A 60,948-nucleotide genomic window follows, 5' to 3' on the forward strand; every position below is an offset into this window, starting at 1 on the left:
ACCCTGCAGACTGGCAGCTTCTTGCAGACTGACAGCTCCTTGCAGACTGACAGCTCCCTGCAGACTGGCAGCTCAGGCTGTTCCGAACAGGCAGGAGGCTCCGGCAGCGCTGTAGAGGAGGAAGGCTCTGACTGCGCTAAACAGGCGGGAGACTCCAACAGCGCAGGAGAGGAGACAGGCTCTGGCTGCGCTGAACAGGCGGGAGGCTCCGGCAGCGCTGTAGAGGAGGAAGGCTCTGGCTGCGCTAAACAGGCGGGAGACTCCAACAGCGCAGGAGAGGAGACAGGCTCTGGCTGCGCTGAACAGGCGTGGCGCACTGAAGGCCTGGTGCGTGGTGCTGGAACTGGTGGTACTGGATCGAGGACACGCACAGGAAGCCTGGTGCGGGGAGCTGCCACCGGAGGACTGATGTGTGAAGGTGGCACAGGATGGACTGGACCGTGAAGGTGTACTGGAGAGCCTGAGAGCAGGACTGGCACAGGACATGCAAGGCTAGGTAGGTACACAGGAGGCCTAGTGCGTGAGGCTGGCACAATTCTCACCAGCCGACTAACACGCACCTCAGGACGAGTATGGAGCGCTGCCCCAGGTGCCATCAAATCCCCGCCTCGCTCCGTCGGACGAATTTTGTACCTATAGCACCAAGCTAGCAACTCCCTCATTACTCTCCACTCCACTTTCCCCATTAACTCCTTCACAGTCTCTGCTTCGCTCACCTCTAACACCGGCTCTGGTTCTGGTCTCCTCCTTGGCTCCTCACGATTGACAAGGAGAGTTGGCTCAGGTCTATCTCCTGACTCAGCCACTCTCCCTCTGAGCCACCCCCCAATAAATATTTGGGGGTGACTTTCGGGTTTCGCTCTGCGCCGCCGTGTCTTTCTTTTCGACTCCATTTTCCTCCTCGCACTGCTCCAGCGAATCCCAGGCGGGCTCAGGCACTCTCTCTGGGTCGGCCGCCCACCTGTCTATTTCTTCCCACGTCGTATAGTCCCGATATTCTCCAGGCTGATCCCAGGGTCGTTCTCCGAACAATTCATCCTCCTTTCGCTGCTCCTGCTGTCGCTGCCTGTTACCACGCCACTCGGTCCGTGTGTGGTGGGTGATTCTGTAACGGCGTTCTTCGTTTGTAGAAAGAGAGGACCGAAATGCAGCGTGGTGGTTACTCATGACTTTAATGAAAGATATAGCGATACATGAAATAACTTATGAATACAAAACAACAAACGGAACGTGAAACTTATTACAGCCTATCTGGTGAAGACTACACAGAGACAGGAACAATCACCCACGAAATACACAGTGAAACCCCGGCTACCTAAATACGGTTCCCAATCAGAGACAACGTGAATCACCTGACTCTGATTGAGAACCGCCTCAGGCAGCCAAACCAAAGCCACCCCTACTAGGCCGCAATCCCAAATCCTATAAAACCCCAATACGAAACACAACACATAAACCCATGTCACACCCTGGCCTGACCAAAATTATAACGAAAACACAAAACACTATGACCAAGGTGTGACACAGGGTAGCTAACTCTGTGTTGTTGCTTTTTCTTTATATTCTGGAAAAGGATTACACTTTACTTAAAGCCTACAAATACCTTCTATAGTGTTTTATAAATAAGTGAATCACTTTAGTTAAAGTATACAAAAACACATGAATAGTGAGTTATCAAGCTTTATAATACTGTACATTATGAGATATTGTTAAAGTGTGTTATAGAGCCTAATGTGTGTAGTAACTATCTTGTCTGTGTTTTCAACCCAGTATGGCTATAATACATTATGCACTATAGTCTTATAAGTCATTATAGTTAATGATCTATAAAACATCACACTGAGTTTTATAACCACTTATGAGTTATTATGGACGCTGATAGTTAGAGTTATAACACATTATGAAGGACGTTATGAAGCATTATGTACTTCATAGAAAGTGTTACCGAACACTTCATTCCAGCAGTTGGGTTGAATCTGAAATCAAAACATCTAAATATGAACTCTTCCCTAAAGCTGTTTTGCTGAAAAACAAAAGTTATTATTATGCCACTAGAGGGCGAGAGAGGAAACGGCACATGGAGTACAGAGAGTGCCCGAGCTCCGCAGAACACAGACAGTGAGGGCAGTAAAGGGGAAGGGGGATACCAGTAGGCCAGAGGTCAGGTGAGGCTAAATACAACAGTAAAAGAGGTGGAAACCCACAGAGACAAGACAGATTACACCAGATAATATCCCTAGGTTTACCCAGTAGGGCATTCTGTCTTCTTTTTCTCATCTTCTTCACCTCATCACCACAGATTTGATTGGATTTGGCTGGTGAAAGCAATATGGTTGAGACCTTCAAATCCTTTGACCAATCAGAGGCCATTAAGGAAATGGAACAAGGAACTGAAGTCTGAAGAGTATTGAGGTACTGGATCTGTACTCGAGTTAGCTAACACAATGTTCTCGCTTTCTCTTTCTCTCTCTCTCTCTCTCTCTCTCACTCTCACTCTCACTCTCTCTCACACACACACACATAGACAATCATGCACGCACACGTGCACACACGCACGCACGCACGCACACACACACACACACACACACACACACACACACACACACACACACACAATACACACATACATACATACATACACATACATACATACATACATACATACATACATACATACATACATACATACATACATACATACATACATACATACATACATACATACATACATACATACATACATACATACATACAGAGAGAGAGAGAGACACACTCAAAACAGGAAGAAAATGGTCTCGGGCTCAGGCCTTGCTTGCGAGGAGTCACCATAAGACATTCCAGAGCTGGTTGTGAGCAGATGCCTGTTGATGCTAAACGTCCAATGAGAAGGCAGCAGGGAACGTCCTTAAAGACCACAGCTGCTTTGCCATTTTCGGTCAAAGCACATGCCAGTAGAGCCCTGCAAGAGCCCAACGCCCTGCTGCACACACTGGCCTGCTGCACACACTGGCCTGCTCTGATCGGTTGATGTCTGCCGTGATGTCTGCCGTGATGGGGATTTAATGTGGAGAGGATTGATATCAACGCTGATAGTCGGAACAGTAGCAGCAGTAGCTGTGTTGAGGGAGATGTAACGGTCTACAGCCACGTTCCCCTATAAATGCTGCTAACTCGATTCAATGAAAGAGGCATAGGTGGAAGATACTGAGGGGCAGAGATGTTTGTCCAGTTATGTGACATCAAGGTTATGATGACTATCATGTTCCTTTAGAACCTCTCAAATAGATAACAACATGTCTTACACGATGCTGTATACCCCTGGTCTTCCGAAAGGTGCAGAGTGTTATGCATCGTCTTTCAAAACAAGGCTCACTGAATCAGTTGCTGCGGTTACTATCACGTAGGCGCGCAGATGTGCCTTCAATGAGGCAAAGAACGAGAGGAGGTCTCATAAAGGATAAGAGAAGTCGCTTCAATAGAGGAGAGGAAGTTAAGAGTGCAGCTAAACATGGGAATAAGTGAGCGCACGCTGACTGATGGGGCGCAAAGGATACCTTCAGTTTAAACACGCGGAGCGCCTTTTCACCCACAGTATTACGTAGATGCAGACGCACACACGCACGCGCACCCACACGCACGCACACACACCACACACACACACACAGACGCACACACAGACACACACACACACACACCACACACACACACACACCACACCACACCACACACACAACACAACACACACACACACACACAAAATAGAGTGAGGGTATGTTTTTTCCCAGACCACACCTTCGGTGGGATTGTTTCTTCCCTACATGCCTTGAGGAAGCGCGGTCTGCCAAGTCTCTCCTTATTTACTGAACAGCTCCTTTTTTGGTGCTGCATTCAAATCTGCAGTGCGCTGTTACTGTGGCCGAGTGGGAGGCAGGTCAGTGGCTCTCCTTCCATGTGTAAAGCTGACCTCCAATTTGAGGGATTTCACGCTGACAGAGAGTGATAAACACCAGCCATGCTAGTATTGCAAAGGTCATGTATTGGTAAAGGGGCTCTTTGTAGAGATGTGCAAGTCTGACTAGTTAGACAATATTGGGAGAGCTGTGTACTGTTGAATCATTTTGCCTTTGTGTTACAATGAATGAAAAGTCTTGTAATGTGGTACATTTGGCCATCTTGCTGTACAACGTCTTGTTACTAATTCCAAGTGTTAAAAGTATGAACCGAAGGAATACCAGCATCAGCTATCATCAGTCTAGGATGGAGTGTAGGCTACAACAAACTACATTTATTTTTGACAGCAGATCTAACATTCCAAGCATTTTTTCCATGAAACAGTTTAGCTTCTGTACTACTGAACATGACCAATCCATTAATACAACAGGACTGAGAATTCCCTCGATCACACAACTAAGGAACAAAATCAGTCAAATATCATCCTCATGACTTTGCAGAACATGAGAAGGAATTGAGAATGTTATTTCAAGATTTATGCCAGAGAAAGAAAAATATATACTTTTAAAACTTTGAATTAGAAAAAAAATAGAGAGATTTTGCTGTAGCTTTAAAGCTGCTGATCATTGGGTGACAGCTACATTATTTTGCACAGCCTTTTGAGTCCGGATCATTTGAACTGTTTCAGAGGGATTGCTGTACCATTTGCATCAAATGACAATTCATATTCGCTGACAATAGCCTTTCACAGTACAATTAGTTGAGCTCAACCACAAACCCAATAGTCCTCCAGTCATGCTGATAATATTCTTACTCTCTCACTTCCTTATTCCCTCTCTCTCCCCCTTCTCTCCGCCCCCTTTCACCTCACTCTCTCACCGACTGTCTCTCATCCTGATATGGCTTTGTGCTGGCCATCGTCAGTACGTTGTTGTAGCGTAGCATACCTCATCAGACAAGCAGAGAGCCCAGAGAGCCTGGGACCTGAGACAACACCGGGCCAGTCCGTCTGAAGATGAGCTCATGGGTTTACAGTATGGGATCCCACCAGTGCCAGGGTAGATGATGATGACCGTCCCATCCCCAACTTATGACCAGAGGCACCTCATTTCGTTCCGATAATAACGGCATCTATTTAGCTTCAACTTAAAGGGGCACCTAAGCTTTTGACCATAGAATGAAAACGAGTCATTTTCACATATGTGTAGGCTAGAAACACTGTTATGGTGACGTAGATAATGAATATGAGGTTAAAATGTGGTGAAATGGCCCTTTCATAAAAACGATGCTGGAAGATAAAGTGCTTTTTGACCAGGGGAGAACTGTTGGTCTGACCCCCTGATTGTTAGAGCAGAGTGATGTAGCCTTTGTAATACTAAGAGCCAGCGACTCAACACGCCACTTTCTGTGGGTCTCGGCGCTGTGGCAATGGGCAGTTGGTGACAGGTTCTTTCAGCACCTTAGTAAAGCCTCAACTTCACTTTTCCTCGCTATGGTCTCAAGGTCTACCTACCCAAGCCGCCGCTCACAAGCGGGTTTGGTAACACTCACTTTTGGTAACACTCCCTTTATCTGGATTGCCCCAAGTAGATGTTCTGTAGATGTTCAATAACTGTCAACAACATTTCAACTAACTATCTACTAACCCTAGCCCTAACCCTAACATGAACCCTGATCCTAACCCTAAACAGTAACCGTAGCAACCAGTTGCTTATCAACAGATTGTTTAGTGTTAGTATGACCATCTGAAGATCAACTATATGAGATTATGCAGATAAAGTGGGACCACTCTCCATTCAGTGTGGGTCATCACAGAAGATCATCTGGAAGATCATTCCAGAGAAGCACTGAGAAAAAAATGTGTAGAATAACAATCTGACATTTTGAAAGGTCAGGATATTCCATAGCTACAATACAATTTAACAGACCTCTATCTCAACTGACAAGAAATAATATTTCTTCACACCTATCGAATATTTCCTCATCTAACTGATGCCAATTCAAACAGCACCTATAGGCTGTATTTGTGACCTAACCCGTTTCACTCTTCCATGTCACTCCGTCTGTGCGTGTGTGAGGGCCCGGTGTGTCACAGGGGGCAGTCCTATGAGCTCTGTGCTGTGTGTTTATGTTCCAGGATGGTGAGATCTCCTGCCTTTCACAGAAAAAAAGGCCCCTGGAATGCTCTGAATGATGGGACTGGGGCCCTCCACTAAAGCACTAGGATTGGACTGTTTTTTCCCGGCCATCCCTATAAGGCTCTGGCTGAGTGAGGCAGACAGGGAGAGTGCAGCCCCGGCTCCATGTTTGGGAAGTGGGAGGGGGAAGTGGAGGATAGGGTCTGGGAGCTACATAAACTCTCCCCAGGCCAGTGAGAGGGCACACCATCCTTGAGAGGCATACCCCGGCCAAGCACTGTCAGGGTAAGTAGGCCACCACCTCACCTCTCCTTTCTCCCTCTCTCTTCCCTGCTCTTCTCCTATCATCTTCTTTCCCCCTCTCTCTTCCCTGCTCCTCTCAGCCCCTCTCTGTCCTCTCTCTTCCCTGCTCTTCTCCTATCATCTTCTTTCCTCCTCTCTCTTCCCTGCTCCTCTCAGCCCCTCTCTGTCCTCTCTCCTCCCTGCTCCTCTCCTATCATCTTCTTTCCACTTATTTCTTCTCTGCTCTCCTACCCTCTCCTCCTCTCCCGCCTGCCAGTCTGCCTGACTGCCTCAAGTCGACACCTGCTAAATTGTTAGCTGCTAATCTGCTAGTCTGAGTCAACTGCAGGGGTCAGCACCTTACAGCACAGACGGCTGCTCAATTTAAACCAAGCTCATTAGCCTTGAAGAGCTTTGGCTAATCTCGCAGGTGTATGTTAATGCAAGACAGGGATTTTGAAGTCTCACAACTAAGTCACTGTGGTCTGTTGTGGGTATTAAGTGTCACAGCTCTTGGAAGAGATCTTAAGCATCATGCTGTTGTGGTTCACTTAGGATTTGTGGTTGAAGAAGCAAGTGTTGCTGCTTGAAAGAGTGTGGTAGAATAACACAGTTGTAAATGCTCAATTTGCAATGTCTTGTTGCAACTATGGTATAGGCTCAGAAACCTGTTATCAATTATAAATTGTTTTTTCAGTTAGTTGATCATAGTATTAGACAGCTGGGTCAGTGCCATAACGCAAGAGAAACATTTCTCTCAAAGGTTGTCTCAAAGTCTTGTAACGTCTCTTGGAAACAGTCAGGCTCATAGATTGTCTCATAGAGTGTTAAGTCTCTTGGGAACTCAGTCAGGCTCATAGATTGTCTCATAGAGTGTTAAGTCTCTTAGGAACTCAGTCAGGCTCATAGATTGTCTCATAGAGTGTTAAGTCTCTTGGAAACAGTCAGGCTCATAGATTGTCTCATAGAGTGTTAAGTCTTAGGAACTCAGTCAGTTTGGAAAGTTTGGTCGTTTACTGTCTGCAGCTTTGAAATGTGGAAATGAGGTGATGACTGGTTGCATATAGGGGTCTCTGCTATGTTCTGCAAATGATGGGAGTCTTGAAGAGTTCAACACCAGCCAATTTTCAGCAGTGAACTCCATCATAGTTGCTCATGGTGCCCTCTGCTGGAAAGCGTTGGAAATCCTTTATTCCAAAGGTTTATGACTAAATATGGTCCTCCTTGATTCTGCTGCACTCTCTCTCTCTCTCTCCCTCCCATCCCTGTCATGTTTCTCTCCTTTCTAGTTTTTTTTTACAATTGTAGACAGGCAGGGCCAGAGAGGAAGGGAGTGAAGGAGAAAGGTTTTCAAAGTCCAGTCCAAAGACAGACATGATGTCGCATCATTTCCTAATTAGGAAGTTTTCCCAGGGTGCTGAATCCATTCATTACAGACTGGAGTACAACCCTAACCCTAACTCAGGAGGTTTGTAGGGTAACTCCTATGGGGAGTTTTGGTCTTAATCATGAATGTTCTGCTATTAATGTTACATTTGTACAGTGTTATAACATTGTATAACAATGTGCTCCATAGGCTTTTGGAAAAATGTATTTATATTGTACTCCAAGCACATGCCAACATTCCAAATTGACTTTTTCACTTTTAATAGGAATAGCCTACATCCTTTTTTCACATTTTGGTACAGACTAGTGGATTTACCTGAGCCATGTATTCCTGCATGAATTAATGTCAATAATTGCCACACCAGACTTTTGTTGTGGTTTACGGTTTTCACCTCAGAAGGGTGTGGTCACATTACTTTAGAGGGATAGACTTACTCACACACACACACACACACACACACACACACACACACACACACACACACACACACACACACACACACACACACACACACACACACACACACAACACTAATCTACCATTCTGTAGATGTTAACTTACTCTTCTGTTTGGTGCCCCTGCAGTGATTGTCTCCAGTCGGAGTAAGGAAGGTAAAGCAAAGAATTGAAAATGTGTGACGACGAAGAGAGCACCGCCCTTGTGTGTGACAATGGGTCCGGTCTGTGCAAGGCAGGCTTCGCCGGGGACGACGCCCCCAGAGCTGTATTCCCCTCCATCGTAGGCCGTCCCAGACATCAGGTGAGCCGCCATTTGTCCATCAAAAGAGCGGCTGGATGTAACCGACTTCTGATTGGGCGATGGGAAATCATCCACTTTTTGACCGTAGTCTTTCATGGTCCTCGTTATATTCTTAATTTCAAAGCATTTTTATTTAAATGTTTCACTTTTGTTACCCATCATGGTTTAAGTCTCCACACAGCAAAGTCTATTTGTTGAATTTCAGTGCTAGTAATAGCATCCACTTTACAGTGTGGTGAGTGTGTTTCTGAGCAGCCTGTTCCTCTCCCCAGGGTGTGATGGTCGGCATGGGACAGAAAGACAGTTACGTGGGTGACGAGGCACAGAGCAAAAGAGGTATCCTAACCCTGAAGTACCCCATCGAGCACGGCATCATCACAAATTGGGATGACATGGAAAAAGTAAGCCTACCACACCCTACTACACACAATACAACAATGACACACAGACTCATAAAACACACATGACTTGGACGACCATCAAAAAAAAATCACATTGGAAAACAGGAACACACTCCAACATGGAATTTGATGTACGTTCATTTTCCATCATGTCACCCAAAAATAGCCCCTCAGCCAACACAACTCCCCGGGTGGCACTTTGGGATCCATCCAGTGGCATTTAGATCCAGGATCTATTCTCAGAACTAGGACATGATCATTGGTTAGCTAAAGAGATGTTATGCTAATGGACCCCCCCATCCTCCACCATGGCAGTCTTGTCATGTAATTTAGCTATGACTCATCCCCGGTGACTAGGAGATAACATGTCAACCAATTATCTCAGGGCACATGCTGTCATCCCCTCAACAGATGCATGCAACAGATGGTGTTATTCACTTAGAATCGTAAATTTCTCTCAAGATCGACCTCAATGTTTTGTGTGGGATTTCAACAAGGGCCTCAATCGAACCACTTTTTTTTTTCACCAGGTTGTGGTGAGGCTGTTTGTTTGATTCGTTTGTGTGTTCTGTGTGGGTTGACAGATTTGGCATCACTCTTTCTACAATGAGCTCCGTGTGGCCCCAGAGGAGCACCCCACCCTGCTGACAGAGGCCCCCCTTAACCCCAAAGCCAACAGGGAGAAGATGACCCAGGTGATGACCCTCATACACTACAGCTGGGACTTGGTCCAATGTAAATCTCTAACCTAGCCTTTTAAGACTCTGTAAGGCTCTTGATATATACAGAAGAAATGTGTTACACGATGCTATGACCTTTGATTAGTGCCGTGAGAATGATATGTTAGTGTGAAAAAATAACACTGTAACCTAAACAAATGGTCCTGTTCTAGATTATGTTTGAGACCTTCAACGTTCCAGCCATGTACGTAGCTATCCAGGCTGTTCTGTCCCTTTACGCTTCTGGTCGCACAACAGGTCAGTCTAACACACCAGTCAAAACCAGCCTCATTTTATATTGATCATTCAGTTCCACTGGGTCTTAACCTTGTGTCCTCCCCAAAAAACGGTGTCCTCCTTAACCTCCACAGGTATTGTCCTTGACTCTGGTGATGGTGTCACCCACAACGTCCCCATCTATGAGGGTTATGCCCTGCCCCACGCCATCATGCGTCTGGACCTGGCTGGCCGCGATCTCACTGACTACCTCATGAAGATCCTGACCGAGAGGGGCTACTCATTCGTCACCACCGGTCAGTAGGAACTCTGGGATGGGCAAATCTCTGATGAGACTATATTCTCGCATACTGTACAGTATATGACTTTTAAGCAGAGGCCTACGCGGACACAGAAGTGCTGTTCTGCCAAACTACCAATCAATCCTTGATCTAACCTCCCCCTTATCCTCCTATCTCTAGCCGAGAGAGAAATTGTCCGCGATATCAAGGAGAAGTTGTGCTACGTGGCCCTGGACTTTGAGAATGAGATGGCCACCGCTGCCTCCTCCTCCTCTCTGGAGAAGAGCTATGAGCTGCCCGACGGTCAGGTCATCACCATCGGCAATGAGAGATTCCGCTGCCCCGAGACCCTCTTCCAGCCCTCCTTCATCGGTAATCCTACTCTCTTTTTCTTGTATCCCCTTTTCACTCTCTCCATCTGCCGTTCTCTCAACAGTTTGAAACAAGGATCTATCTCTGTCTCTTGTGACTCTGTGTGATTTCCTCTGGTTTCCTCCCCAGGCATGGAGTCCGCTGGTATCCATGAAACCACTTACAACAGCATCATGAAGTGTGACATTGACATCCGTAAGGACCTGTACGCCAACAACGTCCTGTCAGGAGGTACTACCATGTACCCTGGCATCGCAGACAGAATGCAGAAGGAGATCACTGCCCTGGCCCCCAGCACCATGAAGATCAAGGTGTGTAGGAGATACTAACATCCAGAGTTAACTTACAAGTCACTGTGTGAGATGTTGTATAGGGACTTTACCTTGTTCGGTATAGTATTCATCCTAATTTAAAGGTCTATTTTTTGCCATTCACAGCCAGTAATGATATTGGTCCATTTCAACGCAATTATCCTTTTTACCTCTTTACTTTGAATATAAATCTTTGTCTTGATAAATGTTTCATGATTTCGTGCAAGTTGTTACGACTCAATCTGAAGCGAAATATCACAGATTTTTGTCTCACTAAGCTTTATTGTACTGTACCTTAGTCACTGCAATGTGATTAGCTCATTCTGTGTATTAAATGACATCTTCTGTGTTACCAGATCATCGCCCCACCAGAGAGGAAGTACTCCGTCTGGATCGGTGGCTCCATCCTGGCCTCCCTCTCCACCTTCCAGCAGATGTGGATCAGCAAGCAGGAGTACGACGAGGCCGGCCCTTCCATTGTGCATCGCAAGTGCTTCTAAACAAGGCCCAGACCCACCCACCCACCCCAGCCCACTCCCTCCCTCCAGCCCCAATTTCTGCTCTCGTTCTTTTGCCTGTAAACTGTGAATGTGTCCCCTATTTACCCTCCTGTGTTTCTATCTTTGCACTGCCCACCCCTGAATGAATGTTATGTTATGTTATTGGTTGGTTATGTTTTTTGTTTTTTTGTTGAATGAATAAAGCTTGAATGTGCAGCTGATATAAAACTTTGGGGGCCATTGGGGGCCATTCCCGGGGGAGTGTATATAGATTCCAGCAGTGGCGATAGAATGAAGTAGAAGAGGCTGAATCTGTTCCACAGCGCTATAGCATTCTCCCTCTTTTGTTCACTTTGTTCAGTACTTCATCCCTGGATGTGGTCTCTCGCATGGCTCAGATCACTGCTGAAAGCTTCAACCATCTGACTGTTTGTAAAGATCCATGTGAACATGAACGAACACCCAAGGAAGGAATAAAGCTCTCATACAAGGGCCTCTGGCTCATACATTTGTATTACAAGTGTTTCTAATATAACTGCTGTAACTACTGCTGCATCGAGCCACATTTTCAGTTACTCTTCTTTTTATACAAAAGACACCAGAATCTATGCGCCACTGCTACCCCACATTCTCCGAAAGTGAACTACAACAGAATGCCTGTTCGTAAAAGAAAGAAAAACGATTTCCTGGTTCATCCTTTCAGGAGAATGGTTTTGTTTATTCTCTAACAAAATAAGTACAGCGACATACTTCATGCCCTGGATTGCAGAGGAACTGGATCCCTGGTCCTGTCTCGATAACCTGTTTTCACTCATTCCTTTCCCTTGATGACATGGTTCTGTTCATTTGGGGGGGGGGGGGATGCAGAACAACTACATTTGACAACACATGAAGTGCAGTTAAACAACAACTTGGACAAGGAGATAAAGCAGTATGCATTTTTTATTACCAAAATGGCAGTGGAAAAGTGTGGTAGAGTCACTGCATTGACTGGTTGTCTTTCCCATTGCCAAACATAAAGCCACTACAACACAACATGTTGGTGCAGCACCACTGGGACAGCTGATCACACTGCAGCAATAGTCCAACACCACATTGTACAACTGATAATGCCATTATCAGCACTGCTGTGAGGGCGTGTGCAGAGTAAAAAAATATATGCCCGCTTCTGCCAGAGGTGAAAAAAGGACAGCTCCATTTTCTACAGCGAGGGGTGGTTAAAGGATAGCCTTGTCCCAGATCTGTTTATGCTGTTTCGCTAACTTCCATGGTCATTGTCAAGCAAGACGGCACAAACAGGTCTGAGACCAGGCTAGTTAACTGCTTCATGGGGGTGGAAAGTGAACTTATACCTGAGCTCTGTGTAGTCAAGGCCCTTGGGATGGCAAAAAGATACTCCTCATATAAGGTGTCTAATGCGTCTTTGCTTATACAGTGCCTTCAGACAGTATTCATACCCCTTGACTTATTCCACATTTTGTGTTACAGACAGAATTCAAAATGGATTTAAATATATATTTTTCTCTCACCCATCTACAGACAATACCCCATAATGACAAAGTGAAAACATGTTTTTAGAAATGTAGCAAATGTGTTCAAAAACAAATACAGAAATATCTCATTTACATAATTATTCACACCCCTTTGCTATGACACTCCAAATTGAGCTCAGGTGCATCCAATTTCCTTTGATCATCCATAAGACATCGCTACAACTTAAGTGGAGTTCCCCTGTGGCCAATTAAATTGTTTGGAGGTTATTTATATACAGTATAGAAGGTACCACAGTTGACAGTGCAAGTCAGAGCAGAAACTATCCCATGAAGTCCAAGGAACTGTATGTAGATCTCCGAGATAGAATTGTGATGAGGCATATATCTGGGGAAGGGTATAAAACTATTTCTAGAGTGTTGAAAGTTTCCAAGAGCACAGTGGTCTCCATCATTGGGAAATTGCAAACATATGGAAATACCAATCTGAGCAACCGGGCAAGAAGGACCTTGGTCAGGGAGGGGATTATGAACCCAATGACCACTCTGACAGAACTATAAAGTTCTTGGCTGAGATGCCAGAACCTGCCAGAAGGACAACAGTCTCTACAGCACTTTACCAAACTGGGCTTTATAGGAGTGGCCAGATGGAAGCCACTCCTGAGAAAAAGGCACATGACAGCACACATGGGGCTTCATTTATAAACTTTATATGCACAAAAATTCCCCAAAATTCCCATTTCACGCTAAAGTTGGCAATTTAATTTTTTAATTAAAAAAAACTTGGTGAGAATGTGCTTATTCTCTCGCAAACTTTAGACCATGTGTATGCAGTTTCTAGTGGTTGAGGTATTGCATGGCAAGAAGTCAAAAGTAGACTAGCCTTGTGCAGGAAAATGTGACCGTCTTAACAACAACAAAATCGGGTAGCTAAATATATAATTACCAGATGCTATCACTAGCCGTTAGTGAGAAAATCAATTTGTTGAATTTTTTGTATTCTAAAAACGTTGAATGCATTAATGTCAAATTCCTCAAGTAGACAATAATTAAATGTATAATCAAAAAATATATATCATAACCATTGCAGTGGAAATTCCTCAGATTTTCTGGCCAAGATGAATTCATATTCCCGAAGTAGCCATACAACAAATTACCATGCGCAGCTCTCATTTAATTAGGCTTACCACCAGTATTAGATATGCTTTAATTTCCGAAAGTGAGCGCGCTTTATAACATACAATAGAATTCAACAGGTGAACAGACAGTTGATATTTTGCTTTGAAGTGTATAGGCTACCACTATAAGTAGTGGCCTATAGTATGAAAATTAAAACACCCCCCCCCCCCCCCCCCCACACAAACCTAGTGCACTACGTGTTTACTAGTGGTGTATTAGCAGACCAATATAGCCTTCTGTAGCATGGGCAAAATTCCAATATTTCCAAAGTACACATTGATTGGTGTTTTTCAGAGTTATAATGTTCCTTCATGTGCACAGCTTTACTTCAGGTCTGATTTATAAATGGGAAACATGCGTGTATATATGGGATGCACCAAGTTTATAAATCTAAATATTTTTTGTGTGTGCGCCCTTTTCAGAAATGGTGCATGTAGATATTCTAGGCAGGTGAACAACTCAGAGCGCAAGGCTTTTATCTCCCTCACCAACTTCAAACATCAGCTATCCGAGCAGCTAACCGATCGCTGCAGCTGTACATAGTCTATTGGTAAATAGCCCACCCATTTTCACCTACCTCATTCCCATACTGTTTTTTTATTTATTTATTTACTTTTCTGCTCTTTTGCACACCAATATATCTACCTGTACATGACCATCTGATCATTTATCACCCCAGTGTTAATCTGCAAAATTGTATTATTCGCCTACCTCCTCATGCCTTTTGCACACATTGTATATAGACTGCCCATTTTTTTTTTCTACTGTGTTGTTGACTTGTTAATTGTTTATTCCATGTGTAACTCTGTGTTGTCTGTTCACACTGCTATGCTTTATCTTGGCCAGGTCGCAGTTGCAAATGAGAACTTGTTCTCAACTAGCCTACCTGGTTAAATAAAGGTGAAATAAAAAATAAATAAAAAAGGCAAAAGATTTTGTGGTCTAATGAGACAAACTCGGCCTGAATGCAAAGCGCTATGTCTGGAGAAAACCAGGCACAGCTCATCACCCGTCTAACACCATCCCTACCGTGAAGCATGGTGGTGGCAGCATCATGCTATAGGGGTGCTTTTCAGCGGCATGGTCTGGGAGACTGGTAAGGATGGAGGGAACAAATGGAGCCAAATACAGGAAAATCTTTGATGAAAACCTGCTTCAGAGTGCAAACAACCATAGACTGGTGTGAAGATTTATGTTCCAACAGGACAATGACACCAAGCATACAGCCAAAGCAACGTTTGAATGGCTTCAGAACCAAAATGTGAAAGTCCTTGAGTGGCCCAGCCAAAGCCGAGACTTGAATCCCATTGAAAATCAGTGGAAAGACTTGAAGATTGCTGTTCAATGCCGCTCCAAAACAAATTTAACAGAGCTGGAGAGAATCTGCAAGGAAGAATGGGAGACAATCCCCAAATCTAGATGTGCAAAGCTGATACAGACCTACCCAAGACAACTCAAAGCTGTAATCGCGATACAAATCGCGATACAAAGTATTGACCCGGGGCTGTGAATACTTATGTAAATGAGATATTTCTATATTTCATTTTCAATACCTTCGCAAAAAAAATTACGTTTTCACTTTGTCATTATGGGGTATTGTTTATAGATGGGTGACACAAACATCTATTTAATCCATTTTGAATTCAGGCTGTAGCAACAACATTTTGAAGACGTCAATGGGTATGAATACTTTCTGAAGTCACTAATTCTTTGAGCACTTCGGTTTCTTCCTCCCCGCACAAGACATTCCACCTCGATGGGCTACATCAAATAAGAACTGAGTTACGGTTTTCTTTTAGGTCAACACTTCCAAGATAAAGGCTCACAAATAATGCAAAAAATGTCAAGGCTAAAATCCAACTGGCCAAATGTAATCTATTATAACTAAGAATAAAAAGACAACATGAGACGTCCTAAGCCATATAGAGCCATCCCAATTCAATCAGTCCATTTTATATGACCTTTCAAAAAAATGTTTGTTCATTTGTTGAATCTCTGCATATGTAATCAATTGTGTAAATACTGTATCATTGTGTCTCTCAAGTCTCGTCTGTTGTATCCTGTACCAAGAAAGTTAAGGATAAGGATACCCTCACGGGAGACTATCACTCATGTAATCATTCATATAACACACGCACCTGCTCACACACACACTTTATTCTCAGCCAGTTGTTCTCACACTGAAACACCTAAGGCCATTTACAGTAAGCCTGCGTGCTAAAATAGTTCTCTCTGGAGAATTTCACATCAAATCTGACAAGCAGAAAGACTATCTGCCTCAAAAACTCCCCTCTGCCAAAATTGTCAAGCCAAGCTATCAAACAAAATCCCATACTTAAAGTGAATAAAGAGTTGATAAAACAACACCATTAGAACAATTCCATAGCTCACATCATTGTGTTGCAAAGCAGTTTCAATTCACAGTACCTCATTTCCAAAAAATAAATAAATACAAAAGCCTTCATTGTAAACAAAGGTATAAATGGGGTGGCAGGTAGCCTAGTGGTTAGAGTGTAGGGGGTGGCAGGTAGCCTAGTGGTTAGAGTGTAGGGGCGGCAGGTAGCCTAGTGGTTAGAGTGTAGGGGCGGCAGGTAGCCTAGTGGTTAGAGTGTAGCAGGTAGCCTAGTGGTTAGAGTGTAGGGGTGGCAGGTAGCCTAGTGGTTAGAGTGTAGGGCGGCAGGTAGCCTAGTGGTTAGAGTGTAGGGGTGGCAGGTAGCCTAGTTGGCAGGTAGCCTAGTGGTTAGAGTGTAGGGGTGGCAGGTAGCCTAGTGGTTAGTGGTAGGGTGGCAGGTAGCCTAGTGGTTAGAGGGGTGGCAGGTAGCCTAGTGGTGGTTAGAGTGGTTAGAGTGGGGCGGCAGGTAGCCTAGTGGTTAGAGTGTAGGGGCGGCAGGTAGCCTAGTGGTTAGAGTGTAGGGGTGGCAGGTAGCCTAGTGGTTAGAGTGTAGGGGGCGGCAGGTAGCCTAGTGGTTAGAGAGGTAGCCTAGTGGTTAGAGTGTAGGGGGCAGGTAGCCTAGTGGTTGGTTAGAGTGGTTAGAGGGGTGGCAGGTAGCCTAGTGGTTAGAGTGTAGGGGCGGCAGGTAGCCTAGTGGTTAGAGTGTAGGGGCGGCAGGTAGCCTAGTGGTTAGAGTGTAGGGGCGGCAGGTAGCCTAGTGGTTAGAGTGTAGGGCGGCAGGTAGCCTAGTGGTTAGAGTGTGGTTAGCCTAGTGGTTAGAGTGGGGCGGCAGGTAGCCTAGTGGTTAGAGTGTAGGGGGCGGCAGGTAGCCTAGTGGTTAGAGTGTAGGGGTGGCAGGTAGCCTAGTGGTTAGAGTGGTTAGAGTGTAGGGCGGCAGCCTAGTGGTTAGAGTGTAGGGGCGGCAGGTAGCCTAGTGGTTAGAGTGTAGGGGGCGGCAGGTAGCCTAGTGGTTGGTTAGGTAGAGTGGTTAGAGTGTAGGGGCGGCAGGTAGCCTAGTGGTTAGAGTGTAGGGGGGCAGGTAGCCAGTGTAGGGGCGGCAGCCTAGTGGTTAGAGTGTAGGGGCGGCAGGTAGCCTAGTGGCAGGGGGCGGCAGGTAGCCTAGTGGTTAGGAGTGTAGGGGCGGCAGGTAGCCTAGTGGTTAGAGTGTAGGGGCGGCAGGTAGCCTAGTGGTTAGAGTGTAGTGGGGCGGCAGGTAGCCTAGTGGTTAGAGTGTAGGGGCGGCAGGTAGCCAGCCTAGTGGTTAGAGTGTAGCCTAGTGGTTAGAGTGTAGGGGCGGCAGGTAGCCTAGTGGTGGTTAGAGTGGTGTAGGGGCGGCAGGTAGCCTAGTGGTTAGAGTGTAGGGGCGGCAGGTAGCCTAGTGGTTAGAGTGTAGGGGCGGGGGCTAGTGGTTAGAGTGGCAGGTAGCCTAGTGGTTAGAGTGTAGGGCGGCAGGTAGCCTAGTGGTTAGAGTGTAGGGGCGGCAGGTAGCCTAGTGGTTAGAGTGTAGGGGCGGCAGGTAGCCTAGTGGTTAGAGTGTGTAGGTAGCCGTGGCAGTGTAGGGGGCCAGGTAGTGGTTAGAGTGTAGGGGCGGCAGGTAGCCTAGTGGTTAGAGTGTAGGGGCGGCAGGTAGCCTAGTGGTTAGAGTGTAGGGGCGGCAGGCAGTGGTTAGTAGCAGGTAGCCTAGTGGTTAGAGTGTAGGGGTGGCAGGTAGCCTAGTGGTTAGAGTGTAGGGCGGCAGGTAGCCTAGTGGTTAGAGTGTAGGGGCGGCAGGTAGCCTAGTGGTTAGAGTGTAGGGGCGGCAGGTAGCCTAGTGGTTAGAGAGTTGGGCCAGTAACCAAAAGGTTGCAAGATCGAATCCCCGAGCTGACAATGTAAAAATCTGTCGTTCTGCCCCTGAATAAGGCAGTTAGCCCACTGTAGGCCGTCATTGTCAATAAGAATATGTTCTTAACTGACTTGCCTAGTTAAATAAAAAAATAAATAGGAGTTCCGGGTTGTGGGTGTCTTGTCTTCCCTTCTGCCCCTGTCACCGTCATTGTCAATAAGAATATGTTCTTAACTGACTTCCAGCGGGTTGTGGGTGTCTTGTCTTGTTTTCGGAGGTCCAGCACTGTTGTTTTCGAGTCCTTTATAACAACATGCCTACAGATCTGAAAATAGAAAAGGCCATGTTTAATTCTCAGGTTAACTAACAACAACAGTGGAGAAGCACAACCATGAATAGAGGGACATATTTTTGATATTTTTAATTTGACCTTTATTTAACTAGGCAAGTCAGTGAAGAACAAATTCTTATTTACAATGACGGCCTACCGGGGAACAGTGGGTTAACTGCCTTGTTCAGGGGCAGAATGACAGATTTTTACCTTGTCAGCTCGGGGATTCGACATGAACCCCCACACACACAATAATACACACAAGCTCCATTTGAGACTGTGCTGAAAAAGAGGGAGGCTGCGGAAGCAGTGAGGCCTCTCTGTCTGCTGGGAGGATGTCTGTGTGTATTACTTACGCTGAAGAGCGGCGGGTCCTTGGAGTGTGGGTGAAAGCCCTTCAGTCTGCAGCCAGCGACCTCCCCCATCCCAGAGCTGGTGAGTCTGAACACTCCCGTACTGCAACACACAAATCACAGACACAGGACTTGTCTATATACAGTAGGGCTCATGGCCAAAGAAAGTCATGACATCCATCTGGTAAAACTAGAGTGTCTTCCAGCCAAGCAACTGTGAGGCCTACATTAGGTTAGTCATCTGTTCTGAACTTATGCCCGAGGCTTATTCAGTGAGGTAGAACATTTAGAGCTGTGTAGAATAAGATAGAGATGTTAAGTATAGAACTGACACAACCCATTCTTCCACATCACCGAGAATCATCATGTCGGCTCCACACCACGCAATTCCGGTAACGTTGCTTCCCTACTGAATAAACTATTTGATACCACCCACATTGCATGGATTGGATTTCTTTAGCGTTAGCATCAGCAGGCTTACTCCTTCTAGCAGACAGGGACAGGGACTCACTCGTTGTGTTTGGGCGAGCAGACGATGGCGATGGCTTCAGGCAGCATGAGCTGGTAGGAGCCGTGTGTATGCAGGTCAACACTGGACAGGAAGGCCGTCTGGGTGGGGTGGGTCTGAGAACAAAGGAGAGCCACAGTCAGAAGAGTTGGTCGGGAGATAAAGATGTTCGGTGTTATATCTGATATTTATAGATTATGTTTATTCCCCAAAATCAGTGGAACTAGATTTCAGTCTGCCCCTCCACTGTGTAACTCCCATGTTAGGTGTTATTAGACCTGGGCTTCTGGGGCCGCAGCCCTGATTTTTTGGGGGGGGAGGTCAAGTTTCGAACCTTTTGATGGTCAAAGAATTTCGAAATTGAAGGCTGTAAGTCTGATTATAAGTTTCCATAAACGGCGTATCACTTACACTCTAGGCAAGTGCTCAGATTTGTAACTGTCATGGTTTTATCATTACTTTAGTGAAAACCGTGTGTCTGTAGCCCAAACCATTCAAAAAGATACAATCCATTTTACCGGAGGTACAGTATCTTGTTTGTTTTTTCTATCATGAATTCGGGGGAATTATTGGATAAATAAAATGTCCTGGGCAGTTTTAAAACTAGGTTACTCGCAGGCCGCTTACTAGCCTATTTGTCTCATAACAAACAAGCTGTTCAGTCATGTTACCTTTTTAGCTAACAGCCTTGTAACTGGACACGCACACATTTGGATTAAGATGCACATGGAAAAAAAGAGATTGTGAACCCAAAAGTAAACGTTTTATTTGAGTGGAAAACATTCTGGGTAGGGTGTAGCCCTGGGTACATTTCAGCTATGCTTTGTTGTCTTCAGAAGATTTTCTGTTTAATTTATTTCTCCCACATCAGCTGATATAATTCAGTGGAACAATTCCTAAGGATTGGCTCTCTCTTACAGAAAAACCACATGATTTCACAAATTAAATCAAAGTTTATTTGTCATGTGCGCCGAATACAACAGGTGTAGTATTCTAACCAATAGTGCAAAAAAGGTGTTAGGTGAACAATAGGTAAGTAAAGAAATAAAACAACAGTAAAAAGACAGGCTATATACAGTAGCGAGGCTATACAAGTAGCGAGGCTACATACAGACACCGGTTAGTCAGGCTGATTGAGGTAGTTGTGCTACCCACATGTGCTACCCCACGGCAAGCAGCACCAGAGCGCCATGTCTAGGACCAAAAGGCTACTTAACAGCTTCTAACCCCAAGCCATTAGACTGCTGAACAATTCATAAAATGGCCACTGGACTATAACATTGACACCCCCCCATTTGTTTTTTTTACACGGCTGTTACTCGCTGTTTATTATCTATGCATAGTCACTTCACCCCTACCTACATGTACAACTTACCTCGACTAACCTGTACCCCCGCACACTGACTCGGTACCGGTACCCCCTGTATATAGTCTCGTTATTGCTATTTTATTGTGTGACTTTTTATTATTTTCGTTTATTAGGTAAATATTTTCTTAACTCTTTCTTGAACTGCACTGTTGGTTTAAGGGTTTGTAAGTAAGCATTTCACTGTAAAGTCTACACCTATTGTATTCGGCCCATGTGAGAAAAATCCTTTGGAATCCTTCACATGTGATCAGATTTTCACATGTACAGTGGGGCAAAAAAGTATTTAGTCAGCCACCAATTGTGCAAGTTCTCCCACTTAAAAAGATGAGAGATCTCCTCCATGGACTTTCAACTCCCTCCAAAGATTTTCTATGGGGTTGAGATCTGGAGACTGGCTAGGCCACTCCAGGACCTTGAAATGCTTCTTACGAAGCCACTCCTTCGTTGCCCGGGTGGTGTTTGGGATCACTGTCATGCTGAAAGACCCAGCCACATTTCATATTCAATGTCCTTGCTGATGGAAGGAGGTTTTCACTCAAAATCTCACGATACATGACCCCATTCATTCTTTCCTTTACACGGATCAGTCGTCCTAGTCCCTTTGCAGAAAAACAGCCCCAAAGCATGATGTTTCCACCCCCATGCTTCACAGTAGGTATGGTGTTCTTTGGATGCAACTCAGCATTCTTTGTCCTTCAAACACGACGAGTTGAGTTTTTACCAAAAAGTTATATTTTGGTTTCATCTGACCATATGACATTCTCCCAATCTTCTTCTGGATCATCCAAATGCTCTCTAGCAAACTTCAGACGGGCCTGGACATGTACTGGCTTAAGCAGGGGGACACGTCTGGCACTGCAGAATCTGAGTCCCTGGCGGCGTAGTGTGTTACTGATGGTAGGCTTTGTTACTTTGGTCCCAGCTCTCTGCAGGTCATTCACTAGGTCCCCCCGTGTGGTTCTGGGATTTTTGCTCACCGTTCTTGTGATCATTTTAACCCCACGGGGTGAGATCTTGCGTGGAGCCCTAGATCGAGGGAGATTATCAGTGGTCTTGTATGTCTTCCATTTCCTAATAATTGCTCCCAGTTGATTTCTTCAAACCAAGTTGCTTACCTATTGCAGATTCAGTCTTCCCAGCCTGGTGCAGGTCTACAATTTTGTTTCTGGTGTCCTTTGACAGCTCTTTGGTCTTGGCCATAGTGGAGTTTGGAGTGTGACTGTTTGAGGTTGTGGACAGGTGTCTTTTATACTGATAACAAGTTCAAACAGGTGCCATTAATACAGGTAACGAGTGGAGGACAGAGGAGCCTCTTAAAGAAGAAGTTACAGGTCTGTGAGAGTCAGACATCTTGCTTGTTTGTAGGTAACCAAATACTTATTGTCCACCATAATTTGCAAACACATTCATTAAAAATCCTACAATGTGATTTTCTGGATTTTTTCTCTCTCATTTTGTCTGTCATAGTTGAAGTGTACCTATGATGAAAATTACAGGCCTCTCTCATCTTTTTAAGTGGGAGAACTTGCACAATTGGTGGCTGACTAAATACTTTTTTGCCCCACTGTAGTTTAATTTGACCAAATTGCTTTACATGTTGTTTACATTAACTTCACATGAAAACATGTTTTTTTCCATAAGGGATCATTTTATTTTCTACAATGTAGAAAATAGTAAAAATAAAGAAAAACCCTTGAATGAGTAGGTGTGTTCAAACTTTTGACTGGTACTGTATTATTAGTCTATTTTAGTCAATCTCTCTATGTTTATCTCAAAGTGTACCAGATTGATGCATTTATGCTGTTGAAATAGAAAAATGTATTCTCTCGGGGGAGGATGCCCCCTCTGGTTTTGGGCTAAGCTCCCAATGTCCTCAACTCCTATAAACATCACTGGCACAGACTCAGAAGGCAGGTCTATGATTAACTTTGACATCTGAACCAATGGACCGGGTTTCTATGGTGATATTTGATTATGCAAATTAAAGGGTGGGGAGTGGGCAAGTGTATGTGTGTGTGTGTGTGTGTGTGTGTGTGTGTGTGTGTGTGCGCGCGCGTGTATGTGAGTGCATAAGTGTGTATGTATGTGCATAAGTGTGTATGTATGTGCATAAGTGCATCTGTGTGTGTACAATGTGTGTATGCGCTTGTGCATACAGTTGAAGTCGGAAGTTTACATACACTTAGGTTGGAGTCATTAAAACTTGTTTTCAACCACTCCACAAATTTCTTGTTAACAAATTATAGTTTTGGCAAGTCGGTTAGGACATCTACTTCGTGCATGACACAACTAATTTTTACAATAATTGTTTACAAACAGATTATTTCACTGTATCACAATTCCAGTCTGTCAGATGTTTGCATACACTAAGTTGACTGTGCCTTTAAACAGCTTGGGAAATTCCAGAAGATTATGTCATGCTTTTAGAAGCTTCTGATAGGCTAATTGACATCATTTGAGTCAATTGGAGGTGTACCTGTGGATGTATTTCAAGGCCTACCTTCAAATTCAGTGCCTCTTTTCTTGACATCATGGGAAAATGAAAAGAAATCAGCCAAGACCGAAACAATTTTTTGTAGACCTCCGCAAGTCTGGTTCATCCTTGGCAGCAATTTCCAAACACCTGAAGGTACCACATTCATCTGTACAAACAATAGTATGCAAGTATAAACACCCTGGGACCACGCAGCCGTCATACTGCTCAGGAAGGAGACGCATTCTGTCACCTAGAGATGAACGTACTTTGGTGCAAAAAGTGCAAATCAATCCCAGAACAACAGCAAAGGACCTTGTGAAGATGCTGGAGGAACCAGGTACAAAAGTATCTTTATTCACACCATCCCAACCGTGAAGCACAGGGGTGACAGCATCATATTGTGGGGGTGCTTTACTGCAGGAGGGACTGGTGCGCTTCACAAAATAGATAGCATCATGAGGGGGGAAAACTATGTGGATATATTGGAGTGATCATCACAAAGCCCTAACCGCAATCCTATAGAAAAGGTGTGGGCAGAACTGAAAAAACGTGTGAGAGCAAGGAGGCCGACAAACCTGACTCAGTTACACCAGCTTTGTCATTAGGAATGGGCCAAAATTCACCCAACGTTTTGTGGGAAGCTTGTGGAAGGCTACCTGAAACGTTTTACCCAAGTTAAACAAATTAAAGGCAATGCTACCAAATACTAATTGAGTGTATGTAAACTTCTGACCTACTGGGAATGTGATGAAATAAATGAAAGCTGAAATAAATCATTCTCTCTACTATTATTCTGACATTTCTCATTCTTAAAATAAAGTGGTGATCCTAACTGACCTAAGACAGGGAATTTTTACAGGGATTAAATGTCAGGAATTGTAAAAAAAACAGAGATTAAATGTAATTGGCTAAGGTGTATGTAAACTTCCGACTTCAACTGTATGTGTGGAGGTGTGTGTGTAGTGTCGACTCACATGGATCCAGCCAAGAGTCAGTAGGTTGTGGTGGTCCTGGAAACTAAAGAGCTCCTCCACGTTCTCCATATCACAGTAGTCTGGGCCGGCTGACTGTTTGGGCACCACCACATGGGTCAGCATGAACTCGTTTTGAGTCTGGAAGAGACAAAGGGTAAGACTTCCTATGAGTTAATGCATTACAATGCACAACACAGTCGCTAATAACTGTGCATAAGTCTACTGGCACTGAGGTACTGTTATTGCTATTTTGCAGGACCATCAAATGAGAGCAAATACTGTAGCAACTACAATCAACTTTGAACACCTTACATTGGCAACCTCCCGCTCTCCTCCTACTTGACATAACTATTGTTTGCAGATGGAATGGTACTGAGTAAATATGGCGTCTCCGACGGTTTGCTTAGATAAGGTAAGCAGTAGCCTGGGAAGTTTGACTTTCCCCAATAAAGTGGTAGTTTGTCGACAAAATAAAATAGATCAATGTTTGTGTGGAGAGCAGAGCATGTCTTACCAGTTTTCCACAGAGTACCCCACATGTCTCTATTCCCCTGGCTGTGTTACTGTCGGCTAGCAGTAGAAACCTGTAGGTCAGGTCTCTAGGAATGACCACCCGCCTCAGGCCCTCAACCCGTTGATCTGTATGGACACACACACACACACCACACGTAAGCACAGTATGTGTAACAACAATAATAGGATGTCCATCAGTGTGACTCATGCAACACAAAAACATGCATCAACAGTGACTAACCAGCTCAAATATATACACCATCTATTAATGTACCTCATTATTGACTTCCCCATTACCTTACTCATGGTTAGTCTCTGAGTAACAATCACTCAATCGAAAATATAGAACCTAGATGTTATATACTAATGGGAGCAGGACACTCACTATGTACGCCAGCCAGTGTAGCTGCTGGCTTGCTGCTGGGGAGAAGCTGTTTATTGCGGTTCGGGTCGAGACGAACATGGTTCTTGGAGGAGTGGGACAGGCAGGCCCCGTCTGTTTGTTCAGGCACTTTAGCGACCGCCTCGTCTCTGCGATTGGCCAGCTCCTGTCTACGCAGTTGGTCCTCGAAGTAGCGGAACTGCTCCGACTCCATCTGCATCCTGCGCAGCTGCGCCACCCTCTGCCTCTCCTGCTCAACCAGAGACATCTTCTGCAGCTGCTGGCCGCAGCAATCCGCCACCACCGCCTGGCTCTGCACACGCATACAAACGAGTGCACACATGAACACGCACGTGCAGGCACAAACCGACGATACAGACACAACACTTCAGATCTGTGCCATTTTAATATTAGTACAATTTGTTGATATACATGATCTTACTCCTAAATATTCCTCATCACTACTTATCACAAACTACAAATGTAACTACAGACTGCTGCATTGAAGCATTCATATTCACCGAAAAAGTGATACAAACACCGCACTGTAACTAATATGAACAGGTGTTGCACACTAGCACTGGGCTTAGAGCCACACATTGTGCTCCCAGCCAGCCTCCTAGCGATTCTCAAGGAATGTAACGAAAGGTTCCGATGCTAAACCTTACCTGACTTTTGAGATACTCTGTTTGTTCCTTGTTGTACTTCTCGTGGAGGAGCTTCTTCAATTGATCTTTCCGCGGAAACGCGACATCTTGCAACTTCTGAAAATAAAATCAACTGTGTGAGTGCAGGCAGGGAAATACTTTCTTCCATTACCCGTGGTGCTTTGCAGATCCAATGGTCAACAAGTGTGGGCCAAATCCTTACATGACGAATCGAAAACAGTGAGCCATTCATCTACCATTTCAAAGATCTTAATAGATCGTAGTGGCGCTTCTATTGTTTGTATACAAAAGGTAATCTACAGCCCTTTCTAAACTAGTGCTGTTCCTGAGCTGACCTTGGACTCGCTTACCTTTACAGACATCACTTAAATCAAAGCAGACCTGAATCCACCCCACTAAGTATGAGGCACCCACTAAGTAGCCAATCACTCAGCCAGACAGACAGGGCCCTCGTACCACCCTGCGACTCCTCTCTCCATCCCTCGACCCCTCTCTCCATCCCTCCAGCCAGGCTAATAAGCCCTGATGTTAATGAGCTTTCCGCAGGGCTGAGCACCACATGGGTCCACTCAAAACAGAAGCCCAAGGGCTTACCTTTATTATCACCTGTTTCTCAGGCACACTGCACTGCTGGTAGTCTCGATGGCTGGGGAGTTTCTCGACAAACAGACTAGAACACAACAGAGAGATAGTGGGTGGTTAGACAGATTACAGTAGTGCATTAATCATCAGACACTGTACTTGATCTGCCATTAGTACATTGGACATAGCCCAACGGTATGCTAGTACTACACTCTATCATAGGCCCTAGTCTAGACACAGGTATAAGATACTCTCTCTCTCCTCTCCTTACGTGATGAACTTGTTGTAGAGGACGTAGGCATTCTCCAGGCTGCCCTCCTCCAGGTACACGGCGGCCATGCGCTCCATCTCCACCCCGGACCGGAAGTAGCGGCGTGGCGTGATCTCTTCGTTGATCTCGATGCTGCAGCCCATCTTGCTGAGGGCCCGCACGCGCTCTGCCGCCGTCAGGCTCACGTCCGTGTGGTCCGGCTCGGCTGCCAGCTTCTTCTGTCGGGGGTCAAAGGTCACCGGGATCAGAGATCAACGTTCAAGCACCAGGGTCAGAGTCCGAGAGGACACGGGCAGAGCAGTCACAGAGGTCAATTTAGGAGTCAAAGTAACCACAAGCATCGGAGTGTAGTAGGTGTCCCTAGAAACTGATCAAAGGCTAGTGTTGCATTTTCCCATCTAATGGATAAGGTTAGGCTAGGACTAAGTCATCCTGGTTATCAACACCAGCATTAGAACACCTCTTTCTCTACACCCCAGGGCCTAAAACAACACATTCATCACTAACATTGCATCAGTACCAGAAAAACCCTAAGGCCAACAGTCTGTATCACCCCTAGCAGCAGTACTACTGTAGCTTCTTCTGAAACAACAGCTAGCATCAGCACGGACTGTCTCCCTCAGTAGTCTCCCAGCCCTCCCTCTCCAGGTGGTCACATGACCGGACAACATCATCACTGTTCATCCTTCACTGGGACAGGGCGGCCAGTGCAGGTTCAGTGGGCGGGGGTTGGGGGGATTAAGGGGGGAGCTGATCGGAAGCCTGCTCCCTCTGAGCTCGCTGCTATGCTAGCCCCCGCTTTGGCCTGAGTGGCCCTGCTCTGCACCATACTAATGAGCGCAGCAGAGTACACACTGGACACTGCTGCTGCAGAGTTCCCATAAGGTTACTATTGAATGTGGGCATCTTATCAAGATCCTACTGGACTCTACAGGGGGAAATGGACGAAGACTGCAGACAGAACCATTGCTCGCAGAACATAATGGGCATAATAATGGGGGAAATGTTTCGACACTCAAAAGTGTCAAATTTAGACACCCTTTTGGCAGTGATAGTTGAAGCAGGCATGAGCGCTCTCTCTTTTGAGGGCTTAATAATAACATCTCCTTTGTCTAATCATCTATTCATGAGCAGCGGAAGTAATGTATGAAGAGGCTAACATCCGCTCTGTCCCCCATTCTCTCCTTCCATCCATCTCTCCCAACGCAGGATGGAGGGATGGCCCTGAATGGAGAGATGAGTCTGAATGACAGAGCAGCTGCAGTGGGAATACTAATGGGAGTGAGTCAGAGGAAACCGTTGGAGTGGACCCCCCAAACCCACTAACCCACAGAATAAATCAATACAACCCACCCACACGCCTTCCCAGACCCTCATAAACACCCTCTACAGAGTAAACTCATTCACCCCAGCCTTCCTATACTAACCTTGAATCCTTTTATTCCCAAGACGAGAGCCCTCTAGCCCCTCCTTTCACACCGCCTCTTCTTCTCCTAACCTATCCCACTCCACACACAGCTCACCCCTCCCTGCTTCACCGCCCCACCCTAAGTACCCTCACCACTGACCGACAAGACTCACCAGTGTGCTGAAGCTGAAGCCTTGCTCCATGGTGTCTTTAGACTGCAGGGTCACAGGTTCCAATCTTCCCAATGTGTCCATCCGTCATCTCCCAAGATTATAGCCCACTGGAGACGAGAGGAGCGAAACCTTAGCTTGGCTAATGGCCATGACTCTGTTGTGTAATTATGACCATTGGATCGATAAGGTTTCCTCTCACTGAGAGAGACCCATTCATGTTGTCCACAGAGACAGCTTACCCTCGGTAGTAGTCATATAAATGGTCAAGAGCTTGGCTTATAACCTGACTTGAATTACAAGTATGACTATTGGATTTGTTTAGCTTTTCCAGCCGTATAGTTTCTCTGTTGTTTCATAGCACAAGAGTTTCCAAAAGCAGCCTCTCAATCAAATTCAAACAGGTTTTTCAAAATAGCTCAACATGCCTCCCAGAAAATGTGCTACTGTTGCTATGGCAGCTTGTAACCAAGCAGCAAAATAGGGTGAGTCATGGACATATTTTTCTGAGATGAAATCCTTGATGGGGCTTTATCTAGCTTGGTCAATTAGCAGATTTCAACAGTGCATTTAATCATCTGGGTTCCCTCTATTCTTCAATCCAAAAATTACTCTTGATACTGCAACAGATTTGAAAGCAAGATGTTGCCATACATTCAAACCCTTTCCATTCCTCAGTGATATGCAGTGATAGTCTGCTTGATGCTGCCTTGGAAAACCATTGTGTACAGTACAAAATGGGAACATGGTGTGAAATCTAGGTGTAATTAACACTGCTTGAGGCTGACTTTAATGTGGTGGGGAAAAAAACTACTTCAAGTCAGTGACTGTAAAATGACCATATTTCTGCAGTTAATAACTGTATTTAATCATATATTTTAAAAAAGGTGGGTAGAATTCTGAAATATTTTCACCCCAAACTGTTGAACTGTAATGTACATTGACATTGGGGTGGTGCTGGAGATGATGCATATGGAAAATTTCACCATTCATGTGTTTGGATTCCTACTTTCTCTGCAAGAAGCAGCAATGCTCAAGCAGATGGGAACAACATTCACTGATTCAAATACATGAAAGGCTTCAGTCACTCACAGATTATGAACACAGCATGACTAACTTAATGCATGAAAGATCAACTAGATTTCTATTTTTTGGCACTGCGTCTTATTTTCAATAAATGTACAGTATGTTAGCCGGCATTTTGTACATTATCACCCAAAATTCTCATTATCAAAATGTGTCTGGATTAAATTCTCGGGTCAATTTGACTTTAGAAAGCCTAACTTATTTTAATAAAACAAAATCCGTTGGTGTAGTTTGTCCATAAACTCACAAAAATTGTATTTTAGTTTCATTTGACATTAAACTGTTAGATGTATTATGTAACAACACAGTGTCTGTAGACATGTCTAATTACGTAACACTGTAAAATATCCAAATGTCTTTCAAATAAAGTTGTATTCACCCATGATGCATCATTTAGAGCAGGTATTCCCAAACTGAGGTACGCGCAATGCCGTCGGGGTTACACCAAATAAAAATGTGATTCACATAATAAAATATAAAAAGATTCTTCACATTTTCAAACAGTCCATTAAGAGACACATACCAGCTCTACCGGTAGTACTGCTACTACCAGCAGTACTACACCTGCACCTGTCGACGACACAAGTTGTTCTGCTTGAAAGCCCCGAAAAAAACAGACTACGACATTGGACCTTCAAAGAGGCGCAAATCTGATGAGAACTACGTTGATTGGTGGTTCACTTATATTGGGAGTAGAGCCTTTCCTCAGCCACAGTGTGTTATATGTGCAAAAGTACTATCTCACAACTCGATGAAACCTCCACTCTTGCACAGACATTTAGAAACAAAACATGGCAATATGAAAAAGAGGCCAGGGGGGATTTGAAGTGAGAATTAAGATGACTTTCGAGTAGTAAGACATGTATAAAAGCAACAGATACCATTAATAAGAAGGGGCTAGAAGTGTCTTATACGGTGAGCTACCGAATGGCTAGGACAGACAAGCCCCATACTATTGTGGAGGACTTCATTCTTCCTGCTGCAGCGGATATGGCTGGGGCAATGCTGGGGGAAAAAGCCGAAAAAACTATACAGACAATGTCTCCATCAAACAACACTGTTTCACGACGCATCCATGACATGGCAGGAGATGTTTTGAAACAATTACTGCTTCGCATACAAGCCAGTGAAATCTATGCATTACAGCTAGATGAGTCAACAGACGTGGCGGGCCTAGCACAGCTCCTGGTACATTTCCGTTATGTTTATGGGGGTCAATTAAGGAAGACATCCTTTTCTGCAAACAACTGGAAACCTCGACAACAGGAGAGGATATTTTTAAGTACTGGACAGCTTTGTGACATCAAATGGACTTTGGTAGTCAAGATGTGTTGGTATCTGTATTGATGGCGCAAAAGTCATGAAAGGGAGAGATAGTGGAATGGTAACGCGTGTGCAAGCAGTTGCTCCCGACGCCACTTGGGTACACTGCAGCATCCACCGAGAGGCTCTTGCTGCCTGACAGCTTGAAATTGGTTTTGGACACTACAGTGAAAATGGTTACCTTTGTTAAAGCAAGGCCCCTGAACTCTTGTGTATTTTCTGCACTATGCAATGATATGGGCAGCGACCATGTAACGCTTTTACAACATACAGAAGTGTGCTGGTTATCAAGGGGCAAAGTATTGAATTGAGAGACGAACTTAAAGTTCTCTTTACTGACCATAATTTTCACTTGTCTGACCGCTTGCATGATGACGAGTTTCTCACATGACTGGCCTATCTGGGTGATGTTTTTCTCATCTGAATTATCTTTATCTCGGATTACAGGGAGACTCTCCGCAACTATATTCAATGTGCGGGACAGAATTGAGGCTATGATTAAGAGGTTGAAGCTCTTCTCTGTCTGCATTAACAAGGACAACACACAGGTGTGTGCAAAATAACTAAAGCCTAAGGAAAATGTCAAATGTGATATAGTGAAGCACCTGAGTGAGTTGGGTGCGCAATTACGCAGGTACTTTCCCGAAACGGATGACACAAACAACTGGATTCGTTCATGCCCTGCCTCCAGTCCACTTACCGATATCTGAACAAGAGAGCCTCATCGAAATTGCAACATGCGGTTCAGTGAAAATTGAATTTAATCAGACGCCACTGCCAGATTTCTGGATTGGGCTGTGCTCAGAGTATCCTGCCTTGGCAAATCGCGCTGTTAAGACACGGATGCCCTTTGCAACCACTAGCATGAAAACTAAATACAGACACCGACTGTGTGTGGGGAAATGATTTAAGACTGAGAATGTCTCCAATACAACCCAACATTGCAGAGTTATGTGCATCCTTTCAAACACACCCTTCTCATTAACCTGTGGTGAGTTATTCACAATTTTCGATTAACAAATATTTTTTTATATGTAAGGTGGATAAATAAAGAGCAAAATTATTGATTATTATTTTTGTGCCCTAGTCCTATAAGAGCTCTTTGTCACTTCCCACGAACTGGGTTGTGACAGAAACTCACACTCATTCTTATGTTTAATAAATGTATCGTATAGTGTGTGTGTGGCAGGCGTACAATGATGGCAAAAAACAACATTTGAGAGTGCCCTGACCCTGGTGCTAGAGGGGGTACGCAGCTGGAGGTTGAATGTTTGAAGGGGTACGGGACTATAAAAAGTTTGGGAACCACTGATCGAGAGGAGAACCACTGATCGTGTTGGTAACTTTATTTATTTACTAGGACCCCTCCTTAATAAACCGATTGTACAGATTTTTTTGTAAAACAACAGTTATTTGATTAAGTAAGGTTTGTCAAGAAATACGGGGTGTATAAAACACATTTAACTTACTTTAAGCCACAATCGGCAGCTAATGTTTCAGCAAAGAGCAACCCCTCCAGTATATCCCCCATTTTCACACTAACCTATACTGTTGTTTGATATCCCAAGACAGTTTTTGATCAGTATCTCACATATTGAGGTACTTTATAGGCATAATGTGTTGTGCTGTTTGCATTCCCACTCCATTCGGGAAATACATCTAAAATACCTTACAACCACAAATATCCAAATCCTATTACAAAGATAATATGACCTGTACAGCTGTCATCAAGGCAAAGGGTGGCTATTTTGTAAAATGTAAAATATATTTTGATTTGTTTAACACTTTTTTGGTTACTACATGATTCTATGTGTTATTTCATAGTTTTGATGTCTTCACTATTATTCTAAAAATGTAAAGAATAGTAAAAATAAAGAAAAACCCTGGAATGAGTAGGTGTGTCCAAACTTGACTGGTACTGTATAATATATATATATATATATATATATATATATTTTTTTTTACAGTCACTGTGTTACGTTTAAATCCACTTTTGACTTTTGAAAAAACATGCATGTAATTACAGTACTTATACTTACACTGAAGTAAGGGGTATTTTCGTCAATTGCATTAAAGGGCGACTGCATTCCTGATTTGGCCTCGTTTTAGATTTGGTTCATTAAGAAATGCTGGTGGCCATTAATGATTTAAAATGTGAGTTGGTTTCGGGGTGTGGTTCGATGTTGGTGCCTCGTGTCTTGTGTTCGCAGGTGGAAAGTGTTAGGCCAATATTTTTTTCCGGCTGATGTGAGAGAATAGCAAAATTGGTTTCACTTTGGATAGCCTATCTCCGGGGCTAGTTAGAGACGTCAATAAACTACACAATGCAAATGAGACAATATTTTAATGTTGCACAACTTCTCATTAAACACTTTCAATTTGTAAATACATTTCTACAATATGAGGTTTTTAAGTCTTTGAAATTTGGAGCTGTTGGAATTTTAACATATTGTCTCATGTAATTTGTGTAATTTACAGATGGTCCCAAACTAGCCTTATATGGCTATCTAAAGTCAACCCAAATTTACCACAGGCATGTTGATCTGGTCAGGAGCAAGCTGCACTCCGAATGTATAATTACTTGCTACTGCCAGCTGTGGGCATGTGGGTAGGGTTGAAACAAACCCAACCTTCATTTACGTTGTGATGCAGTAATGACCACAAGTCTCACAAAACTCTGTTTTGGACAAGACTGATTTTATGAACAAAATTATCCTATTTACGCTTTGTAGTACATTTTGACAGTAGAATAAATGTTACTGATTCGTATTAACCCCACATAGGCTGTTTTCTAAATGACAAGTTAGTTTTTAACAGGGCCTAAAATGAACACCCACCACCAGTCAAATGCAGGTCGATTTTGGCATTGGCAGGTAAGAGACAATTTATGCTTAAACACAAACTCCTTCCTAAACAACAGCTCTGCGTTGCTCGGTGGAGCGCAAGAAGTATGAATGCCCTGACTTGTGCAGAGGCCATATCATCGTAAATACTGAAAGGCCCATACAGATGTCAGATTGATCATGCAGCACCTTTAACCCACACAGTGCTGCAACACTGGCTGGCTGTGGGCTGTGCGCACCTGATGAACTGAGTGAATATTTTATTTTTTAGTAGCGCTGGCACAGGTATAAAAGTTGGTCTAATTTACTTGAAACGAAAGTCTACTTAAGTGAGACTTTGTCCTTTAGTTTCTTGGCTATTTACATTATTTTGTTCACAAACTAGGTTTTTCAAAGTTTGGAGTTTCAAATGTTAGGGAAGAGAAGACAATGCAGCTACTAGTCAGACTCTCAATCTCACAGGCACAAACAGGACTCGAGCCGTGTTACCACGGTAACCGATTTTTTTTGTCTCATCTGATATTTTGTTTATAAGACTGAGTTCACAAAAAATGTACTTAAACAATATACCACATTGCTTCTTACTAGTAATACATGTATTGTTTTAGAAACTTTAAAAAGCTTGTTCATCCATCTCTTGTGTTTTTTTTTTTTGGTAATTTTTGTGAGAAAAAAAAGTTTGTTTTTGCCTGGCCGGGGGGCTTTACTTGGCTCATCACGCTCTAGCTTCTCCATATGGCAGGCCGAGTGCCTGCAGGCTGACCTTGGTCGTCAGTTGAACGGTGTTTCCTCTGACACATTGGTGCATCTGGCTTCCGGGTGTTAAGAAGTGCGGTTTGGCAAGTCATGTTTTGGAGGATGCATGACTCGACCTTTGCCTCCCAAACCCATTGGGGAGTTGCAGCGAGAAGATAAGATCGAAATAGCGGAGAAAAAGGGGGTACAAAAAAAATGTGTTTATTACTTTTTGGGACTTTTTAAAACTGTTGCGATAATGCAAATTTTTGCATTGATTGTGGTAAAATGCATAATATCGGATAAAAAACCTTATAATAATTATCAAATAGATAAGTACAGATCCTAATCTCACTGATTTAAGGAGGACATTTCATAAAAAATTATATTTCCTGAAAAATTGTGCTTTTTTTGATCAAATGTGAGTTTTTGGTCAGAGTGTTCTACTCTGTTAGTACTCTTTTCTATGATACAGTACAGTAAGGACAATGAACCAACATAATTAAAATGTTGCTTGAGAATGGAAAGGCATAGAAAGCTAAAAGTTGTTTTACAACATACCTAAGATGCCAAGTCAACAGAACACATTTGATTGACATGTCCCATTTTCTGAATGAACCTGTATTTCCATCAAAATGATTTGAGTCTTTCCTTCAATTGAATTTGCACAATAAATGCACCATTCAAAAATGGTAAACTATTTTAAGATATGACTTACAGATTCAGGAAACAAAAAAATGGTTTATGGCATGTGCTTGCATCGTAGGGCAGCATACTATATTTTAGTCACTGTATTAGTTAGACTACTGATATCACAGACCATTATCTTATTAACTAATACCCTTTATAACAGTAGCATAGCATTATTTTAATAACAAAAGTCACAGTGAATTTATATACATAGAAAGTAGGTAACTATTCATACGAAACTAAATGAAACATTGAATGAACATTGTAACTTACCTCTCAAACTGAGACTTGTCTGTGTGCTTCCTGTATGCTTTCGTAAGCTGATGCACCTGGCACTAGCTAAGTAGTACAACTTCTTTTGATAGCCATGTGTGTCAACAAAATGAGAAAATCACTGCCTACATGTCAACATTAGGAATGTGTCCCATCAGCAACATTGTATCTGTACAATGACATCGATCATCACTTTATCTACACTGCATTTGTAGTTCCAGATTCCATGTAGCAATATAGGACCTTCTATTCGACCTCTTGTTTGTGATTTAAAACCGATTTCTGGTCATTTCACCAGCTTTGCCACAACAATAAATTTAAGGGGGGGTTATGAATGATACTCACTCCCTAATAAAAACACAATCACTGGCTACTGCGTATACGTTCTGGAAAATTAAATAAACTATTTGATTTAACAGTTTAGCTGCAGTAGACTGATAAATCGTGTAAATAGTTCAAAATGCGAACCAGTTTATTTGCTTCCCCAAACTCCATATCCCTGTCGTCACACGCTAGAATTGAGTGCGAAAGCAGGAAACTGGCGTCAATAAAAGCCACTGTTATCTTATCCAAACCTGGCGTATTTAGCTTTTGTAAGCCTACTTCATGAAGTCATTGTTCAAAATGAAAAGGGATAGAAAGAGCGAAAGTTTACCGATGATAAAATGGCTGAAAGCTGTCTTTCAAATCCAATGTCCTAATAGGCGAAAGAGATTGTCATCCAGTCCTCCTATGATAACATCGGCGCTGTGGTGTTGGTGACAGCAGCCGTGGTCGCTATGAAGGGATGTGTCCTACCACACATAAAAGGGGTGGAGAGGAAAATCCACTCCAGCACACTACTGGACAAAAGAGAAAATACCCTACAGTTTCGACACCGGCAACAGCATTTGCATCCTGTAATTCATAAGATTATTCATGGCGCACACACCACAGCGGCGCTTGACACACTGCCATCATAAAAACGTGGGGTTGAAAAAAGAAATACAAACATCTACAGAATGACCAACAAGAAGCCATTTGATTACCATTCATCCAATAATTAATCTTATAGAAAAACATGATTTTGGACATAGAGATGATTCTGATTAAAATAGGGCGCATTGGAAATAAGTGTAGTGTAATAATCAAACTCCGTCGCCAGAGGGCGTAGGCTACATTACGATACCTGCTGAGCATTTTAGAACATTCAAATGGTAAAAGGATATTTAGAACAAATATGCCTCACTAACATGTACAATAACGAATCACATTGGATCTATTCAGTTCATTTCTAGCTGCAACGTTCGGCAACCACACGTGCGCTTTCTCCAAAAAAGGTATGTGCTGTGATGGAACTGTGTGTATCAACTTCATAAAAGTTCAACAGTGGCCTATACCATAGCCTAGACAACACGAGCCAATTTAAAACGATCCAGCTAAATTGAATTAAGATTTGAATAATTCAAATGTGGTTCACTCTGGAAGAATTAAGGAAATATAACATCATCATGCCCACGTTCATGATTACTGCATGGCTTTCCAGATGTATCATTTATCTCTATTCTAATGAACATATGTGACACAATGATAAACCTCACCCTTTGCATGGTGATGTTGTGCCATGTTTTACCTTTATGCAAAATGCTTACTCACACTTGTTGCCTATTCTAACTTCTTAAAATTAGCATCGCAATAGACCAACTTTAGCCTAATACTGTTTATGTAGGCAAATGTATCTTCGTGAAAACCGTCATTAAACACATTTGAACAAAAAATAATCAGAATCATTAAATATTCCAACAAAACACACCCTAAATGTGTTAGACTACTTTGGGTGTAGGACTAGATGTTGAACAGAAATTGGCTGTGGAAATATTAGCCTAGGAAACACTTCAGTGATCTTCAGGTCGGAAAGTCGGAGCTCTCAAAAGATGCCTGAGCTTCCGAAATGGAATTCCAAATTGATGATCGTTTTTCTTCGAGTCCAGTTGTCTTGAACACATTAAAGTCGGACATTTCTGAGTTCCAAGGTCTCAGACCCTTGTGGTTTTGAACGCGGCATCTTTCTAGAGCTCTGACTTTCTGACCTGAAGATCACTGATGTTATTTGACCGGGTTTCCACCCCAGAGTTCCCAGATGTCTTGAAAGCACCAAGTGTATTCCGAGGTGAGCTGTCATTTACACACGTGTAATGGCCACGTAAGACTATTTTAGTCTCTGTATAGTTGTTTAGTCTCAGACATGGGCTAATAAAGTTTCAGTAGCCTACTTTACAATAGCAGGCTAGCTCCTCGGAAGCATAGCAGGTGGATTGCCAGGTTTGGACACACCTTCCCGCACCTGAGGTAACTCTGCCTTTACAATATTTAAAGGACTAGCATATTTGATGTTGGTGTCTTGTGTGAAAGAACACAATCAGAAGTCAGTTCATGAAAACTGTTTATTCCAGACAAACCATATTCCAGTGAAAAGCAGATGTTTGGATTTGCAGATAAATTTGCCAAAAAAAAAAAAAAAGGATTTTGCTTTGCCATTATGGGGGATTGTGTGTAGATTGATGAGGATTTTCATTTATTTAATCAATTTTAGAATAAGGCTATAACGTAACAAAAAGTGGGAAAAGCCAAGGGGTCTGAATACTTTTCGAACACTGTGCATACAGTCAATTTAGATGGAGAGCATATAAATGCATTAAAAGCATTTCCGTAAAGCTTTGTGATTAACGCGGACAGGTTTGATGTCAGACAACAATGGCATGTTCATGATTTAAAACGTTCCCAATCCGTTAAAATGAAGGGACGTTTTATATTGAGGCTTTGACGGGACTATTAAACAAAATTACAGGCTTTGTTACTGCCAATACCTTTCAGATATACATAAAAGGCGGACAAAAGTTGGCGTCATGGTAAAGTTGGCGGCTTTTCGTCTTGGTTTGACAGGGATATATTTATCAAAGTTTTGGTGGTAATATGATGCATTCTTCTGTCCTTTAGAATGATAAAACCCCACTGGATATAGCAAGGAGACTGCAGTTCAAGAATATTGTAACAATGCTGAAAAAGACAGACTGAAAGCTTTAAGGGGGTTTTGAGGACGAGGGGGAACTTTTCACCATGGCAACATCACCATCTTTTCAGTAGTATTTTGTCTGACAGTCATTTTTATACAGTATGTAGTTCGTACTGGACACCTTAGCCTCAGCTGTATATCAACCATTCGTTAAAGTTAATACCAGTACAAGTGGCCATGTAATTGTTTTTAATTGCCTCATGGTTGATCCTATTTGAATGATTCATTTAATTTACACTGAGAGTACAAAACATTACACTAATATTGAGTTTCACCTCCTTTTGCTCTCAGAATTAGTTGGGACATGGACTTACAACAGGGTTCCCCAACTTCTATTTATCCTCTCAAGAAAAAAATTGTCCCGCAGCTGACTAGATGATCCCTGGACTACAAGGTATCGAAAGGCTTCCACAGGGATGCTGGCCCATATTGACTCCAATGCTTCCCACAGTTGTGTCAAGTTGGCTGGATGTCCTTTGGGTGGTGGACCATTCTTAATACACAAGGGAAACTGTTGTGATTGAAAAACCCAGAAGCATTGTAGTTCTTGACTCTCTTACCGGTGCGTCTGGCTGCTACTGCCATACCCCATTCAAAGGCACTTAGACATTTAGTCTGGATTCACCTGGTCAGTCTGTGACGGAAAGAGAAGGTGTTCTTAATGTTTTGTTCACTCAGTGTCTACTATTTTTCTGAATAGTATGCTTCTCTAAATATTTGTGAGTGAGTTGAGTGTTTTTTGTTTCTGGTTTTGATATTGTCCTTTGTACAGTACATACGAGTAAGTAAATTAAAACATTGTTACAGATTAAAGCCTTTGACAATGTTTAAATAAATAAAATATATGAGTAGATACTCAGACAAGCACTTTTCAATAAATGTTGTCAAGTAATTTAATCGTACAACCTGATTTTGTAATGGAGATTTATTGAGTAGTCTTCTCAATGAGTTACAAGGTGGCATAAATATGATGAATGAATGAATGAATGAATGAATGAATGAACAAACAAGTCAGTCATTCTTTGGTCAACACCCTTCCTAATTCATTCTCAAGATCACCTAAAATCCAATAAAAATACATTGAGGAAGTAGCTAATAAAAAGACAGTCAACAGCACAGGAAAGAGCTAAATTAGTGGTCAACAAACAAAACAATGAATTTGTATGACTAAAAAGGCACAGCAAAATAAACCAACCCAACACAAGTCCTGAAGAGAGAGGTACTGGGTGTTGAACTGGGCCCTGGACAGTAACCATGATATTGCACCAATGACTGAGATATATTCATCTAAACCTACAAGCAGGATTTCAACAGGATCTAAATGTACTTCTGTGTTTTTACAAACCCGGGAAATTCTCAAAACACAGATTAAAATCCATTCAAGTGTTGTGGAAGAGAGGACAGTAGTAAAAGACAAAAAATAATACAAGATGATTCCTCACACATAACCCTAAACTCAGCTTGTGTACCGCACTACCCCAATTTAGAGGTGAATGATTATTGCTCATGGTTTAGTCAAACACACACGTGTGTTAATACTCTCTCTTACACACCCTTATAGTAACAAACACACATACAGTGCACAAACACTCGCACCCAGGCACTCTGATATGACTCCCAAAATATGTCAGATACAGTATTAAAATCTCTTCAGCGATTGTGATGAGAGTTGAGGCTAAAATTATCAAAATCTCCCTGCCTATCCACTGTTTACACCAAGTCCTGCTGGCTCATCAGTTTGATTATCTCACTGTACATCTCCTGGGGGGCGTCCAGGCCCCAGATGAAGTCCAGGTGTTCCCAGTGCTCGATGTGGCGGTGGTACACCAAGTTGGAGACCTGGGTGAGCAGCACGGCAACATCCTTAGGGTCAGCAAGTGTGTCGTGACCTCCGGACCACAGGGCCGTAGGCACCTTCATGTCCTGAATGTTGTACAACGGAGGGGTCGACTGGAGGAGGGACAAGAATGGACTAGATGTTAGCTAAAGGCATTGACTGGTCATAACTCCTCTGTCATCTGTCTCCTCACCACGCGCTCTCACCACTGGCGTCCCCCAGGGCTCTGTTCTAGGCCCTCTCCTATTCTCGCTATACACCAAGTCACTTGGCTCTGTCATAACCTCACATGGTCTCTCCTATCATTGCTATGCAGACGACACACAATTCATCTTCTCCTTTCCCCCTTCTGATGACCAGGTGGCGAATCGCATCTCTGCATGTCTGGCAGACATATCAGTGTGGATGACGGATCACCACCTCAAGCTGAACCTCGGCAAGACGGAGCTGCTCTTCCTCCCGGGGAAGGACTGCCCGTTCCATGATCTCGCCATCACGGTTGACAACTCCATTGTGTCCTCCTCCCAGAGCGCTAAGAACCTTGGCGTGATCCTGGACAACACCCTGTCGTTCTCAACTAACATCAAGGCGGTGGCCCGTTCTTGTAGGTTCATGCTCTACAACATCCGCAGAGTACGACCCTGCCTCACACAGGAAGCAGCGCAGGTCCTAATCCAGGCACTTGTCATCTCCCGTCTGGATTACTGCAACTCGCTGTTGGCTGGGCTCCCTGCCTGTGCCATTAAACCCCTACAACTCATCCAGAACGCTGCAGCCCGTCTGGTGTTCAACCTTCCCAAGTTCTCTCACGTCACCCCGCTCCTCCGCTCTCTCCACTGGCTTCCAGTTGAAGCTCGCATCCGCTACAAGACCATGGTGCTTGCCTACGGAGCTGTGAGGGGAACGGCACCTCAGTACCTCCAGGCTCTGATCAGGCCCTACACCCAAACAAGGGCACTGCGTTCATCCACCTCTGGCCTGCTCGCCTCCCTACCACTGAGGAAGTACAGTTCCCGCGCAGCCCAGTCAAAACTGTTCGCTGCTCTGGCCCCCCAATGGTGGAACAAACTCCCTCACGACGCCAGGACAGCGGAGTCAATCACCACCTTCCGGAGACACCTGAAACCCCACCTCTTTCAGGAATACCTAGGATAGGATAAAGTAATCCTTCTCACCCCCCTTAAAAGATTTAGATGCACTATTGTAAAGTGGCTGTTCCACTGGATGTCTTAAGGTGAACGCACCAATTTGTAAGTCGCTCTGGATAAGAGCGTCTGCTAAATGACTTAAATGTAAATGTAAATGTATAACGGCACAGTGGATACCGAGCAGTAAAGATAAGGTACTTTCAGAAAGAGGTTGTAGCTTCGGAGAGCTTTGGAAAACAACTGGTGTGAAGTGATATGTGTGTACACTGAGAACACCAAACATTAGGAACACCTTCCTAATATTGAGTTGAACCCCCCCCTCGGAACAGCCTCAATGCGTAGGGGCATGGACTCTACAAGCTGTCAAAAGCGTTCTACAGGGATGCTGGCCCATGTTGACTAATGCTTGGCTGGATGTCCTTTGGGTGGTGGACCATTCTTGATACACACGGGACATTGTTGGGTGTGAAAACTCCGGCAGCGTTGCAGTTCTTGACACAAACCGATGTGCCTGGCACCTATTACCATACCCTGTTGAAAGGCACTTAAATCTTTTGTCTTGCCCATTCACCCACTGAATGTCACACATACACAATCCATGTCTCAAGGCTTAAATCCTTGTTTACCCTGTCTCCTCCCCTTCATCTACACTGGTTGAAGTGGATTTAACAGGTGACATCAATAAAGGGATCATCACTTTCACCTGGATTTACTTGTCTGTCATGGAAAGAGCAGATGTTCTTAATATTTTGTATACACAGTGTACGTTGGTAGACTAATGAGCTCTGAGCTGGCCTTGCCTGGTTATAGTGAGCCATGTTCCCTGCTCTCCCATAGTCATACGCCATCAGCTTTCCAACATGCACCGCCTGTAAAAAGAAAACACATTAAAAAAATACTTGACTCAAGATAGCTGAACAGATGGTGGTACTGTATGTATATGTAATACAGTATGTCCAACAATATGTCAACTTCAGTAAAGTTAAAATTGTCTTCGGTAAATCTGGTATTGACCTTTACTCAAGGATCGGGCAACAAATAGGTGTGTTTGAGTCAGTGTGCAGCAGGAATGTCTGTGCCTCTCCTATTCACACAGTGGAATGTCGATGATAGTTGACTTGGGTGTGAGACTGAGGTATAAACAGGGTGAAATAATTATTTGTGACACTGAATAAGCTGAAAAATAATTGATCAACGTCTTTGAGATCAACTATTTCTGTCCTTAGTAACTGTTTTTGCTCTGTTGCTTGTGAAACCAAAATGTCAGTATCGGTTTGACAACTGTGGTTTGACAAGTGCAAACTCATTCTCGATTCAGACTGTGTTGACCACACCCCAGCCTCACAGGATATAGGTAACATTATAGGCCTGATATCTACACTATAGGCCTACATGACAGTTTTAACAAACAGGGGTTGGGATGGGATGTGTACTGTAGGTTTGAAGAAGTGGAATCATATTGGAGGATGTTTTGAGAAGCTCCTCTCAGGTATGTTCTTACCTGAGACCAGTGAATCATGTTCTGCACTGAGGTGCCTGCTGGGCAGTGAGAGATGTACACAGGTGTGCGAGTCTGGACAAAAAGAGAAACGAACATCTTCACCAAACTCATACAGTGCCTATATAATTGGCTTGAGGTTGAAGGCTTTAGGTTTAAGGAAGTCCACAGTAGTAATACTGTAAAATCACTTTCAAAAAGCAATCAAATGCGAGCGCTGTGGAACGCACCATGTTGAGGTTCAGCTCATCAAAGCCACAGAGGACAAAGAAGATGTTTCCACACAGCTCGCTATGAGGCTCCTTACTGCAGAATTTGGTAGCAAACCACTTGATGAGAGAACTCTGAGGCATGAAGTCCCTCTTCCCAAATAGATCCTAGGATATGGAAACCAAACAATGGATTAGCATTAGTCAGTATTGAAATATTTTCAAAGAATTCTGACAGATCGATCAAGATAACAAAAAAAACTGATACCCAAGTTGGGTAGAAAAAGGACACCACAGGTTAGACTTATTGTATGAATGAATTGTGGCATAATGCAGTTTAAGTTAGAAAAATAGCCTTTGCTACTCACCCAAATGAGGTAATCGGGGAAGATGGAGAGCTTGGTTATGGGGCTGGCAGTAAAAGCCACGGTGGCCACTGGTGCCAGGCCGAAGAACATCTTGATTTTGCTTGCCAGCTCAGGCATTGAAGAGAATGCAACAAAAGCTACAGGGACAGAGACATACAGTCAGATATGTCATGGTTTAAAAACAGGGGCGCAACTTTGATTTAAGAAGTGGGGGGTGGCATTATTATTATTTTTTTTATCCAGTCAGATAAACACTCCAAACAGCCTACCCGACTGCTCGGAGGCATGCGCATGGTCCTAAAGGACACCGTTGCCTCGTTTTGTATCACATTCCAATGATAAAACTGGGGGGACAAAATGCAATTTCAGAATGTGTCCCTCCCGTCCCCAGTGAAAGTTGCGCCCCTGTTTAAAACTGTAAACCATAGTGTAGTTAACGGTGTCAAACTACAGATAAGAAATATACTGCTTCATACTGTAATATGACACATTTAACTAAATCAAGCCGTCTCACCAATAGTGGTTCCCTGAGAGTGGCCTACATAGTAGATCGTCTCCTGGCCTGTGGTCTTCAGGATGTGGTTGACCACTGCTGGCAGGTCCTTCTTTGCCATCTCATCATAACTGAAGAATAAAGAACAGAAGAAACTCAGTGAATGCCATAATAAGACTACTTAAATAAACATTTCAAATAATATATTGTTTTTCTACTACAACCTCTTGTGATTCTATTGGTAAGCACAGGGGATATACACTGAGTGTACAAAACATTAGGAATGGATGGGGTATTTGTGCCATTCAGAGGGTGAATGGGCAAGACAAAATATGTTAGTGCCTTTGAATGTTTGGTTGGGTAGTAGGTGCCAGTGTGTCAAGAACTGCAATGATGCTGCAACAGTTTCCCCAAGAATCGTCCACCATCTAAAGGACATCCAGCCAACTTGACACAACTGTGGGAAGCATTGGAGTCAACATGTGCCAGCATCCATGTTGAATGCTTTCGACACCGTATATAGTTCATGCCCCAACAAATTGAGGCTGTCTTTCCACTGGATGTGTACCAACCTCACTAAAAGTGGCAGTAATAAAGCCTCTCTTGAAAAAGCCAAACCTTGACCCAGACAATATAAAAAAACTATCGGCCTATATCGAATCTTCCATTCCTCTCAAAAATTTTAGAAAAGGCTGTTGCGCAGCAACTCACTGCCTTCCTGAAGACAAACAATGTATACGAAATGCTTCAGTCTGGTTTTAGACCGCATCATAGCACTGAGACGGCACTTGTGAAGGTGGTAAATTACATTTTAATGGCATCGGACCGAGGCTCTGCATCTGTCCTCGTGCTCCTAGACGTTAGTGCTGCTTTTGATACCATCGATCACCACATTCTTTTGGAGAGATTGGAAACCCAAATTGGTCTACACGGACAAGTTCTGGCCTGGTTTAGATCTTATCTGTCGGAAAGATATCAGTTTGTCTCTGTGAATGGTTTGTCCTCTGACAAATCAACTGTAAATTTCGGTGTTCCTCAAGGTTCCGTTTTAGGACCACTATTGTTTTCACTATATATTTTACCTCTTGGGGATGTTATTCGAAAACATAATGTTAACTTTCACTGCTATGCGGATGACATACAGCTGTACATTTCAATGAAACATGGTGAAGCCCCAAAATTGCCCTTGCTAGAAGCATGTGTTTCAGACATAAGGAAGTGGATGGCTGCAAACTTTCTACTTCTAAACTCGGACAAAACAGAGATGCTTGTTCTAGGTCCCAAGAAACAAAGAGATCTTCTGTTGAATCTGACAATTAATCTTAATGGTTGTACAGTCGTCTCAAATAAAACTGTGAAGGACCTCTGCGTTACTCTGGACCCTGATCTCTCTTTTGAAGAACATATCAAGACCATTTCAAGGACAGCTTTTTTCCATCTACGTAACATTGCAAAAATCAGAAACTTTCTGTACAAAAATGATGCAGAAAAATTAATCCATGCTTTTGTCACTTCTAGGTTAGACTACTGCAATGCTCTACTTTGCGGCTACCCGGATAAAGCACTAAATAAACTTCAGTTAGTGCTAAATACGGCTGCTAGAATCCTGACTAGAACCCCAAAATTGTATCATATTACTCCAGTGCTAGCCTCCCTACACTGGCTTCCTGTCAAAGCAAGGGCTGATTTCAAGGTTTTACTGCTAACCTTCAAAGCATTACATGGGCTTGCTCCTACCTATCTCTCTGATTTGGTCCTGCCGTACATACCTACATGTACGCTACGGTCACAAGACGCAGGCCTCCTAATTGTCCCTAGAATTTCTAAGCAAACAGCTGGAGGCAGGGCTTTCTCCTATAGAGCTCCATTTTTATGGAACGGTCTGCCTACCCATGTCAGAGACGCAAACTCGGTCTCAACCTTTAAGTCTTTACTGAAGACTCATCTCTTCAGTGGGTCATATGATTGAGTGTAGTCTGGCCCAGGAGTGGGAAGGTGAACGGAAAGGCTCTGGAGCAACGAACCGCCCTTGCTGTCTCTGCCTGGCCGGTTCCCCTCTTTCCACTGGGATTCTCTGCCTCTAACCATATTACAGGGGCTGAGTCACTGGCTTACTGGGGCTCTCTCATGCCGTCCCTGGAAGGGGTGCGTCACCTGAGTGGGTTGATTCACTGATGTGGTCATCCTGTCTGGGTTGGCGCCCCCCCTTGGGTTGTGCCATGGCGGAGATCTTTGTGGGCTATACTCAGCCTTGTCTCAGGATGGTAAGTTGGTGATTGAAGATATCCCTCTAGTGGTGTGGGGGCTGTGCTTTGGCAAAGTGGATGGGGTTATATCCTTCCTGTTTGGCCCTGTCCGGGGGTGTCCTTGGATGGGGCCACAGTGTCTCCTGACCCCTCCTGTCTCAGCCTCCAGTATTTATGCTGCAGTACTTTATGTGTCGGGGGGCTAGGGTCAGTTTGTTATATCTGGAGTACTTCTCCTGTCCTATTCGGTGTCCTGTGTGAATCTAAGTGTGCGTTCTCTAATTCTCTCCTTCTCTCTTTCTTTCTCTCTCTCGGAGGACCTGAGCCCTAGGACCATGCCCCAGGACTCCACCTGACAGACTGTTCTGCCTTCGACCTGTGGTCATTTATGAACATTTGAACATCTTGGCCATGTTCCGACACAGCCAGAAGAGGACTGGCCAGTTTCAACTGTTCTAGGACCATGCCCCAGGACTACCTGACATTGACTCCTTGCTGTCCTCAGTCCACCATGCTGGTCATTTATGAACATTTGAACATCTTGGCCATGTTCTGTTATAATCTCCACCCGACACAGCCAGAAGAGGACTGGCCACCCGACATATGCTCTCTCTAATTCTCTCTTTCTTTCTCTCTCTCGGAGGACCTGAGCCCTAGGACCATGCCCCAGGACTACCTGACATGATGACTCCTTGCTGTCCTCAGTCCACCTGGCCGTGCTGCTGCTCCAGTTTCAACTGTTCTGCCTTATTATTATTCGACCATGCTGGTCATTTATGAACATTTGAACATCTTGGCCATGTTCTGTTATAATCTCCACCCGGCACAGCCAGAAGAGGACTGGCCACCCCACATAGCCTGGTTCCTCTCTAGGTTTCTTCCTAGGTTTTGGCCTTTCTAGGGAGATTTTCCTAGCCACCGTGCTTCTACACCTGCATTGCTTGCTGTTTGGGGTTTTAGGCTGGGTTTCTGTACAGCACTTTGAGATATCAGCTGATGTACGAAGGGCTATATAAATAAATTTGATTTGATTTTGATTCTGAGGGGAAAAGGGCATGCAACTCAATATTTGGAAGGTGTTCCTAATGATTTGTACACTCAGTGTAGATCCAGGTTAGGCGCATAGCCATGGGGTGAATAGCTGAGCGAGCAAGGATCAGTATAAGTGGAATAAATCTCTCTAGCTACCTGAACTGCCAGAACTCGTCGTGGTCAGGGCTGAGTGTGAGGTGTCTCCTGGACCAGGTGCTTCCCCTGCTGTTGCCGATCCAGACGTCGTAGCCAGCGTCAGCTAACAGGTAAGCCAGGCTGGTGTTGGGCAGGTTGGTCACCCAGTTACTCCCCGCAGCTAGGAGACCGTGCTGGAGGAACACTGCAGGCTTGGGATCTAGGAATATGAGAAAAAGACTACATTATGCACAATGCTATAGGATGAATACTGTAACAAGATATGGAAGAAATACTAATTGAGGAGCTGTCACGCCCTGACCTTAGAGAGCAGTTTTATTTGTCTATTTGGTTAGGTCAGGGTGTGATTTGGGTGGGCATTCTATGTTTTCTATTTTTTTTTTTTGATGTGTGGTTCCCAATCAGAGGCAGCTGTCTATCGTCTCTGATTGGGAATCATACTTAGGCTGCCTTTTCCCCACCTAATGCTGGTAGTATTATTTATTATTTATTTTCTGTGTGTTTGTGAACGCCACGGTTGATTTTCTGTTTACCTGTTTTTTTCTTTGTGAAGCTTTCACTTTATTAAAGAGTTGGTGCACCTTGGCTCATTTATGGCTAATTTATGATAGGGAGTTTGAAGACAGTGAACGTGACAGGAGCACCTTATTCCAAGCAAGGATCATAGGCAAAGCCCATGTGGTAATGCATAGTATTTCTCCAAACTTCTCAAACATGGTTGAAGTATCCATTCACATTCCAACATGCCCGAAACAACATAAACTGAAAGTGTATTGTTACAAAAATGGTTAGTTACAAAAAAGTATGTTCTATTCATAATTCAAGTGTTGTGTTGACTGTAACCACCAGGAGGGGGTGTCTGTCTAAGCTATATCCCAGCTGCAGCGCAGCCGTTCTTGTGGCCCTGCACTTTTTCTTTTTTGGGAGCTTTATCGCTACGATCTGTCAGAAACAGGATGTGAGCGGGTCCTTTCGGTAGCACAAACAGACCTTTAGATGATAGGATTGTTTGACTTCATACCAGCCATTCCTCCCTCCCTACCCCTAGGTTGTCTCAAATGACACCCTATATATAGTGCACTACTTTGGGTTCTGGTCCAGGTCAAAAGTAGTACACTACATAGAGAATAGGGTGGCATTTGAGATGGACCCCTAGTCTACCCTGCTGCCTAGACTGCCTTGTACTTGTACTAGGCATTTCAACCATAATGCAGCTGTTTGCAAGAAATCTACACTATCTCTCCTAGATTGAACATCAAAGATTTCCAGCAATAGCTATTCTAGCTAGCACGATTTCATATCAAAATTCCATTTGGGGGCTGAAATACAGCTCTGCTGTGTTCCTTTGAGATCCAGACGCTCTCCCGTGTGACCAGGGGAAGTGGGACAACAGGAAATGAGATGTTCTCCAGCCTATCACAGAGCTCCGCTGCCTATCTTACTGGATGTGCGGCTGCTGCCACATACTACTGAGCAGGGAGTATGAGGCATCAAGAGATACAAACAACATGATGGCTCTTTACTTATTTAGAGGATATCAGAATGTATTATTGAGATTTTTAACTCCCCAGACGACCTCAGCCCTGGCATATCACATCGTATTGGGCGTATCTTTAAAGTGGAACCCCTACCTAGTTGATGAAGCATTTCCAATGACAAATCACTGTCAATATTAATACTAAACTGAATGTACATTTTAAATTGTTGGAGAGGGTCAAATTAAGTACACAGCATTCATTTACTGATTCATGTTTTGGAAAGTAATGCAATGGAGAAAGCAATGGCGAAAAAACAAGAGCGGGGCCAAAGCCAGTGTTTAATACTCGAAGGCACTTACATTCACCTACAGAGAGATCTGTACCGATAACATTAGTTATTGTTCAGAATAATATGAGACCCTGTGTTCAGGAAAAAGCATTGTCTATTGCCTCTGAATTTGATTTTACACAAGTGGGTTCCCACGATGAGATTAGTGTGAGGTTTAGCACTCACTTTGCTCATTAATGAAATATAGGTGAGAGAGAGAAAGAGAAACTGAATACTGATTTGTAGGAACTGGAGAGGGACAGTGGCAGTGTCTGACAGAAGCGGTGCATCACAGTATTTAGACTAAACTTGTAAGAGAAAAACTTCCTCTTTACAAGAAATCTAAAACTTTTAATACCATGACGCATTCCTAAACATACTCAAATCGCGTAGCAAACAGTTTGCTCCTTATTACTGTTACTATTACTGTTCCCATCACATATTGAAAATAAGCTGTAATTACAGTACATTGTAACAAGAGCATAATAAATGAGACGCTGGATGAACGTTAGCCAAGCTACATTTGAAACAGCTCAAACTAGGGACGGATTACGAGAAATGCCAAACAAATAAAAACTCTACAGAAATTAAATTAAATCATAGACTCGGTTCAAAATGATTAAAGCATAGAGGTGACCTATTAGCAGATGGACAAACTCACTGGATGCATGTGATATTATAGCTCGTGATAACACGAAAAGCCAGGAGTAGGCTGGGCGGTGCATCTCAAAATATAGAAATGGATTCCTCCTCCTCCGCTCTCCTCAAGGTGACTAATGCTGAAAACCACTTCTCTTTGGATCCTGATTCAGTACTAATGTTTGACAATGTGAGAAATATCAGCACTTCAGATGTTAGATAAGGTCTGTCTGTGTTGGTCTTAGATATGTGGATCTGATTACAGGGCAGAGAAGTAAGGGATAAACAAACACAACTAAAAGAAATTAAATATATACAGCACCAGTCAAAAGTTTGGACACACCTACTCATCCCAGGGTTTTTCATTATTTGTACTATTTTTTTCACATTGTAGAGCAGAATTGAAGACATCAAAACTATGAAATAACACACATAGAATCAAAAAAGTATTAAACCAATCAGAATCTATTTATATTTGAAATTCTTCATTCTTGGCATTCTCCCAGCTTCATGAGGTAGTCACCTGGAATCCATTTAAATTAACAGACAGGTGTGCCTTGTTAAAAGTTAATTTGTGGAATTTCCTTCCTTCTTAGTGCATTTGATCCAATCAGTTGTGTTGTGACAAGGTAGGGGTGGTATACAGAAGATGTGGTAAAAGACCAAGTCCATATTATGGCAAGAATAGCTCAAATAAGCAAAGACAAACAACAACATAAAAACTGTCCTTTGGTCTGATGAGATTTTTGGTTCCAACAGCTGAGTCTTTGTGAGACGCAGAGTAGGTGAACGGATGATCTCCCCATGTGTGGTTCCCACAGTGAAGCATGGAGGAGGAGGTGTGATAGTGTGGGGGTCCTTTGTTGGTGACAGAGTCAGTGTTTTATTTAGAATTCAAGGCACACTTAACCAGCATGGCTACCACATAATTCTGCAGCGATACACCATCCCATCTGGTTTGCACTTAGTGGGACTATCATTTCTTTTTCAACAGGACAATGACCCAACACACCTCCAGGCTGTGTAAGTGCTATTTGACCAAGAAGGAGAGTGATGGAGTGCTGCATCAGATGGCCTGGCCTCCACAATCACCCGACCTCAACCCAATTGAGATGGTTTGGGATGAGTTGGACCGCATAGTGAAGAAAAAGCAGCCATCAAGTGCTCAGCATATTTGGAAACTCCTTCAAAACTGTTGGAAAATAATTCCAGGTGAAGCTGGTTGAGAGAATGCCAAGAGTGTGAAAAGCTGTCATCAAGGCAAAGGGTGGATACTTTGAAGAATCTAAAATCTAAAATATATTTTGATTTGTTTTAACACTTTTTTGGATTCTACATGATTCCATATGTGTTATTTCACAGTGTTGATGTCTTCACTATTATTCTACAATGTATAAAATAGTAAAAATAAAGAAAAACGCTTGAATGAGTAGGTGTGTCTAAACTTTCTACTGTATGTATATATATTTTAAATCAATTATTCAATTATCTTTAGAAGAAAATTAAGCTGGATTTTTGGTCACAATTCAAGTGTTTTTAGATTAAAAGCATAATGTTGCAGCCCTCAATTGCTGCTCGACAACATAATAATTGTCGGCTCCCAATAATAATCAGCGTTCTAACTGGTGATTGTGGACGCGAGCCGCACACAGCAAGCTGCTCCGCTTGCCCTATTCCCATTCTTCCTCCTCAACAAACCCTCAAATCTATCAGCTAACTTGAATTTTTTTTTATAATTGAAGGTCAAAATTGTGGAGGGAAAGCACTAATCATGTTTTGCTACCTAATAATCGAACTTAGAATACGTCCAGAAACGCTTGTTTATTTTTTCAAATGGAGAAATTCTACAATTGAAATTGACTCACCCTATTCATCATAGGAATGTGACATGCACAGCAGTAAGCTCATTTATTTCTCCTTTCAATATGGAAAGGAAACCAGGTACTTGTATTGTAAGTGCTGTTTCTTACTGAGTAAAAGGCTAATTTATTAACTAAATGTTAATAATTTTGTTAACACATTTTTGTGTAACAATAGTACCAGTTCATTCAATTGGATGAGGGAAGGGGTGTGTGGGGGGGGGGGGGGGGCACGAGATGTCCCCCATGATGACAGGGGGGCATGAGTGAAAAGTTTGGGAAGCACTGCATTAAAACTCTTTGGTGCACACCTTTACTGTCCTTCAGGCCATGTGGGATCCTGTTGACACTGAGGATGTAGAGGTCTTCTGTGACGACATCATGCTCCTCTGCTGGGTAGCCCCAATGCCTGATGATCTCACTCTGTGGAAGAGAAAGAAGACAAACAAACTGTCAAATATATTTTGAATTCTGACATAATGGGGATATTTGGAAACACTTTATTTTACAGCCCCATTATCACTGGTATTCACATTACAGTAAAATTAAAGCAGACAATTCTTCCCCTGTTGCATTCCCTCTCACCGCCCCCTCCCAGATATTATCTATATATACGCTAATCTGGAACTTCAAAGAAAGTGTTTGAGCCTGTTGGTTCCAGCCGGGCCTGCCATGCGATCTAGCCATGCATAATTAAAACACACCACCATTCCCCCCCTCCCTCTAGGCTGCCAGTCTGCACATTCTACTGACTCTGGGCCACTTAAGGATAAACCTGCTGGTTCGACACACCGAGGTCATCTCAGGGGTGGAGGGGAGGATTTGGTGTTCTGCTCTGACTCATTTTTGTTTCTGGTTTTACACAGGGAAATGGCTGAGTATGAAAAATAATGTAACGTCACGTGACCTCAGTATGGTGAGAGATATTGAGAGGGTCTGTGCTTGCAGGCCAACAATGGGAAATATGTTTTCTCACATGAGAACTATTCTGGTAATTGTATTAGGCTTATATCATTGATAGTGTGTAGTTTCCAATGACAAATACTGTATACTAACTATAGATGCACTAGAATTAGGATTAATGTCATTTTGTTACTATGCGGTGCCTATAAAAGATACGAGGTTAACCACTGACATGTACCAGGCCCAAATCCACAAATGTTGATTGTATCATTGGCATACCTCAGAAAAAACATACATTATATATTTTCTGAAAAAGTGTGGTGAAAGAATTTGATTGACTGCCATGCCGCAAAATAACCGTTTCATTGAACACTCACTTTTCCCGACTTACAGGGACTCATTTTTATACTGCTTTTTATGTTTAGTTAGGTCAGATCTCAGACTTAATGTTTTAGTCATATAATATGGGTGTGATATTGTCCTATCTAGTGATAAATATATGCTGAAGTTTAATACATGACAGAGAGATTTCCTTTCGAGTGACCTTGCCCAAGCCTCAGTATCACATGTTTTGACTTTCCTTGAGATGACTCATGGGATATATGGGGGACAAAGTGCAGAATGTGGGTAAAGCAGAACTCCCCTCATGTGAGGTAACCACCATGACTATTATTTGCTCATGTTGGCCCAGAAGATTGCCTAGTTCTATGAATAGTTAATGAGCTCTGTGACCTATGAAGTCCAGTAGTGTGTTCAGTTATCTATGGTCGGTATTAAAACAGTTTGAAGTCTGTCTGGAAAAACTGTGTGGATAAATACAATTTCTCAGTATTTGTCCACTTTGTTTCTGAGAATACAGTTTGTCTGTTATTGATTTTTAGCCAACTCACAATATTCATGTTGACCTCTGGGTCCAGTCCTTTTTTGTCTTTCAGCAAGGATCTCTGACACTGGACCGCCGCAGTGGTCAGGAAGGCCATTAAAAGTAGTATCCACACCATCTTCAGTCTGAAAAACTTAATACATGTGTTATAAACCTTTAGAAGTCTCTCCGACCACATTATGTCAGAACCTATTCAGCATCACACAGAGGCATCATGCCCATTTAAAAAATATTTAAAAAGTATGTTTAATTTACAATTACTACTAGCAATTTTATGAAGTTGGCTTTAGCTAGCCAAGATAGGTTCCCAATCTCCCAACATAACTAGCTACCAGGAAGCCATTTCAGGCTATCAATTAAATTATAGCAGCTAGCTTGTCTATCTATCTTACCTGGTATGACTGCTGGCAAAGTTGTTAGACTTTAGCCAGCTACATAGTTGTCTTTGCTGTCTTCGTATCCAAGATAATTGTGTAGTTAGAGTGTGTAGTCTTAGAGTGATTATCTTAATTTACCGAGGTTAGCTAGCCAGCTATTTTGTCGTCCTTAACGTAGGAGACACTCCTAGCTAGCCAATAGCCAGCCAACGTCTACTGAATAGAACTTTCGCATTCCGGTCGCATTCCGCTTCGCTCCACAGGTAGTATCATATTTTCATTTCATTTCATTACAGTCCCAACGGTGTGATTTGTTTGATCGTAGCTAGCTACATAGCTAGCTACATAGCCGTCTTTGGTTCAAAGATAATTGTGTAGTCTAGAGCGATTTTCTAGGTTAGCTAGCCAGCTATTGTCGTTCTCCTAACGCAACGTAACGTAACCAACACTGCTAGCTAGCCAGCTAGCCCCCGAAAAGCAGCATTGTAGAAACTTCACACTCAACGGAACGACTTGATTAGGGTAGTGTCAACAACGCAGCTAGCCTACCTCAGCAGTACTGTATCATTTTAATCATTTTAGTCAATTAGATTCTTGCTACGTAAGCTTAACTTTCTGAACATTCGAGACGTGTAGTCCACTTGTCATTCCAATCTCCTCTGCATTAGCGTAGCCTCTTCTCTAGCCTGTCAACTATGTGTCTGTCTATCCCTGTTCTCTCCTCTCTGCACAGACCATACAAACGCTCCACACCGCATGGCCGCGGCCACCCTAATCTGGTGGTCCCAGCGCGCACGACCCACGTGGAGTTCCAGGTCTCCGGTAGCCTCTGGAACTGCCGATCTGCGGCCAACAAGGCAGAGTTCATCTCAGCCTATGCCTCCCTCCAGTCCCTCGACTTCTTGGCTCTGACGGAAACATGGATCACCACAGACAACACCGCTACTCCTACTGCTCTCTCTTCGTCCGCCCACGTGCTCTCGCACACCCCGAGAGCTTCTGGTCAGCGGGGTGGTGGCACCGGGATCCTCATCTCTCCCAAGTGGTCATTCTCTCTTTCTCCCTTACCCATCTGTCTATCGCCTCCTTTGAATTCCATGCTGTCACAGTTACCAGCCCTTTCAAGCTTAACATCCTTATCATTTATCGCCCTCCAGGTTCCTCGGAGAGTTCATCAATGAGCTTGATGCCTTGATAAGCTCCTTTCCTGAGGACGGCTCACCTCTCACAGTTCTGGGCGACTTTAACCTCCCCACGTCTACCTTTGACTCATTCCTCTCTGCCTCCTTCTTTCCACTCCTCTCCTCTTTTGACCTCACCCTCTCACCTTCCCCCCTACTCACAAGGCAGGCAATACGCTCGACCTCATCTTTACTAGATGCTGTTCCTCCACTAACCTCATTGCAACTCCCCTCCAAGTCTCCGACCACTACCTTGTATCCTTTTCCCTCTCGCTCTCATCCAACACTTCCCACACTGCCCCTACTCGGATGGTATCGCGCCGTCCCAACCTTCGCTCTCTCTCCCCGCTACTCTCTCCTCTTCCATCCTATCATCTCTTCCCTCTGCTCAAACCTTCTCCAACCTATCTCCTGATTCTGCCTCCTCAACCCTCCTCTCCTCCCTTTCTGCATCCTTTGACTCTCTATGTCCCCTAAACTCCAGGCCGGCTCGGTCCTCCCCTCCCGCTCCGTGGCTCGACGACTCATTGCGAGCTCACAGAACAGGGCTCCGGGCAGCCGAGCGGAAATGGAGGAAAACTCGCCTCCCTGCGGACCTGGCATCCTTTCACTCCCTCCTCTCTACATTTTCCTCCTCTGTCTCTGCTGCTAAAGCCACTTTCTACCACTCTAAATTCCAAGCATCTGCCTCTAACCCTAGGAAGCTCTTTGCCACCTTCTCCTCCCTCTTGAATCCTCCTCCCCCTCCCCCCTCCTCCCTCTCTGCAGATGACTTCGTCAACCATTTTGAAAAGAAGGTCGACGACATCCGATCCTCGTTTGCTAAGTCTAACGACACCGCTGGTTCTGCTCACACTGCCCTACCCTGTGCTCTGACCTCTTTCTCCCCTCTCTCTCCAGATGACATCTCGCGTCTTGTGACGGCCGGCCGCCCAACAACCTGCCCGCTTGACCCTATCCCCTCCTCTCTTCTCCAGACCATCTCCGGTGACCTTCTCCCTTACCTCACCTCGCTCATCAACTCATCCCTGACCGCTGGCTACGTCCCTCCCGTCTTCAAGAGAGCGAGAGTTGCACCCCTTCTGAAAAAACCTACACTCGATCCCTCCGATGTCAACAACTACAGACCAGTATCCCTTCTTTCTTTTCTCTCCAAAACTCTTGAACGTGCCGTCCTTGGCCAGCTCTCCCGCTATCTCTCTCAGAATGACCTTCTTGATCCAAATCAGTCAGGTTTCAAGACTAGTCATTCAACTGAGACTGCTCTTCTCTGTATCACGGAGGCGCTCCGCACTGCTAAAGCTAACTCTCTCTCCTCTGCTCTCATCCTTCTAGACCTATCGGCTGCCTTCGATACTGTGAACCATCAGATCCTCCTCTCCACCCTCTCCGAGTTGGGCATCTCCGGCGCGGCCCACGCTTGGATTGCGTCCTACCTGACAGGTCGCTCCTACCAGGTGGCGTGGCGAGAATCCGTCTCCTCACCACGTGCTCTCACCACTGGTGTCCCCAGGGCTCTGTTCTAGGCCCTCTCCTATTCTCGCTATACACCAAGTCACTTGGCTCTGTCATAACCTCACATGGTCTCTCCTATCATTGCTATGCAGACGACACACAATTAATCTTCTCCTTTCCCCCTTCTGACGACCAGGTGGCGAATCGCATCTCTGCATGTCTGGCAGACATATCAGTGTGGATGACGGATCATCACCTCAAGCTGAACCTCGGCAAGACGGAGCTGCTCTTCCTCCCGGGAAGGACTGCCCGTTCCATGATCTCGCCATCACGGTTGACAACTCCATTGTGTCCTCGTCCCAGAGCGCTAAGAACCTTGGCGTGATCCTGGACAACACCCTGTCGTTCTCAAATAACATCAAGGCGGTGGCCCGTTCCTGTAGGTTCATGCTCTACAACATCCGCAGAGTACGACCCTGCCTCACACAGGAAGCGGCGCAGGTCCTAATCCAGGCACTTGTCATCTCCCGTCTGGATTACTGCAACTCGCTGTTGGCTGGGCTCCCTGCCTGTGCCATTAAACCCCTACAACTCATCCAGAACGCCGCAGCCCGTCTGGTGTTCAACCTTCCCAAGTTCTCTCACGTCACCCCGCTCCTCCGCTCTCTCCACTGGCTTCCAGTTGAAGCTCGAATCCGCTAAAAGACCATGGTGCTTGCCTACGGAGCTGTGAGGGGAACGGCACCTCAGTACCTCCAGGCTCTGATCAGGCCCTACACCCAAACAAGGGCACTGCGTTCATCCACCTCTGGCCTGCTCGCCTCCCTACCACTGAGGAAGTACAGTTCCCGCTCAGCCCAGTCAAAACTGTTCGCTGCTCTGGCCCCCCAATGGTGGAACAAACTCCCTCACGACGCCAGGACAGCGGAGTCAATCACCACCTTCCGGAGACACCTGAAACCCCACCTCTTTAAGGAATACCTAGGATAGGATAAAGTAATCCTTCTCACCCCTCCCCCCTTAAAAGACCTAGATGCACTATTGTAAAGTGGCTGTTCCACTGGATGTCATAAGGTGAAAGCACCAATTTGTAAGTCGCTCTGGATAAGAGCGTCTGCTAAATGACTTAAATGTAAATGTAAATGTAGGAAAGCAAGCAATAACTAAATGTACTGAATAAGACATTCCTTTCAGTCTTTTACCCAGATTTTAGCAGAGATGCAAAAAAGAAACACCAGTCAGGAGGATACTGACAGCTCAATATGTATGCTTAGATATGCAGAAAAGTAGACCTATTTTAACATAGAATTAAACATAATGGTTATGGCTTTAGATTGCAGGTGTTTGAAAAATGCTAAATTCTCCAACTTCCGGGATAGGGGGCCTAGCCCCCCTCCGGACCACCTCCAGCCATCCTCACTTTCTTTATGCTCTTTCAGATTTTGGGGGTTCAAGACAACCCTGGCAGCACACACCTACTTAAATATGAGCATATATCAGAGACTTTATACATTCAATTTTATGTTTCATTGCAATCTTAATCTCTCATTGACAGACTAATTACACAAGATATACAGTGGGGCAAAAAAGTATTTAGTCAGCCACCAATTGTGCAAGTTCTCCCACTTAAAAAGATGAGAGAGGCCTGTAATTTTCATCATAGGTACACCAACTATGACAGACAAAATGAGAAGAAAAAAATCCAGAAAATCACATTGTAGGATTTTTAATGAATTTATTTGCATATTATGGTGGAAAATAAGTATTTGGTCAATAACAAAAGTTTATCTCAATACTTTGTTATATACCCTATGTTGGCAATGACAGAGGTCAAACAGTTTCTGTAAGTCTTCACAAGGTTTTCACACACTGTTGCTGGTATTTTGGCCCATTCCTCCTTGCAGATCTCCTCTAGAGCAGTGATGTTTTGGGGCTGTTGCTGGGCAACACGGACTTTCAACTCCCTCCAAAGATTTTCTATGGGGTTGAGATCTGGAGACTGGCTAGGCCACTCCAGGACCTTGAAATGCTTCTTACGAAGCCACTCCTTCGTTGCCCGGGCGGTGTGTTTGGGATCATTGTCATGCTGAAAGACCCAGCCACGTTTCATCTTCAATGCCCTTGCTGATGGAAGGAGCATTTCACTCAAAATCTCACGATACATGGCCCCATTCATTCTTTCCTTTACACGGATCAGTCGTCCTGGTCCCTTTGCAGAAAAACAGCCCCAAAGCATGATGTTTCCACCCCCATGCTTCACAGTAGGTATGGTGTTCTTTGGATGCAACTCAGCATTCTTTGTCCTCCAAACACGACGAGTTGAGTTTTTACCAAAAAGTTATATTTTGGTTTCATCTGACCATATGACATTCTCCCAATCTTCTTCTGGATCATCCAAATGCTCTCTAGCAAACTTCAGACGGGCCTGGACATGTACTGGCTTAAGCAGGGGGACACGTCTGGCACTGCAGGATTTGAGTCCCTGGCGGCGTATTGTGTTACTGATGGTAGGCTTTGTTACTTTGGTCCCAGCTCTCTGCAGGTCATTCACTAGGTCCCCCCGTGTGGTTCTGGGATTTTTGCTCACCGTTCTTGTAATCATTTTGACCCCACAGGGTAAGATCTTGCGTGGAGCCCCAGATCGAGGGAGATCATCAGTGGTCTTGTATGTCTTCCATTTCCTAATAATTGCTTCCACAGTTGATTTATTCAAACCAAGTTGCTTACCTATTGCAGATTCAGTCTTCCCAGCCTGGTGCAGGTCTACAATTTTGTTTCTGGTGTCCTTTGACAGCTCTTTGGTCTTGGCCATAATGGAGTTTGGAGTGTGACTGTTTGAGGTTGTGGACAGGTGAAGGACAGAGAAGGCTCTTAAAGAAGAAGTTACAGGTCTGTGAGCCAGACATCTTGCTTGTTTGTAGGTGACCAAATACTTATTTTCCACCATAATTTGCAAATAAATTCATTAAAGATCCTACAATGTGATTTTCTGGATTTTTTTCTAATTTTGTCTGTCATAGTTGAAGTGTACCTATGATGAAAATTACAGGCCTCTCTCATCTTTTTAAGTGGGAGAACTTGCACAATTGGTGGCTGACTAAATACTTTTTTTGCCCCACTGTATAGTTATTGGTTAACCAAAATGATTGCAATCCAAATGTTGCAGTCTCCACTACTAATGTTTCGAATTTAAAAAAATTAGTTGGCTGCAATCTCTTCTCTTTACCACGAGATCTGGCCTGATACTGTGTTCACAACAGTTCAAAGTTAGTCATTTGTTTGTGTAATATATCAAAAGATGTTTGCATTGTCTCAAGAATAAAGCACTAGATGATCAATTCTACAAATATTGCTTGAGTGGCTCCAGACTGAGAATAGACATTGGACTATTGATGGAGTCTCATAACCGATTAGTTAGAGAAAAACAAACTGAGTATGAAGCCTTCGCAGTCAAAAGAGCAAAACATGAATTTGTATTAGTTGTTTTGAAGAGTTTCAGATAACTGTGGGAGTAAACTAGATATAACACCAAGATGTCCATGAGGATGTGAAAGTAACAACAATCTCTAGCCTTTACAAAAACTCTGACCCAATTACTACATTATTAATTCATCATTTATTTTACCCCTGATCTTTTGTTTTCCTGCACATTATTCATAAACTATGCTTGCCTTGAAACTCTTAGTTGTGGAGATTCAATACAAAACTATGACATATGTGGACTGACTATCTAATTAGACAAGCATGCGTTAAAATATGAGTAGGTTATGCTTCAGTAGGCTGTTGTAGACATTTACATTACACAAGGTGGTCTCTACTCACAGACACTAAACCTGTACATGTCTAAACTATTACATCACAGGGCAGGCATATATGTGATATATGGAAAATGTAGGCTATACATTTGTATCAGTGGCGAATATATCCCCATAAATGTATTTTACGATAGCTACAATGTGTCCATGTGCAAACACTTACCCGGACAACTTCTGCTGTGTAGAATAATAATACTGTATTCTTGGTTGGCCAAATGAAGAGGAAGTCACAGGAGCTGCAGCGTGATAAAACGTCAGAGGCTCCCTACTGCTTTTGTTGCCGATTGGGCTTGTAACAAACATTGGGAAAGATTAAATGCTGATGTAATCTTTCCACCCTGCTCTAGCCCAATTAATCAGTCCTGTAGATGTGGCAATGACAATACTGCTGGCAGTGCGATTTTGTAATAGAAACTAAGTCTTATGTTTATTTTACTTGATTAAACTGTTTTTTCCATGCATCCAAGGGAACATTTTGGTCGGCCAACAGCCATTCATCTTTAGGCTACTATGTGAAAAATGGCTTTACCAAACACGCGCAACGAAACTTAAAAAGTAAATTATTTGTGTATTGCCAGCAACAGTTGTTTATAGTTTAAGTTGAACTCAATGTCACGAGTTCTTATAGTTGGTGCAGGGTTGACATGCAGTTTATGCGCTTGTCTTCTGCGAAGAGAAATGCCAAACAAAGTTATTGTTGTCTGGGACAAATCGCGAGGAGCAGGTAAATTTGTCAGTTGCCGCGGAAGTTGTTACATTGTATTTAAATCAAA

The 60,948-nt window shown here is 43.7% G+C and overlaps 3 protein-coding genes across 4 annotated transcripts; 1 reads left to right on the forward strand and 2 right to left on the reverse strand.

Moving 5' to 3' along the window:
• The first annotated feature begins 6,269 nt into the window (after positions 1-6,269).
• Positions 6,270-11,844, forward strand: LOC115144049 (actin, aortic smooth muscle). Its single transcript, XM_029684678.2, has 9 exons — positions 6,270-6,374; positions 8,343-8,517; positions 8,790-8,918; positions 9,503-9,613; positions 9,811-9,895; positions 10,009-10,170; positions 10,336-10,527; positions 10,657-10,838; positions 11,195-11,844. Exons 2-9 carry the CDS (start codon positions 8,389-8,391, stop codon positions 11,336-11,338), a joined length of 1,134 nt encoding a protein of 377 aa, XP_029540538.1. The 5' UTR covers positions 6,270-6,374; positions 8,343-8,388; the 3' UTR covers positions 11,339-11,844.
• A 1,590-nt stretch (positions 11,845-13,434) lies between these two features.
• On the reverse strand, positions 13,435-35,982 carry LOC115144562 (AMSH-like protease). The gene is made up of 12 exons (XM_029685606.2): positions 35,219-35,982; positions 28,272-28,378; positions 26,691-26,908; positions 26,432-26,507; positions 25,838-25,933; positions 25,173-25,482; positions 24,789-24,913; positions 24,275-24,412; positions 19,459-19,571; positions 18,951-19,050; positions 18,469-18,588; positions 13,435-13,488 (listed from the first exon to the last, which is right to left on the reverse strand). Exons 2-12 carry the CDS (start codon positions 28,350-28,352, stop codon positions 13,435-13,437), a joined length of 1,431 nt encoding a protein of 476 aa, XP_029541466.2. The 5' UTR covers positions 28,353-28,378; positions 35,219-35,982.
• A 1,645-nt stretch (positions 35,983-37,627) lies between these two features.
• LOC115144050 (lysosomal acid lipase/cholesteryl ester hydrolase-like) lies at positions 37,628-60,422 on the reverse strand. Of its 2 annotated transcripts, XM_065002436.1 has the most exons (10): positions 60,339-60,422; positions 53,355-53,480; positions 51,873-51,984; positions 47,258-47,456; positions 43,845-43,954; positions 43,331-43,467; positions 42,984-43,130; positions 42,757-42,828; positions 42,056-42,124; positions 37,628-40,220 (listed from the first exon to the last, which is right to left on the reverse strand). In XM_065002436.1, exons 2-10 carry the CDS (start codon positions 53,463-53,465, stop codon positions 39,981-39,983), a joined length of 1,197 nt encoding a protein of 398 aa, XP_064858508.1. In that variant the 5' UTR covers positions 53,466-53,480; positions 60,339-60,422; the 3' UTR covers positions 37,628-39,980. The 2 variants fall into 2 exon arrangements, with proteins under 2 accessions (XP_064858508.1, XP_064858507.1); XM_065002435.1 differs by lacking the exon at positions 60,339-60,422 and having other exon boundaries at positions 53,355-54,309.
• Positions 60,423-60,948: the final 526 nt, after the last annotated feature.

The sequence above is a fragment of the Oncorhynchus nerka genome, linkage group LG16 (genome assembly GCF_034236695.1).
Source record: "Oncorhynchus nerka isolate Pitt River linkage group LG16, Oner_Uvic_2.0, whole genome shotgun sequence".
Classification (NCBI taxonomy): Eukaryota; Metazoa; Chordata; class Actinopteri; order Salmoniformes; family Salmonidae; genus Oncorhynchus; species Oncorhynchus nerka.

Bases quoted from the DNA above. Each gene is read 5' to 3' on its own strand.
- LOC115144049 (XM_029684678.2), top strand. From the start codon at position 8,389: ATGTGTGACGACGAAGAGAGCACCGCCCTTGTGTGTGACAATGGGTCC. The intron at 8,919-9,502 runs GTAAGCCTACCA...GTGGGTTGACAG, and splicing joins ATTGGGATGACATGGAAAAA to ATTTGGCATCACTCTTTCTA. The intron at 10,171-10,335 runs GTCAGTAGGAAC...TCCTATCTCTAG, and splicing joins CTACTCATTCGTCACCACCG to CCGAGAGAGAAATTGTCCGC.
- LOC115144562 (XM_029685606.2), bottom strand. From the start codon at position 28,352: ATGGACACATTGGGAAGATTGGAACCTGTGACCCTGCAGTCTAAAGAC. The intron at 25,483-25,837 runs GTAAGGTTTAGC...ATGCGTGTGCAG, and splicing joins CAGAGTATCTCAAAAGTCAG to AGCCAGGCGGTGGTGGCGGA. The intron at 19,572-24,274 runs GTGAGTCGACAC...CTTTGTTCTCAG, and splicing joins TGACTCTTGGCTGGATCCAT to ACCCACCCCACCCAGACGGC.
- LOC115144050 (XM_065002435.1), bottom strand. From the start codon at position 53,525: ATGTGGTCGGAGAGACTTCTAAAGGTTTATAACACATGTATTAAGTTT. The intron at 42,829-42,983 runs GTGCGTTCCACA...CTTTTTGTCCAG, and splicing joins ATGAGCTGAACCTCAACATG to ACTCGCACACCTGTGTACAT. The intron at 40,221-42,055 runs GCAAGGCCAGCT...TCCCTCCTCCAG, and splicing joins ACATGGCTCACTATAACCAG to TCGACCCCTCCGTTGTACAA.